This window comes from Aphelocoma coerulescens, assembly GCF_041296385.1.
Source record: "Aphelocoma coerulescens isolate FSJ_1873_10779 chromosome Z unlocalized genomic scaffold, UR_Acoe_1.0 ChrZ, whole genome shotgun sequence".
Classification (NCBI taxonomy): Eukaryota; Metazoa; Chordata; class Aves; order Passeriformes; family Corvidae; genus Aphelocoma; species Aphelocoma coerulescens.
In genome coordinates this window covers 60,481,879-60,547,410 of record NW_027184085.1, presented here as the reverse complement: position 1 = coordinate 60,547,410, position 65,532 = coordinate 60,481,879, and the positions used below count along the sequence as shown (strand labels likewise).

Genomic DNA, 65,532 nt, shown 5'->3' with positions numbered 1-65,532 from the left:
CAGTGATACCAACTGACCTTGGGCTCTCTGCTGGCCCTAGCAATAAAAGATGTCTTTGAGTGCAAAGGCTCTCATGCTTAGCCTGAACTCCATACCAATTGTCCACTTGAGAAGCTTAAAGTCTTGCTGGAACAGATGGGGTACTTCTCACCAGTACTTTTTCTGATGGAAAATGTAGTTTTCTGATAAATCACACATAATCATACAGAATCATCAAGGTTGGAAAAGACCTTCAAGATCATCTAGTCTAATCATCAACACAGTACCACTATAATCACTCCTACACCATATCCCCAAGTGCTACATCCAGATGCTTCTTGAATGCTTCCAGAGGTGACTCCATCATCTTGCTGGACAACTTATTCCAATACCTGACCCCTCTTTCAGTGAAAACAAGTTTTCTAATATCTAAGCTGAACCTCCACTGGTGCAACTTAAAGCCATTTCCTCTAGTCCTTTCACTTGAGACATGGCAGAAGAGAACGATCCCCACCTCACTACAACCTCCTCATAAGACATGTCTTCCTCAGCTCCATCACCCTCCTTTGGAAACACTCCAGCACTTCATTTTCCTTTTATGAACTGAACACAGTACTCAAGGTGTCACCTCACCAGTGTTTAGTACAGTGGGACAATCACTGCCCTAGTACTGCTGGCCTGTGCTGTATCCCCTTTCCCCTTCAAATAGGGTTTAAAGCCTTCTCAATCAGCCCTGCCCACTAATGGGCCATAATCCTTCTCCCTCTCTGAGATATATGGACCCTGTGTGTCCCCTACAGGCCTGGTGCTGTGTAATCCACCCCAGGGTAATAAAACCCAAAATTTCACCTATGACAGCTGCCTCTAAGCCATGTATTAATCAGGCTGCTTTTCCTGTTCTTTTCAGTATTTGCTGAAAGTTCTCAGTTCTTGCACCTGCAGTAACTAATTAGAATAGCACGCACTGTGCTCTTGGGCAGAATCCACTTGACGTAATATATTCCTCTACTGCATTAGAAACAAGTGACAATGTGCCCCATCCCTAAAGCAGTTGTATGGGAAGGAGGGAACACAACTCTTAAGTTAACCTTTTAAACTTTAATACAGTGGCTGATCATTTTGTAATATAACTGTAATTACTGAACAGCAAGGAGTTCACTCCGGTGGAATAATGGACAAGGATGAGTAGCTTTTATAATATTTTTTCACTTCTCTCAGAATCTTCCAGCACATTTCCTCCCCTCCTCCTCATCTGTGAATTGCACATGTATGGAAGACTTTTATTTTATTTTGAAACTGATGGGAGCTATGTTTCAAGGTGTGACTTGTGACCAGGATGTCTCTGGAGTCCAACTCCAGAGTCCCTGGGATACTTGATCTTAATTTTGAGGAATCCATCCACAGCAGGGATCTACCCTGGAGCTGTTTATCCTAGAAGTACGTAGTACCTTGGGGTGGTGTTTCAGAGGTCATTTTGTAATTTAATGAAGCAGACTAATTTCTTTTCAAGAACGGTTAAGTTTCTCGTGGACTCAGTCAACAAGATGGAGCCATTTCAGACCTTTTTAAGAATAAGCCAGACATGAGAGTACTGCACATGTATATGGAAAACTCATTTTCCTAAGTGATCACTTTTCTTGTCCAGTCTTACAGGAAAATTAGATTGCTGAAAAGCAATTGCTATGATTGAGCTGAAAGCCTGCTAGGTAACATTCATTCTAAAGTATAAATTTAATAAAGTTATATATAAAGCAAAACATGAATATTGCCAGAACATCTTTATAAAGCTATTCTACATACTTTCTATTGCTGGGAGAAATTCCTGTGGTCTTTTTTCAGTCCCACAATTAGGAAGTATGCTATAAAGCAAAGCACAACTGAGTATTTCCATGTCATGCAAGAAAAGTTATACAAAATAGCAGAAACGGTTGCATTAGAGCTGCATTTCCAAAACAGGTGTTTTACTTCAATGCTTAAAGCCAAAGTAGGGGAAATGAGAGGATCTGTGTGATGATAAAAAAGCTGTAATGGAACTCTGCTCACAAAGCAGAGGTAAATTTGTAGAAGTCTGAGAGACTCAGTTTTGGTTGGTAATTTCTGATTTTGAAAGGGGTGGGTTGAAAAGTCGCTCTTTACTGCTGTGACTCAGAATGGGCAATCTAATCCTGGGATGTCTTCGAGTCACCATTACTTGTGAAAACTGTTCACAGTTAAAAATATCTGGCATGTCTTGGGATGCTAAGGCAAACGTATTTCCTATGCACATGCTCTCTTCAGCTGTTCCTCCTGGTGGAAGTGCAATCTAATTCTGCAGGAAGGATTAATTTTCATTCTTTGTAATAGGTAAGTGTTTCTTCATATTTCTCCATGTAATACTCATTTCAGTGCAGATCAGTTTGTGAGTTGGTTAAGAGATTCAGTCTCCTTCTCCCTGTAAAAAGGGAATGTGGCATTTTGGTAACCAGCAACTGGGTAAATGATTCTACCGTAGTTTATATTACTGCAAGTCTGGTATCATTTCATGAAAATTGGTTCGGTGTCCATGAGCGCTCAACAGTGATTGAATTTAATCAATGATAACGACCCTAATTCATTAAAATTTAACAGTTTGATGTCTTGGTAGAGTATTAACAATTATAGTATGCATAGTAGAAAGAGGGTAACATAATGCATTATTTCCACATGGGTCACTTTCATCAGCCTGAGTTGAAGTTGGACGTTGTTGCCCCTTCCTTCTCTGCTAGCTCATGACAGCTATCAACAGATGCAGAGACTCGACAAGGTGTGTTCCCTCTCTCTGTACAGAGATGGTTTTGATAATTCTTTTGCAGGATCTGGGGCAGAACACTCTTATTTCAGGCAAAAGACAACATTCTTCCTAATGAAATCCACTGGCTTCCCAAGAACTTGAAGATAAAGTTTGTTTGTTTGCAGTACAAACTATAAAGGAAGTAATTCTTTAGCAGACAGGTCTCAAAATAATAAACTATGGCCTACTCTGGAGGGACAGTAACTCCAGCAGCTCCTTGCTGCAAATGTCGCACCAGGCTCCATCACATGTGCTTTTGAGGAATTCTGGCTTCCAGAAGCATGGAGACATGGTAAACAGAATGGGACCTGGCTGTCTGGGCAAGTGCCAGTGGGAGCAGACGGGGCTGTAGCAAAATGCCCCTTTTTGCTTTTCCCTGCAGTGAGGGGAAGACCCACAGGGGTAGGAGACTTTTACCCTGGGTGGGTCATTGACTGCCCAGGTGCTCCAAATCCCACACTGGCATAGGGAAAGGCAAGGAGGGGAGGAGGCAATATCCAGCTACAGGCAGTCCATGCTCTCAGGAGACATTGGCAAAGCAACAGGAGCAGGGAAAAGACACATAGCCACAGAGATGTGACACAGGTGACCAAGCAAGACTGACACAAAAATTGAGAAGCTGAAAACAAGAAATGGTATTTCCTTTTTTCTCCTGGTTCTATGGACCTGGTGGGGCTGAGGAATATCTGTGGTCATCTAACACCAGCCAGAAATGAAACTCCCCTCACCCTGCTCTGATGAGAGAGGGACAATAGTAGATACTGCCCATTGAGATAACAATTTACTGAAAGCAAACAGCAACAGAATAAGAAATGCAAAAAACCAGCAGCAATATTAATAACAAAAGTATATAAAAAGAGGAGGTGCTTTACACACAAAAAATGTTCACCACCATGACTAAGTACCATGCAGTCATTGTGACCAAGACAAGATGGAAAATTCTCAAGATACATTGCGCCACGTGGCCTCCTGAAACAAACGCAACATGGTGGATACTCCCTATTGTAGCAATGGGGAACCAAGTCAACAGACCCCGTTGTATGTCCAAAGACATACCGCTCTGCAGTGGCCTGCAGGTGCCGAGCCCAAAGAAGGCCCGTTTCAAACAGTCAAAAGCTGCAGCCTCACACATGTTTGCCCAGGCTCCATGCTCCCTGTAAGACATTCCTTGCAGACATTTGGCTAGCCACATCCCAATGCAAATGAGATGCAGTCATTCCCTTCTCTGTCAAAAGCTCCAGTTAAAGCCAGGAGCCAGCTTGAAAGAGGAAAGAAAGTAGTGAGTGGGAGAGGCAAACGAGTGCACGCATCTCCTCTGGAAATCACCTCTGCTTGCCCGTGGAATAATGACTCCGGGCTTAGCTTGCTTTTCTGGTGACTCAGCACAGACACGTGCTCTGCTGGTGGACAACGCAGTGTCTTTGAGGAGCTTCACGCTGGGCTCTTCACACTTTGGATGCTGCGGGTGGCAGTTGAAAATCCATGCAATGGCTGAAAGGCCCAGCTGCAGCTTGGAATTCTGTTGCTGGAAAACTGCAGTCGTATACCAGGATAATTCCCCCAATTGGAAAGCGTCTCATTTTCCCCATCTCCCAGAAGGCTCACATCAACCAGCCAATTGTAGAGCTTACAGAAGGAAGAAGGACACCTTAGCAGGGAAAGCCGAGCGTAGGCCCTCCGACTCCCTTGAGCAGAGCGCTTTGGTGCCCCAAAAGGACACCAGCGAGAGGGAAACGTTTGGGAGACGTGCCGTTTCAGCCCTCCTTGACTCTTCGATGCCACGTGACCGCCAGGAAAGGGGAACAAGCGGGGCCTGGTCCCTCCTCCTGCCCCGCCGTGAGGGGCGGCTGGTGCTGGGGGACGCCAGGGCACGGGGGCGCGGGGGGAGGGGCAGCATCTCCGCAGGGCGGGCGGGGCAGCAGCCGCCACGGGGCGCGTGGGGCGGGACAGGGCCCCTCTGTGAGGGGGGAGAGCTTTGGGCCGCTGGGAAGCAGAGCAAAGCCATGAACGGGACAGCCCGTCCGGAGCGCACGGCTTCGAAGGCGCTGTCCAGCTAAGGCACAGCGTGGCAAGGAAGGGAATCTTGCAGGGCTCTGGAGGTTTTACAGTTTTTATTGGCAGTCCTGCTGAAACCAAGGGCTGAAACCAAGCGTCTTCTGGCTACTTCTTCATCTTCGTCATTCTGTCCTCCTGGTGACTTGTTCAGGCTGACAGCTCACACCTGGTCCAGTTCTGCTGAGTCCCAGCTTTTTCTCTCATAGCTTAATCATTAGTGTGACGATTCGTCCATTTCTAGTTCAAGGCGAATTCTCAGCTTCCTTACGTCAACGATACTCTACTCTTAGCTAAACAATGCTCTATCAATGAAGCTTTCCTAACGAAAACCAGCTAAGCTAAGAAAATCTCAAAACCATACATTTCCTAACTACGGCATAGCTCATTATAAAACTCAGGGGATGGCCGAATCTTCTCCTAAAACGCGGTGCATCCCCTCTTCACTGCTCTGAGCTGGCGGGGCACCAAGGCCTCCTCAGGCGCAAGCGTCTCCTCCCCACTCTTCCTGCACTTGCTTGGCTGAGATGACCAGAGCAGCCAGGCTGGAGGCAGGATCGCCTGAGGTCACAAACGGATGCTGCCCAAAGGAAAAACCAAACCAAAAAGGAACCGTTACTTCCCAAGGTCACGGCCAACAGGCTCAAGCAGGATTCCTCTGCTACCAGGAAGACGCACAAAGAGGACCGAGGGCACCACCGGCCCCTCCGCCTTCCGGTCCCGGACCTGTCTGGCCCAGGCCCACGTGGCCCACAGCGCTCTTCAGCCCTTCATGCAGGCATCCACAGCTCGCAGGGCTTTCTGCCGCTTTGCTTTTTCTTACCTTCAGGAGTTCCTGGGCAAACCAGAGCCTACATGTAACAATGGGGAACAAAGCCGACAATCTCCCTTGTATGTCCAAAGAAGATCCTTATATTGTGAGAAATCATCCCCTCTTTATACCCTTAATTTCCACTGGACACAACTGGAAGTGACCTGAAACTTAGCAGAACTTACCTGAAGAAAGGCACTCATTGGCTGGATCAGTTGCTGTGCTGCTGTCTACGCATCCTATCACCCAGTCAGTTTCCCCATCATATGATGTCCTTGCGTTTCTCCAGCCAATCAGAATCTCACTTCCAGCTGTCACCCAGCCAACTCTGTCCTCACTCCTTACTGCCTCTCACCCCCCAACCATCTTCCAACTGTCCAGCCCGCAGCTGTGCCTTTCCCAGAGGGCCTTCTGGTGAGGAAGTTTTAACAATTTTAACAAAGATAATCCCATATCCTACATCCTACGGACCATGTTTTATGGTCCCTTGAAAATGACACAATGGTGGGTTCTCCCACAGCTAGTGTTTCCCATCCCCGAGCCCAAGCCAACAAAAAAATTATGATGGACAAACCCCCAAAACAGCTGGGTCATCCAGACTGTTGCTTCAGACTGCTCCAGTCTGCTGGTTCAAATTACACATAGCACTGCCATTTCAGACTGCTCTGGACTTCTCCGCTTCACTTGTTCTGCTGGACTCCATGCTGTGCAGCTGCTTCCAGCATCACTCCATGCCACTCAGCACAGGCTTGGCTGGGCTTGGGCTCACTGCCACCACTTTGTTCCCTGCAGCTGCTTCCAGCTGGCTGCTTTCAGAGACACGTCTAGTACCCATGTCTCAGAGCCACAGTCTCAACTGTGTTTGCCTCAGAACCATATCTCAGAAGAACAGTAAGGGATAGACAGCAGCTGTGGAGGACAGGGTTGGTAGGGTTGGTCCCAGAAATCTCTCTGAGGAAGAGAGGGAAACAAAACAGTGCTGCTTCTGGGGTGCACTCCCCTTTTCTTCCCTCCAAAGCCCAGCAATGACCCCAGCAATGATGCCAGTGGTGTAGAATAGCAGCTTAGCCCTACCCATACAGCTCTAAGCTCCGCCCACCTCGGCAACCAGGATACTTTCCACCTCTTATTCTAGACCATCTACGTCATGTCCAGATATTACACCTTTGAACTATATATATACATACATATACATACACAAGCACAGGTATCGTTTCCATAGACAATAGGTGTCCTTCCAAGATGTCTGTTGAATTAATTTGGTCCGTGTCTGTGTGTTAAGTTTACCCTAGATGTCTTCCAGGGCACGAGGGCTGGTGTACTGCTGGCTGGTTCCAAGCTGTATCAGGAACTCATGACTGGTGTATCTGGAGCAGTCCATACTCATTGTCCATGGCAGTTATGACATACAGTGGCAGTATCATTCAGCAACAAATATTACAAATGCAATTCCGACTCCTTTGTTCTGTTTAAGTTGAGGTAGAAGAGATGACATCCCAGCTAGCTATGAAGCTACAGCTAACTCTATGAAGAGTGCCAGCAAGGAACTGGCCATGAAGCTCGGCCAGGCCTGAGTGAGGCGCCTGAACTGTCAAGGCAGAAGGTGCTTGAGGCTGAGCATTTCTAAAAGATCGTGGAGGAGAAGAAGAATCCATGGGAGGACGAACATCAGAACAAGGAGCTGTAAGTTTGTTGGCAGTCCTTGGAGGGGGAAAGGAGAAACTGTGAAAAAGTAAAGTGTCCAAACATGAAGAATTTCATGCTTCATGGGAGGTCCTACAGTGAAAAATCCAGGTAAATGAAAGCCTGTGAAACTCTTCATTCTGTTGAATGGCTTCCCTCTTTTGAGATCTTTGTTTACACAAATGAAGTGCTTTCGCAACACTTTCTGAAACACAGAGTTCTGAACTATCCATGCAGATAGTTTCACTCTCTTGATGCTTTGTTTCATTTTCTTTTCTTTTGATCTTCCAGGTACAGTTTTTCTGAAGAAAACGATCTTTCTTTATAAGGAGGCTGTGCTTTTGTTAAGTCAGCTTGTGTTGCTGTGACCCAGCCCACTGCTGGGCTGGGGCAGGGGAATGTCAATCAATTCAGAGCTCTCCTGTTGATAGAATTCCTCACCCAGGACAGTGACAATGAGGGAGGGTCGATGGACGGCACAGAGACCTAAGCCACGTCGCCCTGGGCTGCACCCAGATCCAAGCAGCCTCCCCCTGCTAGGGAAAATTCTCTCTTACTCAGTTGTTCATAGGTTCTTTGTTATAACTCCCACCTCCCGGTTTCTCCCATTGGTTCTTGTTGACTTGTATCCTCCCCCTGGCTTGTAACTCATTGGTTGTTTTCCCCTTTCCCCACAGTTTTCAAACCCCCTATAAAACTGAGGGAAAACCCTCCCAGCCATTAAGATCATTGCCATGTTCTGGTTGCTAAACTTCTGACAATAAACCTGTTAGAAGCCAGACCAGAAGCCCCTCTCTTTTCCTTTGCCTATGGAGCAACACAAGCCCGGGCCATTGGGTCCCTGAAGTGCCTCCTCCTTAGAGGAACCAGCATGCGCGCCCAGCCAGCGCTTTTCTGCTAAGCGGGTCCAGAAAGACATCACAGAAATAACGCTGCATCTCCTCTGACTGAGGACATTTCAGAGGTCATGGAAATGAGTCAGGGACCAGTGTTAGGCTTGTTAACACTGATAAATGAAAGTTTCAGGGGTTTCAAAGATGAAAGACACCAGAGGAGTCAGAATGAGCTGCAATGTAATGAGATAGATCCACCAGCTTCACCTTGGGTCCAGTGAACTTGAAACATTTGGAATCTGCAGAAGGAACTGAGTATATCCTCCAAGCATATATTACCACTTCTGCTATTGGCCTTCATTTCATTAGCCAAAACTAGTTCGGGTGCTGGAAAGTCTTCTGAAACTGCCCAGAGATCCCCTTGGTGTCAGTTGCTGCTGTACTCTCTGGACTTACAAGCCATGGAAAGAAAATATCTCTCCTTTTTTGACAAAAGATTTCATTTAGAGTCTAATTAGTCAAAAGAAACATTTTCCCCTTCCCTAATGTCTTAATTGCAAGACTTTGTTAGTTTATAGTCACATTCCTCTCTCAAAAAAAAACCCCATCAATAGGTATTTATCCAGGAATTCACCTTTCCTCTGTGGATAAAAGCGTGGTGAGCACATACTGAGGTGTTACCACCATCCTGGCTTAGGACTGCACAAGCAGCCTAGCTCTTTAGCCAAACCTGATCAGACAAAGTAATTTTCGCCCTGGTGGTGGAAACCTTACAGTTTATACCATGCAATAAGGAGTGGCATGTTCTCTCTTTCAGGCTGACTGTCTTGGGAAGAGAAGGGACCAAGACTCAGAGCATACACCTGTGCACAGGCAGAAAAAACCTCTCTGCTGTGCACCAGCCCAAGCAACTCCATTCAGACCAAAGATGAGAACTGCAGGGACCCAGCAACCAGCTGACCTATGCACTGGCATCCTCTTCTTCCAAAGCCAGATCTCTTTCTGCATCGTTTCAACCCAGTCAATATCTTGTTGTAGTCATCTTTCAGGAAACCCCTCAAAATGTAGCATGAAAATGGCCATGAACTGTGAGCCTCAGAGGGGGCCCCAGTTTGTCCCTCCAGCCCCTCTCTTCAAGGTTTCTGCCACCAAGCCCCGCTTGGGGAGGTTTCTGCCACCAAAGCAGGGCCAGCTGGGCAGGACCTGACCCAGCACTGTTTGCTGCCTGGCCCAGTCAAATGGATGAGAACTGCTGCAGGTTTGTTGCTGGACTTGGTGGCAGAGAAGGAGCTGCAGAACGTGCAACTTCCTTGGCTGTTCCTGCCATGAAGAAAGCTGCCAGCCAGCACAGTAGTGGTGTGGAAAGATGGACACTGCTCCTGCTGCAAGTGAGAGCTGAGTTCATCAGCACTCCAACACTTGTCTGCTGGCCCTTGACCTGCTGCAAAAAACCTAGGCCTCAGCACTGTGGAGAACAAGATATGAGCCTGAATCCTACTGGGAGCAATATTTCTTAGAGGCAGTGGTGTTTGCTGAGCACCATCTTACACTCCGCATATTTTCTGGCTATTAACATACCCATGTCTTGAGAAAAGAGGAACCTAAGGTAGTCTGGAATTACATGAAAGGAAAAAAGCCCTGGGACAGCAAGCAGCAATCCCAAAGTGCTGGCAGGGCAAAAAGCCCTGAAGCTGGAGGATGCCTGCATAAAGGGATGAAGAGGATAGTGTGAGAAGTTGGATTGAGAAAGACAGGTCTGGGATAGGAAGAGGGAAGAGCAGAGAGTGTGCTCAGAGCCGTTTGTGCATCTTTCTGGTAGCCAGAGGAATTCTTCTTGAGCCTGTGACAATGTGAGCATGGAAAGTAAAGGCTTCTTCCTTTGTTGCTTTTCCTTTAGGCAGCATCCATTTATAACTACAGGTGAGCCTGTCTCCAGCAGGGATGATCTCATTATGTCAGCAAAGAAACTGCAGGAAAATTGGAGAGGAGATCCTTGCACTTGAGGAGGCTTTTGTGCCCTGTAAGCACAGAGCAGGACTGCCAATAAAAACTGTAAAACCTCCAGAGCCCTGCAAGATTCCCTTCCTTGCCACGCTGTGCCTTAGCTGGACAGCGCCTTCGAAGCCGTGCGCTCCGGACGGGCTGTCCCGTTCATGGCTTTGCTCTGCTTCCCAGCGGCCCAAAGCTCTCCCCCCTCACAGAGGGGCCCTGTCCCGCCCCACGCGCCCCGTGGCGGCTGCTGCCCCGCCCGCCCTGCGGAGATGCTGCCCCTCCCCCCGCGCCCCCGTGCCCTGGCGTCCCCCAGCACCAGCCGCCCCTCACGGCGGGGCAGGAGGAGGGACCAGGCCCCGCTTGTTCCCCTTTCCTGGCGGTCACGTGGCATCGAAGAGTCAAGGAGGGCTGAAACGGCACGTCTCCCAAACGTTTCCCTCTCGCTGGTGTCCTTTTGGGGCACCAAAGCGCTCTGCTCAAGGGAGTCGGAGGGCCTACGCTCGGCTTTCCCTGCTAAGGTGTCCTTCTTCCTTCTGTAAGCTCTACAATTGGCTGGTTGATGTGAGCCTTCTGGGAGATGGGGAAAATGAGACGCTTTCCAATTGGGGGAATTATCCTGGTATACGACTGCAGTTTTCCAGCAACAGAATTCCAAGCTGCAGCTGGGCCTTTCAGCCATTGCATGGATTTTCAACTGCCACCCGCAGCATCCAAAGTGTGAAGAGCCCAGCGTGAAGCTCCTCAAAGACACTGCGTTGTCCACCAGCAGAGCACGTGTCTGTGCTGAGTCACCAGAAAAGCAAGCTAAGCCCGGAGTCATTATTCCACGGGCAAGCAGAGGTGATTTCCAGAGGAGATGCGTGCACTCGTTTGCCTCTCCCACTCACTACTTTCTTTCCTCTTTCAAGCTGGCTCCTGGCTTTAACTGGAGCTTTTGACAGAGAAGGGAATGACTGCATCTCATTTGCATTGGGATGTGGCTAGCCAAATGTCTGCAAGGAATGTCTTACAGGGAGCATGGAGCCTGGGCAAACATGTGTGAGGCTGCAGCTTCTGACTGTTTGAAACGGGCCTTCTTTGGGCTCGGCACCTGCAGGCCACTGCAGAGCGGTAGCCGCAGGCTGCTGCCAGAGCTCCAACGCAACAAAACTCTGGCAGCCCGAGAATCACCGCGCAGCTCTTCTGCGTGCTCTCCGACGTTAAGGTGCCAAAGAAACAGCAAGCAGGAAGGGAGGAGCTTTGCGTCGGGAGACAAGCCAACATCTCCCTGCCAGAAAGGGAGGTCAGGCTCCAAACCGAGGCAGAGCAAAGGTCAGCATGCACCTGCGTGCTCAAGAAGCAGCTGCGCACTGCAATACTCCTGGAAATTGATTTCCTTGGCTTCTTTTGTCCCCTGAATGTCATCAAAGCGGTTAGGGCTTTCAGAAGCAACAAAGATGCCAGCAGGAACAAGCACGCCTGCTTTTAGTCAAAGCCTCGGGGAGGAAAAGTCACGCTTGCTTGCATTTCTTGGGGGCCTGCTGGATCGGTGCGTTTTCGGAGTTAGCCCGGCATGCCTTGAGCACTGGCTTATGGACGGTAAGGATTTGTTCTCCTGCTTTACGGCTGAGGAGATCTTCCCAGGCTTTTCTTTGGCGTCAGCTGCACAGAAGGTTCGGTTGCTGGGCGTAGCTACGCCAACAGAGCCAGAGCGGCTGCTATTGTGACGTCAAGGGAGCCGTGCCGCGTCACAGTGCTGTCAGCGCAACGTTGTCCCGGTGCGCGCGAGGCCTCGTTGTCCAGAGCAGCTCTTCGGCTTGCTCGCTGCAGGAGGACCTTCGTGACCGAGGCGTTCTCAGCAGACGGCCTGCACCCCGAGAGGAGCCTTGGTGTTTTCCCCCGGGTGGCATTCAGTGTGCAAACCCGCACAGCACTGCTAGAATGATCGGGCAAGTCTGTGCCGCGGTTTGCACGCTTTTTTCTGTGGCATATTCGGGCTACTTCCTGACCCACCTGACTCGTAAGTAAAGGTTTATCCTGGCGGTAGCCACCACACGGCTTTTGCTTCACTTTGCTCTTGATGCTCGTTTGTAGTGATGAAGCTGATTTGGGAGCAAAGGTGCCATTAAGATGCCGCTCCTTTGCTAAAGCTCCTGCCAACAGCATCAGCTACAAAGGGGGTGTCTGCACTCGCTGGCGGGTGGAGAGTGTTTGCAACGTAACCTGCGGGGGTTGCGTTCCCTCCACGGGAGAGCGCGTGGCATTGGAGTCCGTCGTTTCCTCAGCTTGCTGCTTCAACCGAGACAACCTGCAAATTGCAGGCTGGGAGGGAGCCTGACAAGTACTTCTAAAAATTCCCCGGGAGTGAGGGAAATCCTGCCATTGGAGGCCTTGGCTCTCTGCTGTGACCCTTTACGGTGTGCCACGAGAGCGATTCCCTTGGCCATGAAGTGCAAGCTCCTAACCGGTTAGGGTTTGCTCCTGAAGCCAGGAGCTGTTCCTGGGCTGCTTTAGAAGAGAACCGCCCCAGCTATGGGGCCCTTTGTGGGAGCTTTCCTGGAGTATCATTTGCAGCAAATTGATGGGAATTAGTGCATGCAATTTATTTAAAAAAACCAACCAAAGCAAACAAAACAAAGATCCCAGAAAAGAGAGCTTGCAGGAAAGAGAAGAGGAAAAAGCTGCTTGAGCTGTTGGGCAGAACAGAAGCTCTGACTTAAAGAACACCTGGCATTTCTGTGACCGTGCTTCTGTTTCTTCAGCGACAAAAGTAGAGAGAGCCTAGTAGAGTGTCCTTGGTTGTTCTCTGGCTTGCCGTGGGAAAATCTTGTGTTGCTCCCGGAGGGATGTTGGGAAAGGAAAATGCTCTCTGTTGGGACTGACTTGTCCTGTGGGACTCCCCAGCACAGGCACTTCTCTAACGGCGTCTGGTTCCTTTTCCCTTGCTCGCTGCAGGTCACCTCACACGCGGATGGAGACCAGCCCGTCCTTTGGTGAGTGGCAAAGGAACCTGTGACGATGCTGGCGTGTAAGAATTGTGCAGCAAGCTGTGAGCTTGGCCTGCTGCGGTAGAGTGTAGAGTGCCAGCCTGGGAGGCGGCAAGAAAGCCCAAGTCGGTGTTGGCATCAGCAGTAGCGCAGGGAGCACCGGCTCTTTCCTAATTTTCCATTGAAGAGCCTTTCAAGAGATGAAAGGCAAGTGTGGCAGGCCAAAGGTGTCTTGCTGATTCTAGCCAGGGTGGAAGATCAAATGCACAGCAAGACGGAGCACCACCTAATTTGCCCACCTTAAGAGGGTGAATTTCACGACTCAGAATCCCACTTGTATCCAAGTTTATGATTTCCCCTTAGTCTGGGTGAAAAGAAACCAGCTTACAGAGCTGACAAGAAAGCAGCTCCTAAAGGACGGGCTGCTCCCTGTCCCTCTCGCTGCTGTCTGTCTGCAGGGCTCACCAGCAGGGTCAGCACCTCCTCCGGCTCCCTCTCTTGCTGAGGAAGATGCTGAAGAGGAGCAAAATGACAAGAAGCCTCCAGCTGTTGTCCATCCACGGCCTGAACGTGCAGAGCCAGTAAGTGGCACCTGGGGTTGGCACTGCCTTTGGTGCAGGGCCGAGCTTCAAGTTTCTGACGAGCCAGCCTTTGCCGCTCGTGCCTGAAGATGCTGGGGGCTGTGTGCCTGCCATGACGTAGTGCTGCTTCAGCCAGGCCAGGGACCCCTGGCAAAGGGCTTTTTTAAATTTTAAAATTTTAAATTTAAGCGCCATTTTGCTGGGACGCTGAGAGGGCCGGAGAATGTCTCTTGGGATCAGACGAGAGGCAGCCTTGTGCCTTTAAATTGTTGCCAGCACAGAAGTGAGCCCCTTGGTGCACGGTGTTGGCGCAGGCTCCCTGGGCTCAGCGCACAGAGCGGTCCAAAGACGCAGTTCACAGCCTCGCAGGATACTTAGGAGACACTGGCCCCTGGGAGGGACCAATTAGCTTCAGGCACAACGTAGACTCTGGCCTTCTGGTCAGACACTACCATGCCCACTCGAGGGTGACCTCATTGCCCAGGGGAACACAGCAGGAGGAAAGCAACAAGGCTCTGGGGCCCTGCTCCCATCTCTGTCTGTATCTTTGCAACCTTGTTGCAGTCGTCTTGCAGAAAATCGATAAAATGTAGCATGAAACCGGCCATGTGCTGCTGGGATCACAGCAGCCTTTGGGGTTTGCCCGTTGCCTTTGAGAAGGGGACATCCAAAAGCCCCCAGCCAAAGAGGCCCGGCGGCGGCTCACAGCCTTCCTTTTGCCGTGTGCTCTCCGGGGGGATCTGTGCCAGCCGCCTTTCTGACGAGCAATCCTTTCTTGTCCCAGCTCTTTCTTGACGCGCGCCCTGCCGTTCAACGTGCCGCTGCACCAGCACGGTCTGCAGCAGCCAGCACTCCCCCACGTGCCAGCACTTCGTCCCGCAGCCCAGCCCAGCAGCTGGAGATGAGAGAGGAGCAGAGCCTGAAGAGACTGAGTACGTCTGGTGTATTTCTGGTCTGCCAGAGCGGTGTGTTTTCTGCGTGTCTCTGTATTGGCTGCGCCACAAGTTCCTCCTGGGTTTAGTGTCACAGAGGCATTTAGGCCTCCCGACAAGAGCCTGTTGCTGTGCTTTGAGGCAGCAAGAGAGCGCTGGGCGTGTTCCCGCTGCCTCTGAGGGCAGCCGGCGCTGGCTTGCCTTTGCCTGGGCTGCCCTCTGTGCCAAAGACAAAAGCAGAGATTGTTTCTGTTGAGCAGAAGGCTGGCACCTAGCGGCTGGCTAGGCCCCAGGGAGCTCTCGGGCCCCAGCTAATTCTCTGGCTGCCGTTTTTACCACTGTTCTCACTCCTCCGCTCACCGGTGCCTGTTGTTCTCCTAAGTGGCCCTGCCGGTGATGGCGGGTGCCACTGCAGAGGCTGCGGAGGCCCTTCCTCCGCTCTGAGGGCCCAGTTCTTAAAGGCCCATCGTTCTGGCTTATCACATGAGCTGCTGTGCTTGAAAGCCGTGAAGTCCTTCTTGGAAAGGCCAGCTGCTGAAAGGTGGAGAAGATTGCCCTCCCGCTCGCTGTTCTCAGCGGCTGGAAGCCAAGTGACTGCAAAGGGCACAGAGCTCCCGACAGTGGGGCTGCATCTTGGATCGTCTGGGGAGCGGCATCTCCCTTTGAAAGGGAGCACCTTGCACTGCTTTTGTCTTTCAGGGAGCATTGTGAGTCTGGGCGAGCCGAGGAGGAAATACTCGGCGTTTGAAGAACTTGGACGCGGGTGAGTCTGACGCCTGCTCCTTATGCAAAACCGTGGGCCCGGTCTTTGGCCGCTGTTAGTGTCAAGCGTGAAGTCAGGCAAGCTGCGAACACGGTCAGACTCCAGCTTTACCTTCCTGCCACCTGTCAGGACTGCTCAGTCAGAGCAGTCACAAGGCATCATCAAAGACAACCTGGTGCTGGCGATGTCTGCCTCGCTTGCGGCAAGGAGCGGGACCCGGAAGATCTCTCGCCCCTGCCACGTTATGCCAGCCTAACAGAGCACCTTGTCACCCGAGAGCTGGCAGATAACACTTCTCAAAGGCAGAGTTTTCCAAGTTCTTCTTCTCCAGTTTTTCCACACGCGCGCGCGCGCGCACACGGACAGAGTCCCCCTTAGGCTGGGAACGGAACTAATCGGGCGTGTGCCTTGGAGATCTGTAGCAGCCCTTTGTGTTCACGTTGGGCCTCAGTTTTCTCCTGGGCGCCCTGCACGGCAGAGGGCTGGTGGGCTGTTGTGCTATTGGCGGTGGAGACGCTGCAACCAGGCGTTTTCCAAATGCTCCAGGCAGCCCTGGGGAGATCTCCTGCCTAGGCTGGCTTTCAGTGCCGGGGACTAAAGGGCTTTTTCTGCTGCCGTTTTCTTCCTAGGGGTTTTGGAGCTGTTTATAAAGCCCTCGACGCCAGCACCGGACAACAGGTAAAGGGTCAACACCCCCAGCAGATTTTGCACCTCTGGAGCCTTTGGCCGCGGCTGCGAGCCTCGGCTGGAGCTTTGGGTGGCCGCTCCATCTCTGCGGCAGAGGCTGTTCCTCTGAAGCACAGACTAGGCTCAGCAGCCTGCAGACAGCATTTGGGACGGGCTTTGGTCCGTCTCCTAAGCTCTGCTGCCTAGTAAGAAGGCCCTTTGGCACAGCTTGGCTGCGTCATTGCACAAGCACTCGCTGCGTGTTGCTGGGGATCTCGTGCGACGAGCGGCTTCTCAAGTCAACCGTCTTCAATGTCCTTTTAGGTGGCCATCAAGAAAATGGCGCTTCAAGGGGAGATGTCCGAGGAGCTGGCTGTCAATGAAATCGTGGTCATGAGGGACAGTAGGAACCCCAATATTGTTACCTACTTGGACAGGTGGGGCTCTTCTCATGTCAGTGTTCCTTTAGGATCCTGCAAGCCCAAAGTGACCAACCCCTTTGGTCACTGGCAGGAAATGGAGCTGTTGAGGATTTCTCTCCTCCAGTGCGTGGGAGGAGGTTGCACTTGGTCTGCAATAACCTCTTCTGGCATATGCAGCTTGGCGAGCAGTTCCAACAAGCTGGGTCAGCCCCTCGGGTGACTGGGCTGTGCCCAGGTCCTCTCTCTCCATGCCGGGCTTTTCTTCTTTCAGCTACCTGGTCGATGGGGAGCTCTGGCTGGCGATGGAGTTCATGGACGGCGGCACGTTGTCTGATGTACTCGGGGCAGTGTACCTCGAGGAAGGACAGATAGGCGCCGTCTGTCGGGAGGTGAGGGATGCCGCTTGTGCTTCCCCTGGCCTGCGCAGGATGGCCCTTGTCAACTGCTGGTTAAGAACAGCAGAGTTTTCTTGCTCACGGCCTTGCTTTGCTTGTTGCTGTCACGACACGGAGAAGAAAGAGCATCTGAAGCCAACTGCCTGCCAGTGTCCCCGCACTTCCTAGGCTCTGTTCTCGCACTCTTACCTACTGCCGTTGTGCTCTGGCGCTCGTGCTCGCTCGCTCGCTCGCTCGCTCGCTCTGTCGCACTTGTTTCCTCTTGCCAGCTTTGCCTCTCGACGGTTGCCCGGAGCCTGTCTGTGTGTCCCGCATTCCTTGCCGCTCTAAGCCAGCATGCTGGTGGCAGAATTTCAAGCTAAGGGCAAAGGAGATGTCCTCAGCTTCAAAGGATAGCATTGCAGCCCAGATGGCGTTGGATTCTGGAACAGGTCTAACGTGCTGCTTCCTCCTCTGCTGCCACAAGGCTACCAAGAAAATCTTTGCCATGCCGCCCCCCAGCCAAAGGGCACGCGCTACGTACCGAAGGGAGGAGGGGCTGTTGGAAGCTCAGATGTGCCTTTGCTTGGAAAGATGGAACACCCGTAAGAGCGTTGAAGCAGCAAGCTCTTCCTCTTGACAGCACTAGGATGCTGCGCCCTGGCTCACAATTCCCTGAGAGAAAGCTGTCGCTCTCGTCGAGCCCGTTCCTTTCTTGCGGGATGACATCAGGTCCTGAACATTCACCCTTCCCTTTCTCCTCTCTCCTCTCTCAGTGCCTTCAAGGACTGCATTTCCTTCATTCCCGCCAAGTCATCCACAGAGACGTCAAAAGCGGCAACATTCTTGTGGGCACGGACGGATCTGTGAAATTGGGTGCGTATCCTTGGTGCGGCGCAGCGTTCCCGGGATGCGCTCTGGGGCTGCTTTGGGGTAACTGCCAGGTCCCCAGAAGCGCTGCTCGGCCAGCGCGCAAAACGTGAGGGCCTTTTTGAAGTGGCCAATGCCTTATTTCCCTGGCTACAGCCCCGCGGAAGCAGAGCACCGCTGCTTTTCCAGCTAGATTCACCGTGGCCTTGTCAGGCTTTGAGCGGGCAATTCTTTGGCTGGGTTTGCCACTCGTAGCTGGCTTTGACGGGGTTTGTTTTTCTCCGCAGCTGACTTTGGCCTCTGTGCTCAGCTCACCCCTGAGCGCAGCAAGTGCAGCTCCAGCGTCGGCACTCCCAGCTGGATGGCGCTGGAAGTCGTGAGAGGAGAAGCCTATGGCCCCAAAGTGGACATCTGGTCACTGGGGATCGTGGGGCTGGAAATGGTGGAAGGGGAAGCTCCTTACCAGAGGGAACCCCCTCCCAGGGTAAGGTGCAGCTTAAAAGTGCGCGTCTGTGCGGAGAGAGCTGTTGTGGCTAGGAAAGGAGCAGGAAGAGTGTCCTCTTCCATTTCTTGTAGGTCTTTGAACTGATAGAAAGGAACGGGGCCCCAAAACTGCAGAACCCCAGGCACCACTCGGCTCTCCTGCGCGACTTTCTCCGCTGCTGCCTGCAGACAAACGAGGACAGGCGCTGGTCTGCCCAGGAACTCCTGAAGGTAAGAAAAAGCAAAGCGGCAGAAAGCCCTGCGAGCTGTGGACGCCTGCATGAAGGGCTGAAGAGCGCTGTGGGCCACGTGGGCCTGGGCCAGACAGGTCCGGGACCGGAAGGCGGAGGGGCCGGTGGTGCCCTCGGTCCTCTTTGTGCGTCTTCCTGGTAGCAGAGGAATCCTGCTTGAGCCTGTTGGCCGTGACCTTGGGAAGTAACGGTTCCTTTTTGGTTTGGTTTTTCCTTTGGGCAGCATCCGTTTGTGACCTCAGGCGATCCTGCCTCCAGCCTGGCTGCTCTGGTCATCTCAGCCAAGCAAGTGCAGGAAGAGTGGGGAGGAGACGCTTGCGCCTGAGGAGGCCTTGGTGCCCCGCCAGCTCAGAGCAGTGAAGAGGGGATGCACCGCGTTTTAGGAGAAGATTCGGCCATCCCCTGAGTTTTATAATGAGCTATGCCGTAGTTAGGAAATGTATGGTTTTGAGATTTTCTTAGCTTAGCTGGTTTTCGTTAGGAAAGCTTCATTGATAGAGCATTGTTTAGCTAAGAGTAGAGTATCATTGACGTAAGGAAGCTGAGAATTCGCCTTGAACTAGAAATGGACGAATCGTCACACTAATGATTAAGCTATGAGAGAAAAAGCTGGGACTCAGCAGAACTGGACCAGGTGTGAGCTGTCAGCCTGAACAAGTCACCAGGAGGACAGAATGACGAAGATGAAGAAGTAGCCAGAAGACGCTTGGTTTCAGCCCTTGGTTTCAGCAGGACTGCCAATAAAAACTGTAAAACCTCCAGAGCCCTGCAAGATTCCCTTCCTTGCCACGCTGTGCCTTAGCTGGACAGCGCCTTCGAAGCCGTGCGCTCCGGACGGGCTGTCCCGTTCATGGCTTTGCTCTGCTTCCCAGCGGCCCAAAGCTCTCCCCCCTCACAGAGGGGCCCTGTCCCGCCCCACGCGCCCCGTGGCGGCTGCTGCCCCGCCCGCCCTGCGGAGATGCTGCCCCTCCCCCCGCGCCCCCGTGCCCTGGCGTCCCCCAGCACCAGCCGCCCCTCACGGCGGGGCAGGAGGAGGGACCAGGCCCCGCTTGTTCCCCTTTCCTGGCGGTCACGTGGCATCGAAGAGTCAAGGAGGGCTGAAACGGCACGTCTCCCAAACGTTTCCCTCTCGCTGGTGTCCTTTTGGGGCACCAAAGCGCTCTGCTCAAGGGAGTCGGAGGGCCTACGCTCGGCTTTCCCTGCTAAGGTGTCCTTCTTCCTTCTGTAAGCTCTACAATTGGCTGGTTGATGTGAGCCTTCTGGGAGATGGGGAAAATGAGACGCTTTCCAATTGGGGGAATTATCCTGGTATACGACTGCAGTTTTCCAGCAACAGAATTCCAAGCTGCAGCTGGGCCTTTCAGCCATTGCATGGATTTTCAACTGCCACCCGCAGCATCCAAAGTGTGAAGAGCCCAGCGTGAAGCTCCTCAAAGACACTGCGTTGTCCACCAGCAGAGCACGTGTCTGTGCTGAGTCACCAGAAAAGCAAGCTAAGCCCGGAGTCATTATTCCACGGGCAAGCAGAGGTGATTTCCAGAGGAGATGCGTGCACTCGTTTGCCTCTCCCACTCACTACTTTCTTTCCTCTTTCAAGCTGGCTCCTGGCTTTAACTGGAGCTTTTGACAGAGAAGGGAATGACTGCATCTCATTTGCATTGGGATGTGGCTAGCCAAATGTCTGCAAGGAATGTCTTACAGGGAGCATGGAGCCTGGGCAAACATGTGTGAGGCTGCAGCTTCTGACTGTTTGAAACGGGCCTTCTTTGGGCTCGGCACCTGCAGGCCACTGCAGAGCGGTAGCCGCAGGCTGCTGCCAGAGCTCCAACGCAACAAAACTCTGGCAGCCCGAGAATCACCGCGCAGCTCTTCTGCGTGCTCTCCGACGTTAAGGTGCCAAAGAAACAGCAAGCAGGAAGGGAGGAGCTTTGCGTCGGGAGACAAGCCAACATCTCCCTGCCAGAAAGGGAGGTCAGGCTCCAAACCGAGGCAGAGCAAAGGTCAGCATGCACCTGCGTGCTCAAGAAGCAGCTGCGCACTGCAATACTCCTGGAAATTGATTTCCTTGGCTTCTTTTGTCCCCTGAATGTCATCAAAGCGGTTAGGGCTTTCAGAAGCAACAAAGATGCCAGCAGGAACAAGCACGCCTGCTTTTAGTCAAAGCCTCGGGGAGGAAAAGTCACGTTTGCTTGCATTTCTTGGGGGCCTGCTGGATCGGTGCGTTTTCGGAGTTAGCCCGGCATGCCTTGAGCACTGGCTTATGGACGGTAAGGATTTGTTCTCCTGCTTTACGGCTGAGGAGATCTTCCCAGGCTTTTCTTTGGCGTCAGCTGCACAGAAGGTTCGGTTGCTGGGCGTAGCTACGCCAACAGAGCCAGAGCGGCTGCTATTGTGACGTCAAGGGAGCCGTGCCGCGTCACAGTGCTGTCAGCGCAACGTTGTCCCCGTGCGCGCGAGGCCTCGTTGTCCAGAGCAGCTCTTCGGCTTGCTCGCTGCAGGAGGACCTTCGTGACCGAGGCGTTCTCAGCAGACGGCCTGCACCCCGAGAGGAGCCTTGGTGTTTTCCCCCGGGTGGCATTCAGTGTGCAAACCCGCACAGCACTGCTAGAATGATCGGGCAAGTCTGTGCCGCGGTTTGCACGCTTTTTTCTGTGGCATATTCGGGCTACTTCCTGACCCACCTGACTCGTAAGTAAAGGTTTATCCTGGCGGTAGCCACCACACGGCTTTTGCTTCACTTTGCTCTTGATGCTCGTTTGTAGTGATGAAGCTGATTTGGGAGCAAAGGTGCCATTAAGATGCCGCTCCTTTGCTAAAGCTCCTGCCAACAGCATCAGCTACAAAGGGGGTGTCTGCACTCGCTGGCGGGTGGAGAGTGTTTGCAACGTAACCTGCGGGGGTTGCGTTCCCTCCACAGGAGAGCGCGTGGCATTGGAGTCCGTCGTTTCCTCAGCTTGCTGCTTCAACCGAGACAACCTGCAAATTGCAGGCTGGGAGGGAGCCTGACAAGTACTTCTAAAAATTCCCCGGGAGTGAGGGAAATCCTGCCATTGGAGGCCTTGGCTCTCTGCTGTGACCCTTTACGGTGTGCCACGAGAGCGATTCCCTTGGCCATGAAGTGCAAGCTCCTAACCGGTTAGGGTTTGCTCCTGAAGCCAGGAGCTGTTCCTGGGCTGCTTTAGAAGAGAACCGCCCCAGCTATGGGGCCCTTTGTGGGAGCTTTCCTGGAGTATCATTTGCAGCAAATTGATGGGAATTAGTGCATGCAATTTATTTAAAAAAACCAACCAAAGCAAACAAAACAAAGATCCCAGAAAAGAGAGCTTGCAGGAAAGAGAAGAGGAAAAAGCTGCTTGAGCTGTTGGGCAGAACAGAAGCTCTGACTTAAAGAACACCTGGCATTTCTGTGACCGTGCTTCTGTTTCTTCAGCGACAAAAGTAGAGAGAGCCTAGTAGAGTGTCCTTGGTTGTTCTCTGGCTTGCCGTGGGAAAATCTTGTGTTGCTCCCGGAGGGATGTTGGGAAAGGAAAATGCTCTCTGTTGGGACTGACTTGTCCTGTGGGACTCCCCAGCACAGGCACTTCTCTAACGGCGTCTGGTTCCTTTTCCCTTGCTCGCTGCAGGTCACCTCACACGCGGATGGAGACCAGCCCGTCCTTTGGTGAGTGGCAAAGGAACCTGTGACGATGCTGGCGTGTAAGAATTGTGCAGCAAGCTGTGAGCTTGGCCTGCTGCGGTAGAGTGTAGAGTGCCAGCCTGGGAGGCGGCAAGAAAGCCCAAGTCGGTGTTGGCATCAGCAGTAGCGCAGGGAGCACCGGCTCTTTCCTAATTTTCCATTGAAGAGCCTTTCAAGAGATGAAAGGCAAGTGTGGCAGGCCAAAGGTGTCTTGCTGATTCTAGCCAGGGTGGAAGATCAAATGCACAGCAAGACGGAGCACCACCTAATTTGCCCACCTTAAGAGGGTGAATTTCACGACTCAGAATCCCACTTGTATCCAAGTTTATGATTTCCCCTTAGTCTGGGTGAAAAGAAACCAGCTTACAGAGCTGACAAGAAAGCAGCTCCTAAAGGACGGGCTGCTCCCTGTCCCTCTCGCTGCTGTCTGTCTGCAGGGCTCACCAGCAGGGTCAGCACCTCCTCCGGCTCCCTCTCTTGCTGAGGAAGATGCTGAAGAGGAGCAAAATGACAAGAAGCCTCCAGCTGTTGTCCATCCACGGCCTGAACGTGCAGAGCCAGTAAGTGGCACCTGGGGTTGGCACTGCCTTTGGTGCAGGGCCGAGCTTCAAGTTTCTGACGAGCCAGCCTTTGCCGCTCGTGCCTGAAGATGCTGGGGGCTGTGTGCCTGCCATGACGTAGTGCTGCTTCAGCCAGGCCAGGGACCCCTGGCAAAGGGCTTTTTTAAATTTTAAAATTTTAAATTTAAGCGCCATTTTGCTGGGACGCTGAGAGGGCCGGAGAATGTCTCTTGGGATCAGACGAGAGGCAGCCTTGTGCCTTTAAATTGTTGCCAGCACAGAAGTGAGCCCCTTGGTGCACGGTGTTGGCGCAGGCTCCCTGGGCTCAGCGCACAGAGCGGTCCAAAGACGCAGTTCACAGCCTCGCAGGATACTTAGGAGACACTGGCCCCTGGGAGGGACCAATTAGCTTCAGGCACAACGTAGACTCTGGCCTTCTGGTCAGACACTACCATGCCCACTCGAGGGTGACCTCATTGCCCAGGGGAACACAGCAGGAGGAAAGCAACAAGGCTCTGGGGCCCTGCTCCCATCTCTGTCTGTATCTTTGCAACCTTGTTGCAGTCGTCTTGCAGAAAATCGATAAAATGTAGCATGAAACCGGCCATGTGCTGCTGGGATCACAGCAGCCTTTGGGGTTTGCCCGTTGCCTTTGAGAAGGGGACATCCAAAAGCCCCCAGCCAAAGAGGCCCGGCGGCGGCTCACAGCCTTCCTTTTGCCGTGTGCTCTCCGGGGGGATCTGTGCCAGCCGCCTTTCTGACGAGCAATCCTTTCTTGTCCCAGCTCTTTCTTGACGCGCGCCCTGCCGTTCAACGTGCCGCTGCACCAGCACGGTCTGCAGCAGCCAGCACTCCCCCACGTGCCAGCACTTCGTCCCGCAGCCCAGCCCAGCAGCTGGAGATGAGAGAGGAGCAGAGCCTGAAGAGACTGAGTACGTCTGGTGTATTTCTGGTCTGCCAGAGCGGTGTGTTTTCTGCGTGTCTCTGTATTGGCTGCGCCACAAGTTCCTCCTGGGTTTAGTGTCACAGAGGCATTTAGGCCTCCCGACAAGAGCCTGTTGCTGTGCTTTGAGGCAGCAAGAGAGCGCTGGGCGTGTTCCCGCTGCCTCTGAGGGCAGCCGGCGCTGGCTTGCCTTTGCCTGGGCTGCCCTCTGTGCCAAAGACAAAAGCAGAGATTGTTTCTGTTGAGCAGAAGGCTGGCACCTAGCGGCTGGCTAGGCCCCAGGGAGCTCTCGGGCCCCAGCTAATTCTCTGGCTGCCGTTTTTACCACTGTTCTCACTCCTCCGCTCACCGGTGCCTGTTGTTCTCCTAAGTGGCCCTGCCGGTGATGGCGGGTGCCACTGCAGAGGCTGCGGAGGCCCTTCCTCCGCTCTGAGGGCCCAGTTCTTAAAGGCCCATCGTTCTGGCTTATCACATGAGCTGCTGTGCTTGAAAGCCGTGAAGTCCTTCTTGGAAAGGCCAGCTGCTGAAAGGTGGAGAAGATTGCCCTCCCGCTCGCTGTTCTCAGCGGCTGGAAGCCAAGTCACTGCAAAGGGCACAGAGCTCCCGACAGTGGGGCTGCATCTTGGATCGTCTGGGGAGCGGCATCTCCCTTTGAAAGAGAGCACCTTGCACTGCTTTTGTCTTTCAGGGAGCATTGTGAGTCTGGGCGAGCCGAGGAGGAAATACTCGGCGTTTGAAGAACTTGGACGCGGGTGAGTCTGACGCCTGCTCCTTATGCAAAACCGTGGGCCCGGTCTTTGGCCGCTGTTAGTGTCAAGCGTGAAGTCAGGCAAGCTGCGAACACGGTCAGACTCCAGCTTTACCTTCCTGCCACCTGTCAGGACTGCTCAGTCAGAGCAGTCACAAGGCATCATCAAAGACAACCTGGTGCTGGCGATGTCTGCCTCGCTTGCGGCAAGGAGCGGGACCCGGAAGATCTCTCGCCCCTGCCACGTTATGCCAGCCTAACAGAGCACCTTGTCACCCGAGAGCTGGCAGATAACACTTCTCAAAGGCAGAGTTTTCCAAGTTCTTCTTCTCCAGTTTTTCCACACGCGCGCGCGCGCGCACACGGACAGAGTCCCCCTTAGGCTGGGAACGGAACTAATCGGGCGTGTGCCTTGGAGATCTGTAGCAGCCCTTTGTGTTCACGTTGGGCCTCAGTTTTCTCCTGGGCGCCCTGCACGGCAGAGGGCTGGTGGGCTGTTGTGCTATTGGCGGTGGAGACGCTGCAACCAGGCGTTTTCCAAATGCTCCAGGCAGCCCTGGGGAGATCTCCTGCCTAGGCTGGCTTTCAGTGCCGGGGACTAAAGGGCTTTTTCTGCTGCCGTTTTCTTCCTAGGGGTTTTGGAGCTGTTTATAAAGCCCTCGACGCCAGCACCGGACAACAGGTAAAGGGTCAACACCCCCAGCAGATTTTGCACCTCTGGAGCCTTTGGCCGCGGCTGCGAGCCTCGGCTGGAGCTTTGGGTGGCCGCTCCATCTCTGCGGCAGAGGCTGTTCCTCTGAAGCACAGACTAGGCTCAGCAGCCTGCAGACAGCATTTGGGACGGGCTTTGGTCCGTCTCCTAAGCTCTGCTGCCTAGTAAGAAGGCCCTTTGGCACAGCTTGGCTGCGTCATTGCACAAGCACTCGCTGCGTGTTGCTGGGGATCTCGTGCGACGAGCGGCTTCTCAAGTCAACCGTCTTCAATGTCCTTTTAGGTGGCCATCAAGAAAATGGCGCTTCAAGGGGAGATGTCCGAGGAGCTGGCTGTCAATGAAATCGTGGTCATGAGGGACAGTAGGAACCCCAATATTGTTACCTACTTGGACAGGTGGGGCTCTTCTCATGTCAGTGTTCCTTTAGGATCCTGCAAGCCCAAAGTGACCAACCCCTTTGGTCACTGGCAGGAAATGGAGCTGTTGAGGATTTCTCTCCTCCAGTGCGTGGGAGGAGGTTGCACTTGGTCTGCAATAACCTCTTCTGGCATATGCAGCTTGGCGAGCAGTTCCAACAAGCTGGGTCAGCCCCTCGGGTGACTGGGCTGTGCCCAGGTCCTCTCTCTCCATGCCGGGCTTTTCTTCTTTCAGCTACCTGGTCGATGGGGAGCTCTGGCTGGCGATGGAGTTCATGGACGGCGGCACGTTGTCTGATGTACTCGGGGCAGTGTACCTCGAGGAAGGACAGATAGGCGCCGTCTGTCGGGAGGTGAGGGATGCCGCTTGTGCTTCCCCTGGCCTGCGCAGGATGGCCCTTGTCAACTGCTGGTTAAGAACAGCAGAGTTTTCTTGCTCACGGCCTTGCTTTGCTTGTTGCTGTCACGACACGGAGAAGAAAGAGCATCTGAAGCCAACTGCCTGCCAGTGTCCCCGCACTTCCTAGGCTCTGTTCTCGCACTCTTACCTACTGCCGTTGTGCTCTGGCGCTCGTGCTCGCTCGCTCGCTCGCTCTGTCGCACTTGTTTCCTCTTGCCAGCTTTGCCTCTCGACGGTTGCCCGGAGCCTGTCTGTGTGTCCCGCATTCCTTGCCGCTCTAAGCCAGCATGCTGGTGGCAGAATTTCAAGCTAAGGGCAAAGGAGATGTCCTCAGCTTCAAAGGATAGCATTGCAGCCCAGATGGCATTGGATTCTGGAACAGGTCTAACGTGCTGCTTCCTCCTCTGCTGCCACAAGGCTACCAAGAAAATCTTTGCCATGCCGCCCCCCAGCCAAAGGGCACGCGCTACGTACCGAAGGGAGGAGGGGCTGTTGGAAGCTCAGATGTGCCTTTGCTTGGAAAGATGGAATACCCGTAAGAGCGTTGAAGCAGCAAGCTCTTCCTCTTGACAGCACTAGGATGCTGCGCCCTGGCTCACAATTCCCTGAGAGAAAGCTGTCGCTCTCGTCGAGCCCGTTCCTTTCTTGCGGGATGACATCAGGTCCTGAACATTCACCCTTCCCTTTCTCCTCTCTCCTCTCTCAGTGCCTTCAAGGACTGCATTTCCTTCATTCCCGCCAAGTCATCCACAGAGACGTCAAAAGCGGCAACATTCTTGTGGGCACGGACGGATCTGTGAAATTGGGTGCGTATCCTTGGTGCGGCGCAGCGTTCCCGGGATGCGCTCTGGGGCTGCTTTGGGGTAACTGCCAGGTCCCCAGAAGCGCTGCTCGGCCAGCGCGCAAAACGTGAGGGCCTTTTTGAAGTGGCCAATGCCTTATTTCCCTGGCTACAGCCCCGCGGAAGCAGAGCACCGCTGCTTTTCCAGCTAGATTCACCGTGGCCTTGTCAGGCTTTGAGCGGGCAATTCTTTGGCTGGGTTTGCCACTCGTAGCTGGCTTTGACGGGGTTTGTTTTTCTCCGCAGCTGACTTTGGCCTCTGTGCTCAGCTCACCCCTGAGCGCAGCAAGTGCAGCTCCAGCGTCGGCACTCCCAGCTGGATGGCGCCGGAAGTCGTGAGAGGAGAAGCCTATGGCCCCAAAGTGGACATCTGGTCACTGGGGATCGTGGGGCTGGAAATGGTGGAAGGGGAAGCTCCTTACCAGAGGGAACCCCCTCCCAGGGTAAGGTGCAGCTTAAAAGTGCGCGTCTGTGCGGAGAGAGCTGTTGTGGCTAGGAAAGGAGCAGGAAGAGTGTCCTCTTCCATTTCTTGTAGGTCTTTGAACTGATAGAAAGGAACGGGGCCCCAAAACTGCAGAACCCCAGGCACCACTCGGCTCTCCTGCGCGACTTTCTCCGCTGCTGCCTGCAGACAAACGAGGACAGGCGCTGGTCTGCCCAGGAACTCCTGAAGGTAAGAAAAAGCAAAGCGGCAGAAAGCCCTGCAAGCTGTGGACGCCTGCATGAAGGGCTGAAGAGCGCTGTGGGCCACGTGGGCCTGGGCCAGACAGGTCCGGGACCGGAAGGCGGAGGGGCCGGTGGTGCCCTCGGTCCTCTTTGTGCGTCTTCCTGGTAGCAGAGGAATCCTGCTTGAGCCTGTTGGCCGTGACCTTGGGAAGTAACGGTTCCTTTTTGGTTTGGTTTTTCCTTTGGGCAGCATCCGTTTGTGACCTCAGGCGATCCTGCCTCCAGCCTGGCTGCTCTGGTCATCTCAGCCAAGCAAGTGCAGGAAGAGTGGGGAGGAGACGCTTGCGCCTGAGGAGGCCTTGGTGCCCCGCCAGCTCAGAGCAGTGAAGAGGGGATGCACCGCGTTTTAGGAGAAGATTCGGCCATCCCCTGAGTTTTATAATGAGCTATGCCGTAGTTAGGAAATGTATGGTTTTGAGATTTTCTTAGCTTAGCTGGTTTTCGTTAGGAAAGCTTCATTGATAGAGCATTGTTTAGCTAAGAGTAGAGTATCGTTGACGTAAGGAAGCTGAGAATTCGCCTTGAACTAGAAATGGACGAATCGTCACACTAATGATTAAGCTATGAGAGAAAAAGCTGGGACTCAGCAGAACTGGACCAGGTGTGAGCTGTCAGCCTGAACAAGTCACCAGGAGGACAGAATGACGAAGATGAAGAAGTAGCCAGAAGACGCTTGGTTTCAGCCCTTGGTTTCAGCAGGACTGCCAATAAAAACTGTAAAACCTCCAGAGCCCTGCAAGATTCCCTTCCTTGCCACGCTGTGCCTTAGCTGGACAGCGCCTTCGAAGCCGTGCGCTCCGGACGGGCTGTCCCGTTCATGGCTTTGCTCTGCTTCCCAGCGGCCCAAAGCTCTCCCCCCTCACAGAGGGGCCCTGTCCCGCCCCACGCGCCCCGTGGCGGCTGCTGCCCCGCCCGCCCTGCGGAGATGCTGCCCCTCCCCCCGCGCCCCCGTGCCCTGGCGTCCCCCAGCACCAGCCGCCCCTCACGGCGGGGCAGGAGGAGGGACCAGGCCCCGCTTGTTCCCCTTTCCTGGCGGTCACGTGGCATCGAAGAGTCAAGGAGGGCTGAAACGGCACGTCTCCCAAACGTTTCCCTCTCGCTGGTGTCCTTTTGGGGCACCAAAGCGCTCTGCTCAAGGGAGTCGGAGGGCCTACGCTCGGCTTTCCCTGCTAAGGTGTCCTTCTTCCTTCTGTAAGCTCTACAATTGGCTGGTTGATGTGAGCCTTCTGGGAGATGGGGAAAATGAGACGCTTTCCAATTGGGGGAATTATCCTGGTATACGACTGCAGTTTTCCAGCAACAGAATTCCAAGCTGCAGCTGGGCCTTTCAGCCATTGCATGGATTTTCAACTGCCACCCGCAGCATCCAAAGTGTGAAGAGCCCAGCGTGAAGCTCCTCAAAGACACTGCGTTGTCCACCAGCAGAGCACGTGTCTGTGCTGAGTCACCAGAAAAGCAAGCTAAGCCCGGAGTCATTATTCCACGGGCAAGCAGAGGTGATTTCCAGAGGAGATGCGTGCACTCGTTTGCCTCTCCCACTCACTACTTTCTTTCCTCTTTCAAGCTGGCTCCTGGCTTTAACTGGAGCTTTTGACAGAGAAGGGAATGACTGCATCTCATTTGCATTGGGATGTGGCTAGCCAAATGTCTGCAAGGAATGTCTTACAGGGAGCATGGAGCCTGGGCAAACATGTGTGAGGCTGCAGCTTCTGACTGTTTGAAACGGGCCTTCTTTGGGCTCGGCACCTGCAGGCCACTGCAGAGCGGTAGCCGCAGGCTGCTGCCAGAGCTCCAACGCAACAAAACTCTGGCAGCCCGAGAATCACCGCGCAGCTCTTCTGCGTGCTCTCCGACGTTAAGGTGCCAAAGAAACAGCAAGCAGGAAGGGAGGAGCTTTGCGTCGGGAGACAAGCCAACATCTCCCTGCCAGAAAGGGAGGTCAGGCTCCAAACCGAGGCAGAGCAAAGGTCAGCATGCACCTGCGTGCTCAAGAAGCAGCTGCGCACTGCAATACTCCTGGAAATTGATTTCCTTGGCTTCTTTTGTCCCCTGAATGTCATCAAAGCGGTTAGGGCTTTCAGAAGCAACAAAGATGCCAGCAGGAACAAGCACGCCTGCTTTTAGTCAAAGCCTCGGGGAGGAAAAGTCACGTTTGCTTGCATTTCTTGGGGGCCTGCTGGATCGGTGCGTTTTCGGAGTTAGCCCGGCATGCCTTGAGCACTGGCTTATGGACGGTAAGGATTTGTTCTCCTGCTTTACGGCTGAGGAGATCTTCCCAGGCTTTTCTTTGGCGTCAGCTGCACAGAAGGTTCGGTTGCTGGGCGTAGCTACGCCAACAGAGCCAGAGCGGCTGCTATTGTGACGTCAAGGGAGCCGTGCCGCGTCACAGTGCTGTCAGCGCAACGTTGTCCCGGTGCGCGCGAGGCCTCGTTGTCCAGAGCAGCTCTTCGGCTTGCTCGCTGCAGGAGGACCTTCGTGACCGAGGCGTTCTCAGCAGACGGCCTGCACCCCGAGAGGAGCCTTGGTGTTTTCCCCCGGGTGGCATTCAGTGTGCAAACCCGCACAGCACTGCTAGAATGATCGGGCAAGTCTGTGCCGCGGTTTGCACGCTTTTTTCTGTGGCATATTCGGGCTACTTCCTGACCCACCTGACTCGTAAGTAAAGGTTTATCCTGGCGGTAGCCACCACACGGCTTTTGCTTCACTTTGCTCTTGATGCTCGTTTGTAGTGATGAAGCTGATTTGGGAGCAAAGGTGCCATTAAGATGCCGCTCCTTTGCTAAAGCTCCTGCCAACAGCATCAGCTACAAAGGGGGTGTCTGCACTCGCTGGCGGGTGGAGAGTGTTTGCAACGTAACCTGCGGGGGTTGCGTTCCCTCCACAGGAGAGCGCGTGGCATTGGAGTCCGTCGTTTCCTCAGCTTGCTGCTTCAACCGAGACAACCTGCAAATTGCAGGCTGGGAGGGAGCCTGACAAGTACTTCTAAAAATTCCCCGGGAGTGAGGGAAATCCTGCCATTGGAGGCCTTGGCTCTCTGCTGTGACCCTTTACGGTGTGCCACGAGAGCGATTCCCTTGGCCATGAAGTGCAAGCTCCTAACCGGTTAGGGTTTGCTCCTGAAGCCAGGAGCTGTTCCTGGGCTGCTTTAGAAGAGAACCGCCCCAGCTATGGGGCCCTTTGTGGGAGCTTTCCTGGAGTATCATTTGCAGCAAATTGATGGGAATTAGTGCATGCAATTTATTTAAAAAAACCAACCAAAGCAAACAAAACAAAGATCCCAGAAAAGAGAGCTTGCAGGAAAGAGAAGAGGAAAAAGCTGCTTGAGCTGTTGGGCAGAACAGAAGCTCTGACTTAAAGAACACCTGGCATTTCTGTGACCGTGCTTCTGTTTCTTCAGCGACAAAAGTAGAGAGAGCCTAGTAGAGTGTCCTTGGTTGTTCTCTGGCTTGCCGTGGGAAAATCTTGTGTTGCTCCCGGAGGGATGTTGGGAAAGGAAAATGCTCTCTGTTGGGACTGACTTGTCCTGTGGGACTCCCCAGCACAGGCACTTCTCTAACGGCGTCTGGTTCCTTTTCCCTTGCTCGCTGCAGGTCACCTCACACGCGGATGGAGACCAGCCCGTCCTTTGGTGAGTGGCAAAGGAACCTGTGACGATGCTGGCGTGTAAGAATTGTGCAGCAAGCTGTGAGCTTGGCCTGCTGCGGTAGAGTGTAGAGTGCCAGCCTGGGAGGCGGCAAGAAAGCCCAAGTCGGTGTTGGCATCAGCAGTAGCGCAGGGAGCACCGGCTCTTTCCTAATTTTCCATTGAAGAGCCTTTCAAGAGATGAAAGGCAAGTGTGGCAGGCCAAAGGTGTCTTGCTGATTCTAGCCAGGGTGGAAGATCAAATGCACAGCAAGACGGAGCACCACCTAATTTGCCCACCTTAAGAGGGTGAATTTCACGACTCAGAATCCCACTTGTATCCAAGTTTATGATTTCCCCTTAGTCTGGGTGAAAAGAAACCAGCTTACAGAGCTGACAAGAAAGCAGCTCCTAAAGGACGGGCTGCTCCCTGTCCCTCTCGCTGCTGTCTGTCTGCAGGGCTCACCAGCAGGGTCAGCACCTCCTCCGGCTCCCTCTCTTGCTGAGGAAGATGCTGAAGAGGAGCAAAATGACAAGAAGCCTCCAGCTGTTGTCCATCCACGGCCTGAACGTGCAGAGCCAGTAAGTGGCACCTGGGGTTGGCACTGCCTTTGGTGCAGGGCCGAGCTTCAAGTTTCTGACGAGCCAGCCTTTGCCGCTCGTGCCTGAAGATGCTGGGGGCTGTGTGCCTGCCATGACGTAGTGCTGCTTCAGCCAGGCCAGGGACCCCTGGCAAAGGGCTTTTTTAAATTTTAAAATTTTAAATTTAAGCGCCATTTTGCTGGGACGCTGAGAGGGCCGGAGAATGTCTCTTGGGATCAGACGAGAGGCAGCCTTGTGCCTTTAAATTGTTGCCAGCACAGAAGTGAGCCCCTTGGTGCACGGTGTTGGCGCAGGCTCCCTGGGCTCAGCGCACAGAGCGGTCCAAAGACGCAGTTCACAGCCTCGCAGGATACTTAGGAGACACTGGCCCCTGGGAGGGACCAATTAGCTTCAGGCACAACGTAGACTCTGGCCTTCTGGTCAGACACTACCATGCCCACTCGAGGGTGACCTCATTGCCCAGGGGAACACAGCAGGAGGAAAGCAACAAGGCTCTGGGGCCCTGCTCCCATCTCTGTCTGTATCTTTGCAACCTTGTTGCAGTCGTCTTGCAGAAAATCGATAAAATGTAGCATGAAACCGGCCATGTGCTGCTGGGATCACAGCAGCCTTTGGGGTTTGCCCGTTGCCTTTGAGAAGGGGACATCCAAAAGCCCCCAGCCAAAGAGGCCCGGCGGCGGCTCACAGCCTTCCTTTTGCCGTGTGCTCTCCGGGGGGATCTGTGCCAGCCGCCTTTCTGACGAGCAATCCTTTCTTGTCCCAGCTCTTTCTTGACGCGCGCCCTGCCGTTCAACGTGCCGCTGCACCAGCACGGTCTGCAGCAGCCAGCACTCCCCCACGTGCCAGCACTTCGTCCCGCAGCCCAGCCCAGCAGCTGGAGATGAGAGAGGAGCAGAGCCTGAAGAGACTGAGTACGTCTGGTGTATTTCTGGTCTGCCAGAGCGGTGTGTTTTCTGCGTGTCTCTGTATTGGCTGCGCCACAAGTTCCTCCTGGGTTTAGTGTCACAGAGGCATTTAGGCCTCCCGACAAGAGCCTGTTGCTGTGCTTTGAGGCAGCAAGAGAGCGCTGGGCGTGTTCCCGCTGCCTCTGAGGGCAGCCGGCGCTGGCTTGCCTTTGCCTGGGCTGCCCTCTGTGCCAAAGACAAAAGCAGAGATTGTTTCTGTTGAGCAGAAGGCTGGCACCTAGCGGCTGGCTAGGCCCCAGGGAGCTCTCGGGCCCCAGCTAATTCTCTGGCTGCCGTTTTTACCACTGTTCTCACTCCTCCGCTCACCGGTGCCTGTTGTTCTCCTAAGTGGCCCTGCCGGTGATGGCGGGTGCCACTGCAGAGGCTGCGGAGGCCCTTCCTCCGCTCTGAGGGCCCAGTTCTTAAAGGCCCATCGTTCTGGCTTATCACATGAGCTGCTGTGCTTGAAAGCCGTGAAGTCCTTCTTGGAAAGGCCAGCTGCTGAAAGGTGGAGAAGATTGCCCTCCCGCTCGCTGTTCTCAGCGGCTGGAAGCCAAGTCACTGCAAAGGGCACAGAGCTCCCGACAGTGGGGCTGCATCTTGGATCGTCTGGGGAGCGGCATCTCCCTTTGAAAGGGAGCACCTTGCACTGCTTTTGTCTTTCAGGGAGCATTGTGAGTCTGGGCGAGCCGAGGAGGAAATACTCGGCGTTTGAAGAACTTGGACGCGGGTGAGTCTGACGCCTGCTCCTTATGCAAAACCGTGGGCCCGGTCTTTGGCCGCTGTTAGTGTCAAGCGTGAAGTCAGGCAAGCTGCGAACACGGTCAGACTCCAGCTTTACCTTCCTGCCACCTGTCAGGACTGCTCAGTCAGAGCAGTCACAAGGCATCATCAAAGACAACCTGGTGCTGGCGATGTCTGCCTCGCTTGCGGCAAGGAGCGGGACCCGGAAGATCTCTCGCCCCTGCCACGTTATGCCAGCCTAACAGAGCACCTTGTCACCCGAGAGCTGGCAGATAACACTTCTCAAAGGCAGAGTTTTCCAAGTTCTTCTTCTCCAGTTTTTCCACACGCGCGCGCGCGCGCACACGGACAGAGTCCCCCTTAGGCTGGGAACGGAACTAATCGGGCGTGTGCCTTGGAGATCTGTAGCAGCCCTTTGTGTTCACGTTGGGCCTCAGTTTTCTCCTGGGCACCCTGCACGGCAGAGGGCTGGTGGGCTGTTGTGCTATTGGCGGTGGAGACGCTGCAACCAGGCGTTTTCCAAATGCTCCAGGCAGCCCTGGGGAGATCTCCTGCCTAGGCTGGCTTTCAGTGCCGGGGACTAAAGGGCTTTTTCTGCTGCCGTTTTCTTCCTAGGGGTTTTGGAGCTGTTTATAAAGCCCTCGACGCCAGCACCGGACAACAGGTAAAGGGTCAACACCCCCAGCAGATTTTGCACCTCTGGAGCCTTTGGCCGCGGCTGCGAGCCTCGGCTGGAGCTTTGGGTGGCCGCTCCATCTCTGCGGCAGAGGCTGTTCCTCTGAAGCACAGACTAGGCTCAGCAGCCTGCAGACAGCATTTGGGACGGGCTTTGGTCCGTCTCCTAAGCTCTGCTGCCTAGTAAGAAGGCCCTTTGGCACAGCTTGGCTGCGTCATTGCACAAGCACTCGCTGCGTGTTGCTGGGGATCTCGTGCGACGAGCGGCTTCTCAAGTCAACCGTCTTCAATGTCCTTTTAGGTGGCCATCAAGAAAATGGCGCTTCAAGGGGAGATGTCCGAGGAGCTGGCTGTCAATGAAATCGTGGTCATGAGGGACAGTAGGAACCCCAATATTGTTACCTACTTGGACAGGTGGGGCTCTTCTCATGTCAGTGTTCCTTTAGGATCCTGCAAGCCCAAAGTGACCAACCCCTTTGGTCACTGGCAGGAAATGGAGCTGTTGAGGATTTCTCTCCTCCAGTGCGTGGGAGGAGGTTGCACTTGGTCTGCAATAACCTCTTCTGGCATATGCAGCTTGGCGAGCAGTTCCAACAAGCTGGGTCAGCCCCTCGGGTGACTGGGCTGTGCCCAGGTCCTCTCTCTCCATGCCGGGCTTTTCTTCTTTCAGCTACCTGGTCGATGGGGAGCTCTGGCTGGCGATGGAGTTCATGGACGGCGGCACGTTGTCTGATGTACTCGGGGCAGTGTACCTCGAGGAAGGACAGATAGGCGCCGTCTGTCGGGAGGTGAGGGATGCCGCTTGTGCTTCCCCTGGCCTGCGCAGGATGGCCCTTGTCAACTGCTGGTTAAGAACAGCAGAGTTTTCTTGCTCACGGCCTTGCTTTGCTTGTTGCTGTCACGACACGGAGAAGAAAGAGCATCTGAAGCCAACTGCCTGCCAGTGTCCCCGCACTTCCTAGGCTCTGTTCTCGCACTCTTACCTACTGCCGTTGTGCTCTGGCGCTCGTGCTCGCTCGCTCGCTCGCTCGCTCGCTCTGTCGCACTTGTTTCCTCTTGCCAGCTTTGCCTCTCGACGGTTGCCCGGAGCCTGTCTGTGTGTCCCGCATTCCTTGCCGCTCTAAGCCAGCATGCTGGTGGCAGAATTTCAAGCTAAGGGCAAAGGAGATGTCCTCAGCTTCAAAGGATAGCATTGCAGCCCAGATGGCGTTGGATTCTGGAACAGGTCTAACGTGCTGCTTCCTCCTCTGCTGCCACAAGGCTACCAAGAAAATCTTTGCCATGCCGCCCCCCAGCCAAAGGGCACGCGCTACGTACCGAAGGGAGGAGGGGCTGTTGGAAGCTCAGATGTGCCTTTGCTTGGAAAGATGGAACACCTGTAAGAGCGTTGAAGCAGCAAGCTCTTCCTCTTGACAGCACTAGGATGCTGCGCCCTGGCTCACAATTCCCTGAGAGAAAGCTGTCGCTCTCGTCGAGCCCGTTCCTTTCTTGCGGGATGACATCAGGTCCTGAACATTCACCCTTCCCTTTCTCCTCTCTCCTCTCTCAGTGCCTTCAAGGACTGCATTTCCTTCATTCCCGCCAAGTCATCCACAGAGACGTCAAAAGCGGCAACATTCTTGTGGGCACGGACGGATCTGTGAAATTGGGTGCGTATCCTTGGTGCGGCGCAGCGTTCCCGGGATGCGCTCTGGGGCTGCTTTGGGGTAACTGCCAGGTCCCCAGAAGCGCTGCTCGGCCAGCGCGCAAAACGTGAGGGCCTTTTTGAAGTGGCCAATGCCTTATTTCCCTGGCTACAGCCCCGCGGAAGCAGAGCACCGCTGCTTTTCCAGCTAGATTCACCGTGGCCTTGTCAGGCTTTGAGCGGGCAATTCTTTGGCTGGGTTTGCCACTCGTAGCTGGCTTTGACGGGGTTTGTTTTTCTCCGCAGCTGACTTTGGCCTCTGTGCTCAGCTCACCCCTGAGCGCAGCAAGTGCAGCTCCAGCGTCGGCACTCCCAGCTGGATGGCGCCGGAAGTCGTGAGAGGAGAAGCCTATGGCCCCAAAGTGGACATCTGGTCACTGGGGATCGTGGGGCTGGAAATGGTGGAAGGGGAAGCTCCTTACCAGAGGGAACCCCCTCCCAGGGTAAGGTGCAGCTTAAAAGTGCGCGTCTGTGCGGAGAGAGCTGTTGTGGCTAGGAAAGGAGCAGGAAGAGTGTCCTCTTCCATTTCTTGTAGGTCTTTGAACTGATAGAAAGGAACGGGGCCCCAAAACTGCAGAACCCCAGGCACCACTCGGCTCTCCTGCGCGACTTTCTCCGCTGCTGCCTGCAGACAAACGAGGACAGGCGCTGGTCTGCCCAGGAACTCCTGAAGGTAAGAAAAAGCAAAGCGGCAGAAAGCCCTGCGAGCTGTGGACGCCTGCATGAAGGGCTGAAGAGCGCTGTGGGCCACGTGGGCCTGGGCCAGACAGGTCCGGGACCGGAAGGCGGAGGGGCCGGTGGTGCCCTCGGTCCTCTTTGTGCGTCTTCCTGGTAGCAGAGGAATCCTGCTTGAGCCTGTTGGCCGTGACCTTGGGAAGTAACGGTTCCTTTTTGGTTTGGTTTTTCCTTTGGGCAGCATCCGTTTGTGACCTCAGGCGATCCTGCCTCCAGCCTGGCTGCTCTGGTCATCTCAGCCAAGCAAGTGCAGGAAGAGTGGGGAGGAGACGCTTGCGCCTGAGGAGGCCTTGGTGCCCCGCCAGCTCAGAGCAGTGAAGAGGGGATGCACCGCGTTTTAGGAGAAGATTCGGCCATCCCCTGAGTTTTATAATGAGCTATGCCGTAGTTAGGAAATGTATGGTTTTGAGATTTTCTTAGCTTAGCTGGTTTTCGTTAGGAAAGCTTCATTGATAGAGCATTGTTTAGCTAAGAGTAGAGTATCGTTGACGTAAGGAAGCTGAGAATTCGCCTTGAACTAGAAATGGACGAATCGTCACACTAATGATTAAGCTATGAGAGAAAAAGCTGGGACTCAGCAGAACTGGACCAGGTGTGAGCTGCCAGCCTGAACAAGTCACCAGGAGGACAGAATGACGAAGATGAAGAAGTAGCCAGAAGACGCTTGGTTTCAGCCCTTGGTTTCAGCAGGACTGCCAATAAAAACTGTAAAACCTCCAGAGCCCTGCAAGATTCCCTTCCTTGCCACGCTGTGCCTTAGCTGGACAGCGCCTTCGAAGCCGTGCGCTCCGGACGGGCTGTCCCGTTCATGGCTTTGCTCTGCTTCCCAGCGGCCCAAAGCTCTCCCCCCTCACAGAGGGGCCCTGTCCCGCCCCACGCGCCCCGTGGCGGCTGCTGCCCCGCCCGCCCTGCGGAGATGCTGCCCCTCCCCCCGCGCCCCCATGCCCTGGCGTCCCCCAGCACCAGCCGCCCCTCACGGCGGGGCAGGAGGAGGGACCAGGCCCCGCTTGTTCCCCTTTCCTGGCGGTCACGTGGCATCGAAGAGTCAAGGAGGGCTGAAACGGCACGTCTCCCAAACGTTTCCCTCTCGCTGGTGTCCTTTTGGGGCACCAAAGCGCTCTGCTCAAGGGAGTCGGAGGGCCTACGCTCGGCTTTCCCTGCTAAGGTGTCCTTCTTCCTTCTGTAAGCTCTACAATTGGCTGGTTGATGTGAGCCTTCTGGGAGATGGGGAAAATGAGACGCTTTCCAATTGGGGGAATTATCCTGGTATACGACTGCAGTTTTCCAGCAACAGAATTCCAAGCTGCAGCTGGGCCTTTCAGCCATTGCATGGATTTTCAACTGCCACCCGCAGCATCCAAAGTGTGGAGAGCCCAGCGTGAAGCTCCTCAAAGACACTGCGTTGTCCACCAGCAGAGCACGTGTCTGTGCTGAGTCACCAGAAAAGCAAGCTAAGCCCGGAGTCATTATTCCACGGGCAAGCAGAGGTGATTTCCAGAGGAGATGCGTGCACTCGTTTGCCTCTCCCACTCACTACTTTCTTTCCTCTTTCAAGCTGGCTCCTGGCTTTAACTGGAGCTTTTGACAGAGAAGGGAATGACTGCATCTCATTTGCATTGGGATGTGGCTAGCCAAATGTCTGCAAGGAATGTCTTACAGGGAGCATGGAGCCTGGGCAAACATGTGTGAGGCTGCAGCTTCTGACTGTTTGAAACGGGCCTTCTTTGGGCTCGGCACCTGCAGGCCACTGCAGAGCGGTAGCCGCAGGCTGCTGCCAGAGCTCCAACGCAACAAAACTCTGGCAGCCCGAGAATCACCGCGCAGCTCTTCTGCGTGCTCTCCGACGTTAAGGTGCCAAAGAAACAGCAAGCAGGAAGGGAGGAGCTTTGCGTCGGGAGACAAGCCAACATCTCCCTGCCAGAAAGGGAGGTCAGGCTCCAAACCGAGGCAGAGCAAAGGTCAGCATGCACCTGCGTGCTCAAGAAGCAGCTGCGCACTGCAATACTCCTGGAAATTGATTTCCTTGGCTTCTTTTGTCCCCTGAATGTCATCAAAGCGGTTAGGGCTTTCAGAAGCAACAAAGATGCCAGCAGGAACAAGCACGCCTGCTTTTAGTCAAAGCCTCGGGGAGGAAAAGTCACGTTTGCTTGCATTTCTTGGGGGCCTGCTGGATCGGTGCGTTTTCGGAGTTAGCCCGGCATGCCTTGAGCACTGGCTTATGGACGGTAAGGATTTGTTCTCCTGCTTTACGGCTGAGGAGATCTTCCCAGGCTTTTCTTTGGCGTCAGCTGCACAGAAGGTTCGGTTGCTGGGCGTAGCTACGCCAACAGAGCCAGAGCGGCTGCTATTGTGACGTCAAGGGAGCCGTGCCGCGTCACAGTGCTGTCAGCGCAACGTTGTCCCGGTGCGCGCGAGGCCTCGTTGTCCAGAGCAGCTCTTCGGCTTGCTCGCTGCAGGAGGACCTTCGTGACCGAGGCGTTCTCAGCAGACGGCCTGCACCCCGAGAGGAGCCTTGGTGTTTTCCCCCGGGTGGCATTCAGTGTGCAAACCCGCACAGCACTGCTAGAATGATCGGGCAAGTCTGTGCCGCGGTTTGCACGCTTTTTTCTGTGGCATATTCGGGCTACTTCCTGACCCACCTGACTCGTAAGTAAAGGTTTATCCTGGCGGTAGCCACCACACGGCTTTTGCTTCACTTTGCTCTTGATGCTCGTTTGTAGTGATGAAGCTGATTTGGGAGCAAAGGTGCCATTAAGATGCCGCTCCTTTGCTAAAGCTCCTGCCAACAGCATCAGCTACAAAGGGGGTGTCTGCACTCGCTGGCGGGTGGAGAGTGTTTGCAACGTAACCTGCGGGGGTTGCGTTCCCTCCACGGGAGAGCGCGTGGCATTGGAGTCCGTCGTTTCCTCAGCTTGCTGCTTCAACCGAGACAACCTGCAAATTGCAGGCTGGGAGGGAGCCTGACAAGTACTTCTAAAAATTCCCCGGGAGTGAGGGAAATCCTGCCATTGGAGGCCTTGGCTCTCTGCTGTGACCCTTTACGGTGTGCCACGAGAGCGATTCCCTTGGCCATGAAGTGCAAGCTCCTAACCGGTTAGGGTTTGCTCCTGAAGCCAGGAGCTGTTCCTGGGCTGCTTTAGAAGAGAACCGCCCCAGCTATGGGGCCCTTTGTGGGAGCTTTCCTGGAGTATCATTTGCAGCAAATTGATGGGAATTAGTGCATGCAATTTATTTAAAAAAACCAACCAAAGCAAACAAAACAAAGATCCCAGAAAAGAGAGCTTGCAGGAAAGAGAAGAGGAAAAAGCTGCTTGAGCTGTTGGGCAGAACAGAAGCTCTGACTTAAAGAACACCTGGCATTTCTGTGACCGTGCTTCTGTTTCTTCAGCGACAAAAGTAGAGAGAGCCTAGTAGAGTGTCCTTGGTTGTTCTCTGGCTTGCCGTGGGAAAATCTTGTGTTGCTCCCGGAGGGATGTTGGGAAAGGAAAATGCTCTCTGTTGGGACTGACTTGTCCTGTGGGACTCCCCAGCACAGGCACTTCTCTAACGGCGTCTGGTTCCTTTTCCCTTGCTCGCTGCAGGTCACCTCACACGCGGATGGAGACCAGCCCGTCCTTTGGTGAGTGGCAAAGGAACCTGTGACGATGCTGGCGTGTAAGAATTGTGCAGCAAGCTGTGAGCTTGGCCTGCTGCGGTAGAGTGTAGAGTGCCAGCCTGGGAGGCGGCAAGAAAGCCCAAGTCGGTGTTGGCATCAGCAGTAGCGCAGGGAGCACCGGCTCTTTCCTAATTTTCCATTGAAGAGCCTTTCAAGAGATGAAAGGCAAGTGTGGCAGGCCAAAGGTGTCTTGCTGATTCTAGCCAGGGTGGAAGATCAAATGCACAGCAAGACGGAGCACCACCTAATTTGCCCACCTTAAGAGGGTGAATTTCACGACTCAGAATCCCACTTGTATCCAAGTTTATGATTTCCCCTTAGTCTGGGTGAAAAGAAACCAGCTTACAGAGCTGACAAGAAAGCAGCTCCTAAAGGACGGGCTGCTCCCTGTCCCTCTCGCTGCTGTCTGTCTGCAGGGCTCACCAGCAGGGTCAGCACCTCCTCCGGCTCCCTCTCTTGCTGAGGAAGATGCTGAAGAGGAGCAAAATGACAAGAAGCCTCCAGCTGTTGTCCATCCACGGCCTGAACGTGCAGAGCCAGTAAGTGGCACCTGGGGTTGGCACTGCCTTTGGTGCAGGGCCGAGCTTCAAGTTTCTGACGAGCCAGCCTTTGCCGCTCGTGCCTGAAGATGCTGGGGGCTGTGTGCCTGCCATGACGTAGTGCTGCTTCAGCCAGGCCAGGGACCCCTGGCAAAGGGCTTTTTTAAATTTTAAAATTTTAAATTTAAGCGCCATTTTGCTGGGACGCTGAGAGGGCCGGAGAATGTCTCTTGGGATCAGACGAGAGGCAGCCTTGTGCCTTTAAATTGTTGCCAGCACAGAAGTGAGCCCCTTGGTGCACGGTGTTGGCGCAGGCTCCCTGGGCTCAGCGCACAGAGCGGTCCAAAGACGCAGTTCACAGCCTCGCAGGATACTTAGGAGACACTGGCCCCTGGGAGGGACCAATTAGCTTCAGGCACAACGTAGACTCTGGCCTTCTGGTCAGACACTACCATGCCCACTCGAGGGTGACCTCATTGCCCAGGGGAACACAGCAGGAGGAAAGCAACAAGGCTCTGGGGCCCTGCTCCCATCTCTGTCTGTATCTTTGCAACCTTGTTGCAGTCGTCTTGCAGAAAATCGATAAAATGTAGCATGAAACCGGCCATGTGCTGCTGGGATCACAGCAGCCTTTGGGGTTTGCCCGTTGCCTTTGAGAAGGGGACATCCAAAAGCCCCCAGCCAAAGAGGCCCGGCGGCGGCTCACAGCCTTCCTTTTGCCGTGTGCTCTCCGGGGGGATCTGTGCCAGCCGCCTTTCTGACGAGCAATCCTTTCTTGTCCCAGCTCTTTCTTGACGCGCGCCCTGCCGTTCAACGTGCCGCTGCACCAGCACGGTCTGCAGCAGCCAGCACTCCCCCACGTGCCAGCACTTCGTCCCGCAGCCCAGCCCAGCAGCTGGAGATGAGAGAGGAGCAGAGCCTGAAGAGACTGAGTACGTCTGGTGTATTTCTGGTCTGCCAGAGCGGTGTGTTTTCTGCGTGTCTCTGTATTGGCTGCGCCACAAGTTCCTCCTGGGTTTAGTGTCACAGAGGCATTTAGGCCTCCCGACAAGAGCCTGTTGCTGTGCTTTGAGGCAGCAAGAGAGCGCTGGGCGTGTTCCCGCTGCCTCTGAGGGCAGCCGGCGCTGGCTTGCCTTTGCCTGGGCTGCCCTCTGTGCCAAAGACAAAAGCAGAGATTGTTTCTGTTGAGCAGAAGGCTGGCACCTAGCGGCTGGCTAGGCCCCAGGGAGCTCTCGGGCCCCAGCTAATTCTCTGGCTGCCGTTTTTACCACTGTTCTCACTCCTCCGCTCACCGGTGCCTGTTGTTCTCCTAAGTGGCCCTGCCGGTGATGGCGGGTGCCACTGCAGAGGCTGCGGAGGCCCTTCCTCCGCTCTGAGGGCCCAGTTCTTAAAGGCCCATCGTTCTGGCTTATCACATGAGCTGCTGTGCTTGAAAGCCGTGAAGTCCTTCTTGGAAAGGCCAGCTGCTGAAAGGTGGAGAAGATTGCCCTCCCGCTCGCTGTTCTCAGCGGCTGGAAGCCAAGTCACTGCAAAGGGCACAGAGCTCCCGACAGTGGGGCTGCATCTTGGATCGTCTGGGGAGCGGCATCTCCCTTTGAAAGGGAGCACCTTGCACTGCTTTTGTCTTTCAGGGAGCATTGTGAGTCTGGGCGAGCCGAGGAGGAAATACTCGGCGTTTGAAGAACTTGGACGCGGGTGAGTCTGACGCCTGCTCCTTATGCAAAACCGTGGGCCCGGTCTTTGGCCGCTGTTAGTGTCAAGCGTGAAGTCAGGCAAGCTGCGAACACGGTCAGACTCCAGCTTTACCTTCCTGCCACCTGTCAGGACTGCTCAGTCAGAGCAGTCACAAGGCATCATCAAAGACAACCTGGTGCTGGCGATGTCTGCCTCGCTTGCGGCAAGGAGCGGGACCCGGAAGATCTCTCGCCCCTGCCACGTTATGCCAGCCTAACAGAGCACCTTGTCACCCGAGAGCTGGCAGATAACACTTCTCAAAGGCAGAGTTTTCCAAGTTCTTCTTCTCCAGTTTTTCCACACGCGCGCGCGCGCGCACACGGACAGAGTCCCCCTTAGGCTGGGAACGGAACTAATCGGGCGTGTGCCTTGGAGATCTGTAGCAGCCCTTTGTGTTCACGTTGGGCCTCAGTTTTCTCCTGGGCGCCCTGCACGGCAGAGGGCTGGTGGGCTGTTGTGCTATTGGCGGTGGAGACGCTGCAACCAGGCGTTTTCCAAATGCTCCAGGCAGCCCTGGGGAGATCTCCTGCCTAGGCTGGCTTTCAGTGCCGGGGACTAAAGGGCTTTTTCTGCTGCCGTTTTCTTCCTAGGGGTTTTGGAGCTGTTTATAAAGCCCTCGACGCCAGCACCGGACAACAGGTAAAGGGTCAACACCCCCAGCAGATTTTGCACCTCTGGAGCCTTTGGCCGCGGCTGCGAGCCTCGGCTGGAGCTTTGGGTGGCCGCTCCATCTCTGCGGCAGAGGCTGTTCCTCTGAAGCACAGACTAGGCTCAGCAGCCTGCAGACAGCATTTGGGACGGGCTTTGGTCCGTCTCCTAAGCTCTGCTGCCTAGTAAGAAGGCCCTTTGGCACAGCTTGGCTGCGTCATTGCACAAGCACTCGCTGCGTGTTGCTGGGGATCTCGTGCGACGAGCGGCTTCTCAAGTCAACCGTCTTCAATGTCCTTTTAGGTGGCCATCAAGAAAATGGCGCTTCAAGGGGAGATGTCCGAGGAGCTGGCTGTCAATGAAATCGTGGTCATGAGGGACAGTAGGAACCCCAATATTGTTACCTACTTGGACAGGTGGGGCTCTTCTCATGTCAGTGTTCCTTTAGGATCCTGCAAGCCCAAAGTGACCAACCCCTTTGGTCACTGGCAGGAAATGGAGCTGTTGAGGATTTCTCTCCTCCAGTGCGTGGGAGGAGGTTGCACTTGGTCTGCAATAACCTCTTCTGGCATATGCAGCTTGGCGAGCAGTTCCAACAAGCTGGGTCAGCCCCTCGGGTGACTGGGCTGTGCCCAGGTCCTCTCTCTCCATGCCGGGCTTTTCTTCTTTCAGCTACCTGGTCGATGGGGAGCTCTGGCTGGCGATGGAGTTCATGGACGGCGGCACGTTGTCTGATGTACTCGGGGCAGTGTACCTCGAGGAAGGACAGATAGGCGCCGTCTGTCGGGAGGTGAGGGATGCCGCTTGTGCTTCCCCTGGCCTGCGCAGGATGGCCCTTGTCAACTGCTGGTTAAGAACAGCAGAGTTTTCTTGCTCACGGCCTTGCTTTGCTTGTTGCTGTCACGACACGGAGAAGAAAGAGCATCTGAAGCCAACTGCCTGCCAGTGTCCCCGCACTTCCTAGGCTCTGTTCTCGCACTCTTACCTACTGCCGTTGTGCTCTGGCGCTCGTGCTCGCTCGCTCGCTCGCTCGCTCGCTCTGTCGCACTTGTTTCCTCTTGCCAGCTTTGCCTCTCGACGGTTGCCCGGAGCCTGTCTGTGTGTCCCACATTCCTTGCTGCTCTAAGCCAGCATGCTGGTGGCAGAATTTCAAGCTAAGGGCAAAGGAGATGTCCTCAGCTTCAAAGGATAGCATTGCAGCCCAGATGGCGTTGGATTCTGGAACAGGTCTAACGTGCTGCTTCCTCCTCTGCTGCCACAAGGCTACCAAGAAAATCTTTGCCATGCCGCCCCCCAGCCAAAGGGCACGCGCTACGTACCGAAGGGAGGAGGGGCTGTTGGAAGCTCAGATGTGCCTTTGCTTGGAAAGATGGAACACCCGTAAGAGCGTTGAAGCAGCAAGCTCTTCCTCTTGACAGCACTAGGATGCTGCGCCCTGGCTCACAATTCCCTGAGAGAAAGCTGTCGCTCTCGTCGAGCCCGTTCCTTTCTTGCGGGATGACATCAGGTCCTGAACATTCACCCTTCCCTTTCTCCTCTCTCCTCTCTCAGTGCCTTCAAGGACTGCATTTCCTTCATTCCCGCCAAGTCATCCACAGAGACGTCAAAAGCGGCAACATTCTTGTGGGCACGGACGGATCTGTGAAATTGGGTGCGTATCCTTGGTGCGGCGCAGCGTTCCCGGGATGCGCTCTGGGGCTGCTTTGGGGTAACTGCCAGGTCCCCAGAAGCGCTGCTCGGCCAGCGCGCAAAACGTGAGGGCCTTTTTGAAGTGGCGAATGCCTTATTTCCCTGGCTACAGCCCCGCGGAAGCAGAGCACCGCTGCTTTTCCAGCTAGATTCACCGTGGCCTTGTCAGGCTTTGAGCGGGCAATTCTTTGGCTGGGTTTGCCACTCGTAGCTGGCTTTGACGGGGTTTGTTTTTCTCCGCAGCTGACTTTGGCCTCTGTGCTCAGCTCACCCCTGAGCGCAGCAAGTGCAGCTCCAGCGTCGGCACTCCCAGCTGGATGGCGCCGGAAGTCGTGAGAGGAGAAGCCTATGGCCCCAAAGTGGACATCTGGTCACTGGGGATCGTGGGGCTGGAAATGGTGGAAGGGGAAGCTCCTTACCAGAGGGAACCCCCTCCCAGGGTAAGGTGCAGCTTAAAAGTGCGCGTCTGTGCGGAGAGAGCTGTTGTGGCTAGGAAAGGAGCAGGAAGAGTGTCCTCTTCCATTTCTTGTAGGTCTTTGAACTGATAGAAAGGAACGGGGCCCCAAAACTGCAGAACCCCAGGCACCACTCGGCTCTCCTGCGCGACTTTCTCCGCTGCTGCCTGCAGACAAACGAGGACAGGCGCTGGTCTGCCCAGGAACTCCTGAAGGTAAGAAAAAGCAAAGCGGCAGAAAGCCCTGCGAGCTGTGGACGCCTGCATGAAGGGCTGAAGAGCGCTGTGGGCCACGTGGGCCTGGGCCAGACAGGTCCGGGACCGGAAGGCGGAGGGGCCGGTGGTGCCCTCGGTCCTCTTTGTGCGTCTTCCTGGTAGCAGAGGAATCCTGCTTGAGCCTGTTGGCCGTGACCTTGGGAAGTAACGGTTCCTTTTTGGTTTGGTTTTTCCTTTGGGCAGCATCCGTTTGTGACCTCAGGCGATCCTGCCTCCAGCCTGGCTGCTCTGGTCATCTCAGCCAAGCAAGTGCAGGAAGAGTGGGGAGGAGACGCTTGCGCCTGAGGAGGCCTTGGTGCCCCGCCAGCTCAGAGCAGTGAAGAGGGGATGCACCGCGTTTTAGGAGAAGATTCGGCCATCCCCTGAGTTTTATAATGAGCTATGCCGTAGTTAGGAAATGTATGGTTTTGAGATTTTCTTAGCTTAGCTGGTTTTCATTAGGAAAGCTTCATTGATAGAGCATTGTTTAGCTAAGAGTAGAGTATCGTTGACGTAAGGAAGCTGAGAATTCGCCTTGAACTAGAAATGGACGAATCGTCACACTAATGATTAAGCTATGAGAGAAAAAGCTGGGACTCAGCAGAACTGGACCAGGTGTGAGCTGCCAGCCTGAACAAGTCACCAGGAGGACAGAATGACGAAGATGAAGAAGTAGCCAGAAGACGCTTGGTTTCAGCCCTTGGTTTCAGCAGGACTGCCAATAAAAACTGTAAAACCTCCAGAGCCCTGCAAGATTCCCTTCCTTGCCACGCTGTGCCTTAGCTGGACAGCGCCTTCGAAGCCGTGCGCTCCGGACGGGCTGTCCCGTTCATGGCTTTGCTCTGCTTCCCAGCGGCCCAAAGCTCTCCCCCCTCACAGAGGGGCCCTGTCCCGCCCCACGCGCCCCGTGGCGGCTGCTGCCCCGCCCGCCCTGCGGAGATGCTGCCCCTCCCCCCGCGCCCCCGTGCCCTGGCGTCCCCCAGCACCAGCCGCCCCTCACGGCGGGGCAGGAGGAGGGACCAGGCCCCGCTTGTTCCCCTTTCCTGGCGGTCACGTGGCATCGAAGAGTCAAGGAGGGCTGAAACGGCACGTCTCCCAAACGTTTCCCTCTCGCTGGTGTCCTTTTGGGGCACCAAAGCGCTCTGCTCAAGGGAGTCGGAGGGCCTACGCTCGGCTTTCCCTGCTAAGGTGTCCTTCTTCCTTCTGTAAGCTCTACAATTGGCTGGTTGATGTGAGCCTTCTGGGAGATGGGGAAAATGAGACGCTTTCCAATTGGGGGAATTATCCTGGTATACGACTGCAGTTTTCCAGCAACAGAATTCCAAGCTGCAGCTGGGCCTTTCAGCCATTGCATGGATTTTCAACTGCCACCCGCAGCATCCAAAGTGTGGAGAGCCCAGCGTGAAGCTCCTCAAAGACACTGCGTTGTCCACCAGCAGAGCACGTGTCTGTGCTGAGTCACCAGAAAAGCAAGCTAAGCCCGGAGTCATTATTCCACGGGCAAGCAGAGGTGATTTCCAGAGGAGATGCGTGCACTCGTTTGCCTCTCCCACTCACTACTTTCTTTCCTCTTTCAAGCTGGCTCCTGGCTTTAACTGGAGCTTTTGACAGAGAAGGGAATGACTGCATCTCATTTGCATTGGGATGTGGCTAGCCAAATGTCTGCAAGGAATGTCTTACAGGGAGCATGGAGCCTGGGCAAACATGTGTGAGGCTGCAGCTTCTGACTGTTTGAAACGGGCCTTCTTTGGGCTCGGCACCTGCAGGCCACTGCAGAGCGGTAGCCGCAGGCTGCTGCCAGAGCTCCAACGCAACAAAACTCTGGCAGCCCGAGAATCACCGCGCAGCTCTTCTGCGTGCTCTCCGACGTTAAGGTGCCAAAGAAACAGCAAGCAGGAAGGGAGGAGCTTTGCGTCGGGAGACAAGCCAACATCTCCCTGCCAGAAAGGGAGGTCAGGCTCCAAACCGAGGCAGAGCAAAGGTCAGCATGCACCTGCGTGCTCAAGAAGCAGCTGCGCACTGCAGTACTCCTGGAAATTGATTTCCTTGGCTTCTTTTGTCCCCTGAATGTCATCAAAGCGGTTAGGGCTTTCAGAAGCAACAAAGATGCCAGCAGGAACAAGCACGCCTGCTTTTAGTCAAAGCCTCGGGGAGGAAAAGTCACGTTTGCTTGCATTTCTTGGGGGCCTGCTGGATCGGTGCGTTTTCGGAGTTAGCCCGGGATGCCTTGAGCACTGGCTTATGGACGGTAAGGATTTGTTCTCCTGCTTTACGGCTGAGGAGATCTTCCCAGGCTTTTCTTTGGCGTCAGCTGCACAGAAGGTTCGGTTGCTGGGCGTAGCTACGCCAACAGAGCCAGAGCGGCTGCTATTGTGACGTCAAGGGAGCCGTGCCGCGTCACAGTGCTGTCAGCGCAACGTTGTCCCGGTGCGCGCGAGGCCTCGTTGTCCAGAGCAGCTCTTCGGCTTGCTCGCTGCAGGAGGACCTTCGTGACCGAGGCGTTCTCAGCAGACGGCCTGCACCCCGAGAGGAGCCTTGGTGTTTTCCCCCGGGTGGCATTCAGTGTGCAAACCCGCACAGCACTGCTAGAATGATCGGGCAAGTCTGTGCCGCGGTTTGCACGCTTTTTTCTGTGGCATATTCGGGCTACTTCCTGACCCACCTGACTCGTAAGTAAAGGTTTATCCTGGCGGTAGCCACCACACGGCTTTTGCTTCACTTTGCTCTTGATGCTCGTTTGTAGTGATGAAGCTGATTTGGGAGCAAAGGTGCCATTAAGATGCCGCTCCTTTGCTAAAGCTCCTGCCAACAGCATCAGCTACAAAGGGGGTGTCTGCACTCACTGGCGGGTGGAGAGTGTTTGCAACGTAACCTGCGGGGGTTGCGTTCCCTCCACGGGAGAGCGCGTGGCATTGGAGTCCGTCGTTTCCTCAGCTTGCTGCTTCAACCGAGACAACCTGCAAATTGCAGGCTGGGAGGGAGCCTGACAAGTACTTCTAAAAATTCCCCGGGAGTGAGGGAAAGCATTTTTTGCTCCAAATCCTGCCATTGGAGGCCTTGGCTCTCTGCTGTGACCCTTTACGGTGTGCCACGAGAGCGATTCCCTTGGCCATGAAGTGCAAGCTCCTAACCGGTTAGGGTTTGCTCCTGAAGCCAGGAGCTGTTCCTGGGCTGCTTTAGAAGAGAACCGCCCCAGCTATGGGGCCCTTTGTGGGAGCTTTCCTGGAGTATCATTTGCAGCAAATTGATGGGAATTAGTGCATGCAATTTATTTAAAAAAACCAACCAAAGCAAACAAAACAAAGATCCCAGAAAAGAGAGCTTGCAGGAAAGAGAAGAGGAAAAAGCTGCTTGAGCTGTTGGGCAGAACAGAAGCTCTGACTTAAAGAACACCTGGCATTTCTGTGACCGTGCTTCTGTTTCTTCAGCGACAAAAGTAGAGAGAGCCTAGTAGAGTGTCCTTGGTTGTTCTCTGGCTTGCCGTGGGAAAATCTTGTGTTGCTCCCGGAGGGATGTTGGGAAAGGAAAATGCTCTCTGTTGGGACTGACTTGTCCTGTGGGACTCCCCAGCACAGGCACTTCTCTAACGGCGTCTGGTTCCTTTTCCCTTGCTCGCTGCAGGTCACCTCACACGCGGATGGAGACCAGCCCGTCCTTTGGTGAGTGGCAAAGGAACCTGTGACGATGCTGGCGTGTAAGAATTGTGCAGCAAGCTGTGAGCTTGGCCTGCTGCGGTAGAGTGTAGAGTGCCAGCCTGGGAGGCGGCAAGAAAGCCCAAGTCGGTGTTGGCATCAGCAGTAGCGCAGGGAGCACCGGCTCTTTCCTAATTTTCCATTGAAGAGCCTTTCAAGAGATGAAAGGCAAGTGTGGCAGGCCAAAGGTGTCTTGCTGATTCTAGCCAGGGTGGAAGATCAAATGCACAGCAAGACGGAGCACCACCTAATTTGCCCACCTTAAGAGGGTGAATTTCACGACTCAGAATCCCACTTGTATCCAAGTTTATGATTTCCCCTTAGTCTGGGTGAAAAGAAACCAGCTTACAGAGCTGACAAGAAAGCAGCTCCTAAAGGACGGGCTGCTCCCTGTCCCTCTCGCTGCTGTCTGTCTGCAGGGCTCACCAGCAGGGTCAGCACCTCCTCCGGCTCCCTCTCTTGCTGAGGAAGATGCTGAAGAGGAGCAAAATGACAAGAAGCCTCCAGCTGTTGTCCATCCACGGCCTGAACGTGCAGAGCCAGTAAGTGGCACCTGGGGTTGGCACTGCCTTTGGTGCAGGGCCGAGCTTCAAGTTTCTGACGAGCCAGCCTTTGCCGCTCGTGCCTGAAGATGCTGGGGGCTGTGTGCCTGCCATGACGTAGTGCTGCTTCAGCCAGGCCAGGGACCCCTGGCAAAGGGCTTTTTTAAATTTTAAAATTTTAAATTTAAGCGCCATTTTGCTGGGACGCTGAGAGGGCCGGAGAATGTCTCTTGGGATCAGACGAGAGGCAGCCTTGTGCCTTTAAATTGTTGCCAGCACAGAAGTGAGCCCCTTGGTGCACGGTGTTGGCGCAGGCTCCCTGGGCTCAGCGCACAGAGCGGTCCAAAGACGCAGTTCACAGCCTCGCAGGATACTTAGGAGACACTGGCCCCTGGGAGGGACCAATTAGCTTCAGGCACAACGTAGACTCTGGCCTTCTGGTCAGACACTACCATGCCCACTCGAGGGTGACCTCATTGCCCAGGGGAACACAGCAGGAGGAAAGCAACAAGGCTCTGGGGCCCTGCTCCCATCTCTGTCTGTATCTTTGCAACCTTGTTGCAGTCGTCTTGCAGAAAATCGATAAAATGTAGCATGAAACCGGCCATGTGCTGCTGGGATCACAGCAGCCTTTGGGGTTTGCCCGTTGCCTTTGAGAAGGGGACATCCAAAAGCCCCCAGCCAAAGAGGCCCGGCGGCGGCTCACAGCCTTCCTTTTGCCGTGTGCTCTCCGGGGGGATCTGTGCCAGCCGCCTTTCTGACGAGCAATCCTTTCTTGTCCCAGCTCTTTCTTGACGCGCGCCCTGCCGTTCAACGTGCCGCTGCACCAGCACGGTCTGCAGCAGCCAGCACTCCCCCACGTGCCAGCACTTCGTCCCGCAGCCCAGCCCAGCAGCTGGAGATGAGAGAGGAGCAGAGCCTGAAGAGACTGAGTACGTCTGGTGTATTTCTGGTCTGCCAGAGCGGTGTGTTTTCTGCGTGTCTCTGTATTGGCTGCGCCACAAGTTCCTCCTGGGTTTAGTGTCACAGAGGCATTTAGGCCTCCCGACAAGAGCCTGTTGCTGTGCTTTGAGGCAGCAAGAGAGCGCTGGGCGTGTTCCCGCTGCCTCTGAGGGCAGCCGGCGCTGGCTTGCCTTTGCCTGGGCTGCCCTCTGTGCCAAAGACAAAAGCAGAGATTGTTTCTGTTGAGCAGAAGGCTGGCACCTAGCGGCTGGCTAGGCCCCAGGGAGCTCTCGGGCCCCAGCTAATTCTCTGGCTGCCGTTTTTACCACTGTTCTCACTCCTCCGCTCACCGGTGCCTGTTGTTCTCCTAAGTGGCCCTGCCGGTGATGGCGGGTGCCACTGCAGAGGCTGCGGAGGCCCTTCCTCCGCTCTGAGGGCCCAGTTCTTAAAGGCCCATCGTTCTGGCTTATCACATGAGCTGCTGTGCTTGAAAGCCGTGAAGTCCTTCTTGGAAAGGCCAGCTGCTGAAAGGTGGAGAAGATTGCCCTCCCGCTCGCTGTTCTCAGCGGCTGGAAGCCAAGTGACTGCAAAGGGCACAGAGCTCCCGACAGTGGGGCTGCATCTTGGATCGTCTGGGGAGCGGCATCTCCCTTTGAAAGGGAGCACCTTGCACTGCTTTTGTCTTTCAGGGAGCATTGTGAGTCTGGGCGAGCCGAGGAGGAAATACTCGGCGTTTGAAGAACTTGGACGCGGGTGAGTCTGACGCCTGCTCCTTATGCAAAACCGTGGGCCCGGTCTTTGGCCGCTGTTAGTGTCAAGCGTGAAGTCAGGCAAGCTGCGAACACGGTCAGACTCCAGCTTTACCTTCCTGCCACCTGTCAGGACTGCTCAGTCAGAGCAGTCACAAGGCATCATCAAAGACAACCTGGTGCTGGCGATGTCTGCCTCGCTTGCGGCAAGGAGCGGGACCCGGAAGATCTCTCGCCCCTGCCACGTTATGCCAGCCTAACAGAGCACCTTGTCACCCGAGAGCTGGCAGATAACACTTCTCAAAGGCAGAGTTTTCCAAGTTCTTCTTCTCCAGTTTTTCCACACGCGCGCGCGCGCGCACACGGACAGAGTCCCCCTTAGGCTGGGAACGGAACTAATCGGGCGTGTGCCTTGGAGATCTGTAGCAGCCCTTTGTGTTCACGTTGGGCCTCAGTTTTCTCCTGGGCGCCCTGCACGGCAGAGGGCTGGTGGGCTGTTGTGCTATTGGCGGTGGAGACGCTGCAACCAGGCGTTTTCCAAATGCTCCAGGCAGCCCTGGGGAGATCTCCTGCCTAGGCTGGCTTTCAGTGCCGGGGACTAAAGGGCTTTTTCTGCTGCCGTTTTCTTCCTAGGGGTTTTGGAGCTGTTTATAAAGCCCTCGACGCCAGCACCGGACAACAGGTAAAGGGTCAACACCCCCAGCAGATTTTGCACCTCTGGAGCCTTTGGCCGCGGCTGCGAGCCTCGGCTGGAGCTTTGGGTGGCCGCTCCATCTCTGCGGCAGAGGCTGTTCCTCTGAAGCACAGACTAGGCTCAGCAGCCTGCAGACAGCATTTGGGACGGGCTTTGGTCCGTCTCCTAAGCTCTGCTGCCTAGTAAGAAGGCCCTTTGGCACAGCTTGGCTGCGTCATTGCACAAGCACTCGCTGCGTGTTGCTGGGGATCTCGTGCGACGAGCGGCTTCTCAAGTCAACCGTCTTCAATGTCCTTTTAGGTGGCCATCAAGAAAATGGCGCTTCAAGGGGAGATGTCCGAGGAGCTGGCTGTCAATGAAATCGTGGTCATGAGGGACAGTAGGAACCCCAATATTGTTACCTACTTGGACAGGTGGGGCTCTTCTCATGTCAGTGTTCCTTTAGGATCCTGCAAGCCCAAAGTGACCAACCCCTTTGGTCACTGGCAGGAAATGGAGCTGTTGAGGATTTCTCTCCTCCAGTGCGTGGGAGGAGGTTGCACTTGGTCTGCAATAACCTCTTCTGGCATATGCAGCTTGGCGAGCAGTTCCAACAAGCTGGGTCAGCCCCTCGGGTGACTGGGCTGTGCCCAGGTCCTCTCTCTCCATGCCGGGCTTTTCTTCTTTCAGCTACCTGGTCGATGGGGAGCTCTGGCTGGCGATGGAGTTCATGGACGGCGGCACGTTGTCTGATGTACTCGGGGCAGTGTACCTCGAGGAAGGACAGATAGGCGCCGTCTGTCGGGAGGTGAGGGATGCCGCTTGTGCTTCCCCTGGCCTGCGCAGGATGGCCCTTGTCAACTGCTGGTTAAGAACAGCAGAGTTTTCTTGCTCACGGCCTTGCTTTGCTTGTTGCTGTCACGACACGGAGAAGAAAGAGCATCTGAAGCCAACTGCCTGCCAGTGTCCCCGCACTTCCTAGGCTCTGTTCTCGCACTCTTACCTACTGCCGTTGTGCTCTGGCGCTCGTGCTCGCTCGCTCGCTCGCTCGCTCTGTCGCACTTGTTTCCTCTTGCCAGCTTTGCCTCTCGACGGTTGCCCGGAGCCTGTCTGTGTGTCCCGCATTCCTTGCCGCTCTAAGCCAGCATGCTGGTGGCAGAATTTCAAGCTAAGGGCAAAGGAGATGTCCTCAGCTTCAAAGGATAGCATTGCAGCCCAGATGGCGTTGGATTCTGGAACAGGTCTAACGTGCTGCTTCCTCCTCTGCTGCCACAAGGCTACCAAGAAAATCTTTGCCATGCCGCCCCCCAGCCAAAGGGCACGCGCTACGTACCGAAGGGAGGAGGGGCTGTTGGAAGCTCAGATGTGCCTTTGCTTGGAAAGATGGAACACCCGTAAGAGCGTTGAAGCAGCAAGCTCTTCCTCTTGACAGCACTAGGATGCTGCGCCCTGGCTCACAATTCCCTGAGAGAAAGCTGTCGCTCTCGTCGAGCCCGTTCCTTTCTTGCGGGATGACATCAGGTCCTGAACATTCACCCTTCCCTTTCTCCTCTCTCCTCTCTCAGTGCCTTCAAGGACTGCATTTCCTTCATTCCCGCCAAGTCATCCACAGAGACGTCAAAAGCGGCAACATTCTTGTGGGCACGGACGGATCTGTGAAATTGGGTGCGTATCCTTGGTGCGGCGCAGCGTTCCCGGGATGCGCTCTGGGGCTGCTTTGGGGTAACTGCCAGGTCCCCAGAAGCGCTGCTCGGCCAGCGCGCAAAACGTGAGGGCCTTTTTGAAGTGGCCAATGCCTTATTTCCCTGGCTACAGCCCCGCGGAAGCAGAGCACCGCTGCTTTTCCAGCTAGATTCACCGTGGCCTTGTCAGGCTTTGAGCGGGCAATTCTTTGGCTGGGTTTGCCACTCGTAGCTGGCTTTGACGGGGTTTGTTTTTCTCCGCAGCTGACTTTGGCCTCTGTGCTCAGCTCACCCCTGAGCGCAGCAAGTGCAGCTCCAGCGTCGGCACTCCCAGCTGGATGGCGCCGGAAGTCGTGAGAGGAGAAGCCTATGGCCCCAAAGTGGACATCTGGTCACTGGGGATCGTGGGGCTGGAAATGGTGGAAGGGGAAGCTCCTTACCAGAGGGAACCCCCTCCCAGGGTAAGGTGCAGCTTAAAAGTGCGCGTCTGTGCGGAGAGAGCTGTTGTGGCTAGGAAAGGAGCAGGAAGAGTGTCCTCTTCCATTTCTTGTAGGTCTTTGAACTGATAGAAAGGAACGGGGCCCCAAAACTGCAGAACCCCAGGCACCACTCGGCTCTCCTGCGCGACTTTCTCCGCTGCTGCCTGCAGACAAACGAGGACAGGCGCTGGTCTGCCCAGGAACTCCTGAAGGTAAGAAAAAGCAAAGCGGCAGAAAGCCCTGCGAGCTGTGGACGCCTGCATGAAGGGCTGAAGAGCGCTGTGGGCCACGTGGGCCTGGGCCAGACAGGTCCGGGACCGGAAGGCGGAGGGGCCGGTGGTGCCCTCGGTCCTCTTTGTGCGTCTTCCTGGTAGCAGAGGAATCCTGCTTGAGCCTGTTGGCCGTGACCTTGGGAAGTAACGGTTCCTTTTTGGTTTGGTTTTTCCTTTGGGCAGCATCCGTTTGTGACCTCAGGCGATCCTGCCTCCAGCCTGGCTGCTCTGGTCATCTCAGCCAAGCAAGTGCAGGAAGAGTGGGGAGGAGACGCTTGCGCCTGAGGAGGCCTTGGTGCCCCGCCAGCTCAGAGCAGTGAAGAGGGGATGCACCGCGTTTTAGGAGAAGATTCGGCCATCCCCTGAGTTTTATAATGAGCTATGCCGTAGTTAGGAAATGTATGGTTTTGAGATTTTCTTAGCTTAGCTGGTTTTCATTAGGAAAGCTTCATTGATAGAGCATTGTTTAGCTAAGAGTAGAGTATCGTTGACGTAAGGAAGCTGAGAATTCGCCTTGAACTAGAAATGGACGAATCGTCACACTAATGATTAAGCTATGAGAGAAAAAGCTGGGACTCAGCAGAACTGGACCAGGTGTGAGCTGCCAGCCTGAACAAGTCACCAGGAGGACAGAATGACGAAGATGAAGAAGTAGCCAGAAGACGCTTGGTTTCAGCCCTTGGTTTCAGCAGGACTGCCAATAAAAACTGTAAAACCTCCAGAGCCCTGCAAGATTCCCTTCCTTGCCACGCTGTGCCTTAGCTGGACAGCGCCTTCGAAGCCGTGCGCTCCGGACGGGCTGTCCCGTTCATGGCTTTGCTCTGCTTCCCAGCGGCCCAAAGCTCTCCCCCCTCACAGAGGGGCCCTGTCCCGCCCCACGCGCCCCGTGGCGGCTGCTGCCCCGCCCGCCCTGCGGAGATGCTGCCCCTCCCCCCGCGCCCCCGTGCCCTGGCGTCCCCCAGCACCAGCCGCCCCTCACGGCGGGGCAGGAGGAGGGACCAGGCCCCGCTTGTTCCCCTTTCCTGGCGGTCACGTGGCATCGAAGAGTCAAGGAGGGCTGAAACGGCACGTCTCCCAAACGTTTCCCTCTCGCTGGTGTCCTTTTGGGGCACCAAAGCGCTCTGCTCAAGGGAGTCGGAGGGCCTACGCTCGGCTTTCCCTGCTAAGGTGTCCTTCTTCCTTCTGTAAGCTCTACAATTGGCTGGTTGATGTGAGCCTTCTGGGAGATGGGGAAAATGAGACGCTTTCCAATTGGGGGAATTATCCTGGTATACGACTGCAGTTTTCCAGCAACAGAATTCCAAGCTGCAGCTGGGCCTTTCAGCCATTGCATGGATTTTCAACTGCCACCCGCAGCATCCAAAGTGTGGAGAGCCCAGCGTGAAGCTCCTCAAAGACACTGCGTTGTCCACCAGCAGAGCACGTGTCTGTGCTGAGTCACCAGAAAAGCAAGCTAAGCCCGGAGTCATTATTCCACGGGCAAGCAGAGGTGATTTCCAGAGGAGATGCGTGCACTCGTTTGCCTCTCCCACTCACTACTTTCTTTCCTCTTTCAAGCTGGCTCCTGGCTTTAACTGGAGCTTTTGACAGAGAAGGGAATGACTGCATCTCATTTGCATTGGGATGTGGCTAGCCAAATGTCTGCAAGGAATGTCTTACAGGGAGCATGGAGCCTGGGCAAACATGTGTGAGGCTGCAGCTTCTGACTGTTTGAAACGGGCCTTCTTTGGGCTCGGCACCTGCAGGCCACTGCAGAGCGGTAGCCGCAGGCTGCTGCCAGAGCTCCAACGCAACAAAACTCTGGCAGCCCGAGAATCACCGCGCAGCTCTTCTGCGTGCTCTCCGACGTTAAGGTGCCAAAGAAACAGCAAGCAGGAAGGGAGGAGCTTTGCGTCGGGAGACAAGCCAACATCTCCCTGCCAGAAAGGGAGGTCAGGCTCCAAACCGAGGCAGAGCAAAGGTCAGCATGCACCTGCGTGCTCAAGAAGCAGCTGCGCACTGCAGTACTCCTGGAAATTGATTTCCTTGGCTTCTTTTGTCCCCTGAATGTCATCAAAGCGGTTAGGGCTTTCAGAAGCAACAAAGATGCCAGCAGGAACAAGCACGCCTGCTTTTAGTCAAAGCCTCGGGGAGGAAAAGTCACGTTTGCTTGCATTTCTTGGGGGCCTGCTGGATCGGTGCGTTTTCGGAGTTAGCCCGGGATGCCTTGAGCACTGGCTTATGGACGGTAAGGATTTGTTCTCCTGCTTTACGGCTGAGGAGATCTTCCCAGGCTTTTCTTTGGCGTCAGCTGCACAGAAGGTTCGGTTGCTGGGCGTAGCTACGCCAACAGAGCCAGAGCGGCTGCTATTGTGACGTCAAGGGAGCCGTGCCGCGTCACAGTGCTGTCAGCGCAACGTTGTCCCGGTGCGCGCGAGGCCTCGTTGTCCAGAGCAGCTCTTCGGCTTGCTCGCTGCAGGAGGACCTTCGTGACCGAGGCGTTCTCAGCAGACGGCCTGCACCCCGAGAGGAGCCTTGGTGTTTTCCCCCGGGTGGCATTCAGTGTGCAAACCCGCACAGCACTGCTAGAATGATCGGGCAAGTCTGTGCCGCGGTTTGCACGCTTTTTTCTGTGGCATATTCGGGCTACTTCCTGACCCACCTGACTCGTAAGTAAAGGTTTATCCTGGCGGTAGCCACCACACGGCTTTTGCTTCACTTTGCTCTTGATGCTCGTTTGTAGTGATGAAGCTGATTTGGGAGCAAAGGTGCCATTAAGATGCCGCTCCTTTGCTAAAGCTCCTGCCAACAGCATCAGCTACAAAGGGGGTGTCTGCACTCGCTGGCGGGTGGAGAGTGTTTGCAACGTAACCTGCGGGGGTTGCGTTCCCTCCACGGGAGAGCGCGTGGCATTGGAGTCCGTCGTTTCCTCAGCTTGCTGCTTCAACCGAGACAACCTGCAAATTGCAGGCTGGGAGGGAGCCTGACAAGTACTTCTAAAAATTCCCCGGGAGTGAGGGAAAGCATTTTTTGCTCCAAATCCTGCCATTGGAGGCCTTGGCTCTCTGCTGTGACCCTTTACGGTGTGCCACGAGAGCGATTCCCTTGGCCATGAAGTGCAAGCTCCTAACCGGTTAGGGTTTGCTCCTGAAGCCAGGAGCTGTTCCTGGGCTGCTTTAGAAGAGAACCGCCCCAGCTATGGGGCCCTTTGTGGGAGCTTTCCTGGAGTATCATTTGCAGCAAATTGATGGGAATTAGTGCATGCAATTTATTTAAAAAAACCAACCAAAGCAAACAAAACAAAGATCCCAGAAAAGAGAGCTTGCAGGAAAGAGAAGAGGAAAAAGCTGCTTGAGCTGTTGGGCAGAACAGAAGCTCTGACTTAAAGAACACCTGGCATTTCTGTGACCGTGCTTCTGTTTCTTCAGCGACAAAAGTAGAGAGAGCCTAGTAGAGTGTCCTTGGTTGTTCTCTGGCTTGCCGTGGGAAAATCTTGTGTTGCTCCCGGAGGGATGTTGGGAAAGGAAAATGCTCTCTGTTGGGACTGACTTGTCCTGTGGGACTCCCCAGCACAGGCACTTCTCTAACGGCGTCTGGTTCCTTTTCCCTTGCTCGCTGCAGGTCACCTCACACGCGGATGGAGACCAGCCCGTCCTTTGGTGAGTGGCAAAGGAACCTGTGACGATGCTGGCGTGTAAGAATTGTGCAGCAAGCTGTGAGCTTGGCCTGCTGCGGTAGAGTGTAGAGTGCCAGCCTGGGAGGCGGCAAGAAAGCCCAAGTCGGTGTTGGCATCAGCAGTAGCGCAGGGAGCACCGGCTCTTTCCTAATTTTCCATTGAAGAGCCTTTCAAGAGATGAAAGGCAAGTGTGGCAGGCCAAAGGTGTCTTGCTGATTCTAGCCAGGGTGGAAGATCAAATGCACAGCAAGACGGAGCACCACCTAATTTGCCCACCTTAAGAGGGTGAATTTCACGACTCAGAATCCCACTTGTATCCAAGTTTATGATTTCCCCTTAGTCTGGGTGAAAAGAAACCAGCTTACAGAGCTGACAAGAAAGCAGCTCCTAAAGGACGGGCTGCTCCCTGTCCCTCTCGCTGCTGTCTGTCTGCAGGGCTCACCAGCAGGGTCAGCACCTCCTCCGGCTCCCTCTCTTGCTGAGGAAGATGCTGAAGAGGAGCAAAATGACAAGAAGCCTCCAGCTGTTGTCCATCCACGGCCTGAACGTGCAGAGCCAGTAAGTGGCACCTGGGGTTGGCACTGCCTTTGGTGCAGGGCCGAGCTTCAAGTTTCTGACGAGCCAGCCTTTGCCGCTCGTGCCTGAAGATGCTGGGGGCTGTGTGCCTGCCATGACGTAGTGCTGCTTCAGCCAGGCCAGGGACCCCTGGCAAAGGGCTTTTTTAAATTTTAAAATTTTAAATTTAAGCGCCATTTTGCTGGGACGCTGAGAGGGCCGGAGAATGTCTCTTGGGATCAGACGAGAGGCAGCCTTGTGCCTTTAAATTGTTGCCAGCACAGAAGTGAGCCCCTTGGTGCACGGTGTTGGCGCAGGCTCCCTGGGCTCAGCGCACAGAGCGGTCCAAAGACGCAGTTCACAGCCTCGCAGGATACTTAGGAGACACTGGCCCCTGGGAGGGACCAATTAGCTTCAGGCACAACGTAGACTCTGGCCTTCTGGTCAGACACTACCATGCCCACTCGAGGGTGACCTCATTGCCCAGGGGAACACAGCAGGAGGAAAGCAACAAGGCTCTGGGGCCCTGCTCCCATCTCTGTCTGTATCTTTGCAACCTTGTTGCAGTCGTCTTGCAGAAAATCGATAAAATGTAGCATGAAACCGGCCATGTGCTGCTGGGATCACAGCAGCCTTTGGGGTTTGCCCGTTGCCTTTGAGAAGGGGACATCCAAAAGCCCCCAGCCAAAGAGGCCCGGCGGCGGCTCACAGCCTTCCTTTTGCCGTGTGCTCTCCGGGGGGATCTGTGCCAGCCGCCTTTCTGACGAGCAATCCTTTCTTGTCCCAGCTCTTTCTTGACGCGCGCCCTGCCGTTCAACGTGCCGCTGCACCAGCACGGTCTGCAGCAGCCAGCACTCCCCCACGTGCCAGCACTTCGTCCCGCAGCCCAGCCCAGCAGCTGGAGATGAGAGAGGAGCAGAGCCTGAAGAGACTGAGTACGTCTGGTGTATTTCTGGTCTGCCAGAGCGGTGTGTTTTCTGCGTGTCTCTGTATTGGCTGCGCCACAAGTTCCTCCTGGGTTTAGTGTCACAGAGGCATTTAGGCCTCCCGACAAGAGCCTGTTGCTGTGCTTTGAGGCAGCAAGAGAGCGCTGGGCGTGTTCCCGCTGCCTCTGAGGGCAGCCGGCGCTGGCTTGCCTTTGCCTGGGCTGCCCTCTGTGCCAAAGACAAAAGCAGAGATTGTTTCTGTTGAGCAGAAGGCTGGCACCTAGCGGCTGGCTAGGCCCCAGGGAGCTCTCGGGCCCCAGCTAATTCTCTGGCTGCCGTTTTTACCACTGTTCTCACTCCTCCGCTCACCGGTGCCTGTTGTTCTCCTAAGTGGCCCTGCCGGTGATGGCGGGTGCCACTGCAGAGGCTGCGGAGGCCCTTCCTCCGCTCTGAGGGCCCAGTTCTTAAAGGCCCATCGTTCTGGCTTATCACATGAGCTGCTGTGCTTGAAAGCCGTGAAGTCCTTCTTGGAAAGGCCAGCTGCTGAAAGGTGGAGAAGATTGCCCTCCCGCTCGCTGTTCTCAGCGGCTGGAAGCCAAGTGACTGCAAAGGGCACAGAGCTCCCGACAGTGGGGCTGCATCTTGGATCGTCTGGGGAGCGGCATCTCCCTTTGAAAGGGAGCACCTTGCACTGCTTTTGTCTTTCAGGGAGCATTGTGAGTCTGGGCGAGCCGAGGAGGAAATACTCGGCGTTTGAAGAACTTGGACGCGGGTGAGTCTGACGCCTGCTCCTTATGCAAAACCGTGGGCCCGGTCTTTGGCCGCTGTTAGTGTCAAGCGTGAAGTCAGGCAAGCTGCGAACACGGTCAGACTCCAGCTTTACCTTCCTGCCACCTGTCAGGACTGCTCAGTCAGAGCAGTCACAAGGCATCATCAAAGACAACCTGGTGCTGGCGATGTCTGCCTCGCTTGCGGCAAGGAGCGGGACCCGGAAGATCTCTCGCCCCTGCCACGTTATGCCAGCCTAACAGAGCACCTTGTCACCCGAGAGCTGGCAGATAACACTTCTCAAAGGCAGAGTTTTCCAAGTTCTTCTTCTCCAGTTTTTCCACACGCGCGCGCGCGCGCACACGGACAGAGTCCCCCTTAGGCTGGGAACGGAACTAATCGGGCGTGTGCCTTGGAGATCTGTAGCAGCCCTTTGTGTTCACGTTGGGCCTCAGTTTTCTCCTGGGCGCCCTGCACGGCAGAGGGCTGGTGGGCTGTTGTGCTATTGGCGGTGGAGACGCTGCAACCAGGCGTTTTCCAAATGCTCCAGGCAGCCCTGGGGAGATCTCCTGCCTAGGCTGGCTTTCAGTGCCGGGGACTAAAGGGCTTTTTCTGCTGCCGTTTTCTTCCTAGGGGTTTTGGAGCTGTTTATAAAGCCCTCGACGCCAGCACCGGACAACAGGTAAAGGGTCAACACCCCCAGCAGATTTTGCACCTCTGGAGCCTTTGGCCGCGGCTGCGAGCCTCGGCTGGAGCTTTGGGTGGCCGCTCCATCTCTGCGGCAGAGGCTGTTCCTCTGAAGCACAGACTAGGCTCAGCAGCCTGCAGACAGCATTTGGGACGGGCTTTGGTCCGTCTCCTAAGCTCTGCTGCCTAGTAAGAAGGCCCTTTGGCACAGCTTGGCTGCGTCATTGCACAAGCACTCGCTGCGTGTTGCTGGGGATCTCGTGCGACGAGCGGCTTCTCAAGTCAACCGTCTTCAATGTCCTTTTAGGTGGCCATCAAGAAAATGGCGCTTCAAGGGGAGATGTCCGAGGAGCTGGCTGTCAATGAAATCGTGGTCATGAGGGACAGTAGGAACCCCAATATTGTTACCTACTTGGACAGGTGGGGCTCTTCTCATGTCAGTGTTCCTTTAGGATCCTGCAAGCCCAAAGTGACCAACCCCTTTGGTCACTGGCAGGAAATGGAGCTGTTGAGGATTTCTCTCCTCCAGTGCGTGGGAGGAGGTTGCACTTGGTCTGCAATAACCTCTTCTGGCATATGCAGCTTGGCGAGCAGTTCCAACAAGCTGGGTCAGCCCCTCGGGTGACTGGGCTGTGCCCAGGTCCTCTCTCTCCATGCCGGGCTTTTCTTCTTTCAGCTACCTGGTCGATGGGGAGCTCTGGCTGGCGATGGAGTTCATGGACGGCGGCACGTTGTCTGATGTACTCGGGGCAGTGTACCTCGAGGAAGGACAGATAGGCGCCGTCTGTCGGGAGGTGAGGGATGCCGCTTGTGCTTCCCCTGGCCTGCGCAGGATGGCCCTTGTCAACTGCTGGTTAAGAACAGCAGAGTTTTCTTGCTCACGGCCTTGCTTTGCTTGTTGCTGTCACGACACGGAGAAGAAAGAGCATCTGAAGCCAACTGCCTGCCAGTGTCCCCGCACTTCCTAGGCTCTGTTCTCGCACTCTTACCTACTGCCGTTGTGCTCTGGCGCTCGTGCTCGCTCGCTCGCTCGCTCGCTCGCTCTGTCGCACTTGTTTCCTCTTGCCAGCTTTGCCTCTCGACGGTTGCCCGGAGCCTGTCTGTGTGTCCCACATTCCTTGCTGCTCTAAGCCAGCATGCTGGTGGCAGAATTTCAAGCTAAGGGCAAAGGAGATGTCCTCAGCTTCAAAGGATAGCATTGCAGCCCAGATGGCGTTGGATTCTGGAACAGGTCTAACGTGCTGCTTCCTCCTCTGCTGCCACAAGGCTACCAAGAAAATCTTTGCCATGCCGCCCCCCAGCCAAAGGGCACGCGCTACGTACCGAAGGGAGGAGGGGCTGTTGGAAGCTCAGATGTGCCTTTGCTTGGAAAGATGGAACACCCGTAAGAGCGTTGAAGCAGCAAGCTCTTCCTCTTGACAGCACTAGGATGCTGCGCCCTGGCTCACAATTCCCTGAGAGAAAGCTGTCGCTCTCGTCGAGCCCGTTCCTTTCTTGCGGGATGACATCAGGTCCTGAACATTCACCCTTCCCTTTCTCCTCTCTCCTCTCTCAGTGCCTTCAAGGACTGCATTTCCTTCATTCCCGCCAAGTCATCCACAGAGACGTCAAAAGCGGCAACATTCTTGTGGGCACGGACGGATCTGTGAAATTGGGTGCGTATCCTTGGTGCGGCGCAGCGTTCCCGGGATGCGCTCTGGGGCTGCTTTGGGGTAACTGCCAGGTCCCCAGAAGCGCTGCTCGGCCAGCGCGCAAAACGTGAGGGCCTTTTTGAAGTGGCGAATGCCTTATTTCCCTGGCTACAGCCCCGCGGAAGCAGAGCACCGCTGCTTTTCCAGCTAGATTCACCGTGGCCTTGTCAGGCTTTGAGCGGGCAATTCTTTGGCTGGGTTTGCCACTCGTAGCTGGCTTTGACGGGGTTTGTTTTTCTCCGCAGCTGACTTTGGCCTCTGTGCTCAGCTCACCCCTGAGCGCAGCAAGTGCAGCTCCAGCGTCGGCACTCCCAGCTGGATGGCGCCGGAAGTCGTGAGAGGAGAAGCCTATGGCCCCAAAGTGGACATCTGGTCACTGGGGATCGTGGGGCTGGAAATGGTGGAAGGGGAAGCTCCTTACCAGAGGGAACCCCCTCCCAGGGTAAGGTGCAGCTTAAAAGTGCGCGTCTGTGCGGAGAGAGCTGTTGTGGCTAGGAAAGGAGCAGGAAGAGTGTCCTCTTCCATTTCTTGTAGGTCTTTGAACTGATAGAAAGGAACGGGGCCCCAAAACTGCAGAACCCCAGGCACCACTCGGCTCTCCTGCGCGACTTTCTCCGCTGCTGCCTGCAGACAAACGAGGACAGGCGCTGGTCTGCCCAGGAACTCCTGAAGGTAAGAAAAAGCAAAGCGGCAGAAAGCCCTGCGAGCTGTGGACGCCTGCATGAAGGGCTGAAGAGCGCTGTGGGCCACGTGGGCCTGGGCCAGACAGGTCCGGGACCGGAAGGCGGAGGGGCCGGTGGTGCCCTCGGTCCTCTTTGTGCGTCTTCCTGGTAGCAGAGGAATCCTGCTTGAGCCTGTTGGCCGTGACCTTGGGAAGTAACGGTTCCTTTTTGGTTTGGTTTTTCCTTTGGGCAGCATCCGTTTGTGACCTCAGGCGATCCTGCCTCCAGCCTGGCTGCTCTGGTCATCTCAGCCAAGCAAGTGCAGGAAGAGTGGGGAGGAGACGCTTGCGCCTGAGGAGGCCTTGGTGCCCCGCCAGCTCAGAGCAGTGAAGAGGGGATGCACCGCGTTTTAGGAGAAGATTCGGCCATCCCCTGAGTTTTATAATGAGCTATGCCGTAGTTAGGAAATGTATGGTTTTGAGATTTTCTTAGCTTAGCTGGTTTTCATTAGGAAAGCTTCATTGATAGAGCATTGTTTAGCTAAGAGTAGAGTATCGTTGACGTAAGGAAGCTGAGAATTCGCCTTGAACTAGAAATGGACGAATCGTCACACTAATGATTAAGCTATGAGAGAAAAAGCTGGGACTCAGCAGAACTGGACCAGGTGTGAGCTGCCAGCCTGAACAAGTCACCAGGAGGACAGAATGACGAAGATGAAGAAGTAGCCAGAAGACGCTTGGTTTCAGCCCTTGGTTTCAGCAGGACTGCCAATAAAAACTGTAAAACCTCCAGAGCCCTGCAAGATTCCCTTCCTTGCCACGCTGTGCCTTAGCTGGACAGCGCCTTCGAAGCCGTGCGCTCCGGACGGGCTGTCCCGTTCATGGCTTTGCTCTGCTTCCCAGCGGCCCAAAGCTCTCCCCCCTCACAGAGGGGCCCTGTCCCGCCCCACGCGCCCCGTGGCGGCTGCTGCCCCGCCCGCCCTGCGGAGATGCTGCCCCTCCCCCCGCGCCCCCGTGCCCTGGCGTCCCCCAGCACCAGCCGCCCCTCACGGCGGGGCAGGAGGAGGGACCAGGCCCCGCTTGTTCCCCTTTCCTGGCGGTCACGTGGCATCGAAGAGTCAAGGAGGGCTGAAACGGCACGTCTCCCAAACGTTTCCCTCTCGCTGGTGTCCTTTTGGGGCACCAAAGCGCTCTGCTCAAGGGAGTCGGAGGGCCTACGCTCGGCTTTCCCTGCTAAGGTGTCCTTCTTCCTTCTGTAAGCTCTACAATTGGCTGGTTGATGTGAGCCTTCTGGGAGATGGGGAAAATGAGACGCTTTCCAATTGGGGGAATTATCCTGGTATACGACTGCAGTTTTCCAGCAACAGAATTCCAAGCTGCAGCTGGGCCTTTCAGCCATTGCATGGATTTTCAACTGCCACCCGCAGCATCCAAAGTGTGGAGAGCCCAGCGTGAAGCTCCTCAAAGACACTGCGTTGTCCACCAGCAGAGCACGTGTCTGTGCTGAGTCACCAGAAAAGCAAGCTAAGCCCGGAGTCATTATTCCACGGGCAAGCAGAGGTGATTTCCAGAGGAGATGCGTGCACTCGTTTGCCTCTCCCACTCACTACTTTCTTTCCTCTTTCAAGCTGGCTCCTGGCTTTAACTGGAGCTTTTGACAGAGAAGGGAATGACTGCATCTCATTTGCATTGGGATGTGGCTAGCCAAATGTCTGCAAGGAATGTCTTACAGGGAGCATGGAGCCTGGGCAAACATGTGTGAGGCTGCAGCTTCTGACTGTTTGAAACGGGCCTTCTTTGGGCTCGGCACCTGCAGGCCACTGCAGAGCGGTAGCCGCAGGCTGCTGCCAGAGCTCCAACGCAACAAAACTCTGGCAGCCCGAGAATCACCGCGCAGCTCTTCTGCGTGCTCTCCGACGTTAAGGTGCCAAAGAAACAGCAAGCAGGAAGGGAGGAGCTTTGCGTCGGGAGACAAGCCAACATCTCCCTGCCAGAAAGGGAGGTCAGGCTCCAAACCGAGGCAGAGCAAAGGTCAGCATGCACCTGCGTGCTCAAGAAGCAGCTGCGCACTGCAGTACTCCTGGAAATT

At 55.0% G+C, this 65,532-nt stretch overlaps 6 protein-coding genes across 6 annotated transcripts; all 6 read left to right on the top strand.

Moving 5' to 3' along the window:
• The first annotated feature begins 12,079 nt into the window (after window positions 1–12,079).
• On the top strand, window positions 12,080–18,792 carry LOC138103763 (serine/threonine-protein kinase PAK 3-like). The gene is made up of 12 exons (XM_069002319.1): window positions 12,080–12,158; window positions 13,094–13,131; window positions 13,584–13,706; window positions 14,491–14,638; window positions 15,338–15,401; window positions 16,031–16,079; window positions 16,392–16,504; window positions 16,761–16,878; window positions 17,640–17,739; window positions 18,021–18,217; window positions 18,310–18,447; window positions 18,691–18,792. The coding sequence occupies exons 1-12, from the start codon at window positions 12,080–12,082 to the stop codon at window positions 18,790–18,792; spliced, it is 1,269 nt and encodes a 422-aa protein (XP_068858420.1).
• A 2,284-nt stretch (window positions 18,793–21,076) lies between these two features.
• LOC138103765 (serine/threonine-protein kinase PAK 3-like) lies at window positions 21,077–27,781 on the top strand. The gene is made up of 12 exons (XM_069002325.1): window positions 21,077–21,155; window positions 22,091–22,128; window positions 22,581–22,703; window positions 23,488–23,635; window positions 24,335–24,398; window positions 25,028–25,076; window positions 25,389–25,501; window positions 25,758–25,875; window positions 26,629–26,728; window positions 27,010–27,206; window positions 27,299–27,436; window positions 27,680–27,781. The coding sequence occupies exons 1-12, from the start codon at window positions 21,077–21,079 to the stop codon at window positions 27,779–27,781; spliced, it is 1,269 nt and encodes a 422-aa protein (XP_068858426.1).
• Window positions 27,782–30,065: 2,284 nt separating this feature from the next.
• Window positions 30,066–36,778, top strand: LOC138103767 (serine/threonine-protein kinase PAK 3-like). Its single transcript, XM_069002327.1, has 12 exons — window positions 30,066–30,144; window positions 31,080–31,117; window positions 31,570–31,692; window positions 32,477–32,624; window positions 33,324–33,387; window positions 34,017–34,065; window positions 34,378–34,490; window positions 34,747–34,864; window positions 35,626–35,725; window positions 36,007–36,203; window positions 36,296–36,433; window positions 36,677–36,778. The coding sequence occupies exons 1-12, from the start codon at window positions 30,066–30,068 to the stop codon at window positions 36,776–36,778; spliced, it is 1,269 nt and encodes a 422-aa protein (XP_068858428.1).
• A 2,284-nt stretch (window positions 36,779–39,062) lies between these two features.
• Window positions 39,063–45,775, top strand: LOC138103766 (serine/threonine-protein kinase PAK 3-like). Its single transcript, XM_069002326.1, has 12 exons — window positions 39,063–39,141; window positions 40,077–40,114; window positions 40,567–40,689; window positions 41,474–41,621; window positions 42,321–42,384; window positions 43,014–43,062; window positions 43,375–43,487; window positions 43,744–43,861; window positions 44,623–44,722; window positions 45,004–45,200; window positions 45,293–45,430; window positions 45,674–45,775. Exons 1-12 carry the CDS (start codon window positions 39,063–39,065, stop codon window positions 45,773–45,775), a joined length of 1,269 nt encoding a protein of 422 aa, XP_068858427.1.
• Window positions 45,776–48,059: 2,284 nt separating this feature from the next.
• On the top strand, window positions 48,060–54,785 carry LOC138103747 (serine/threonine-protein kinase PAK 3-like). Its single transcript, XM_069002292.1, has 12 exons — window positions 48,060–48,138; window positions 49,091–49,128; window positions 49,581–49,703; window positions 50,488–50,635; window positions 51,335–51,398; window positions 52,028–52,076; window positions 52,389–52,501; window positions 52,758–52,875; window positions 53,633–53,732; window positions 54,014–54,210; window positions 54,303–54,440; window positions 54,684–54,785. The coding sequence occupies exons 1-12, from the start codon at window positions 48,060–48,062 to the stop codon at window positions 54,783–54,785; spliced, it is 1,269 nt and encodes a 422-aa protein (XP_068858393.1).
• Window positions 54,786–57,069: 2,284 nt separating this feature from the next.
• On the top strand, window positions 57,070–63,799 carry LOC138103700 (serine/threonine-protein kinase PAK 3-like). Its single transcript, XM_069002188.1, has 12 exons — window positions 57,070–57,148; window positions 58,101–58,138; window positions 58,591–58,713; window positions 59,498–59,645; window positions 60,345–60,408; window positions 61,038–61,086; window positions 61,399–61,511; window positions 61,768–61,885; window positions 62,647–62,746; window positions 63,028–63,224; window positions 63,317–63,454; window positions 63,698–63,799. Exons 1-12 carry the CDS (start codon window positions 57,070–57,072, stop codon window positions 63,797–63,799), a joined length of 1,269 nt encoding a protein of 422 aa, XP_068858289.1.
• Window positions 63,800–65,532: the final 1,733 nt, after the last annotated feature.

Coding starts and splice junctions, on each gene's coding strand:
- LOC138103763 (XM_069002319.1), top strand. CDS start 12,080: ATGATCGGGCAAGTCTGTGCCGCGGTTTGCACGCTTTTTTCTGTGGCA. Junction 13,132..13,583: donor GGAGACCAGCCCGTCCTTTG/GTGAGTGGCAAA, acceptor GTCTGTCTGCAG/GGCTCACCAGCAGGGTCAGC. Junction 17,740..18,020: donor GGACGGATCTGTGAAATTGG/GTGCGTATCCTT, acceptor TTTTCTCCGCAG/CTGACTTTGGCCTCTGTGCT.
- LOC138103700 (XM_069002188.1), top strand. CDS start 57,070: ATGATCGGGCAAGTCTGTGCCGCGGTTTGCACGCTTTTTTCTGTGGCA. Junction 61,512..61,767: donor ATTGTTACCTACTTGGACAG/GTGGGGCTCTTC, acceptor TTCTTCTTTCAG/CTACCTGGTCGATGGGGAGC. Junction 63,455..63,697: donor CTGCCCAGGAACTCCTGAAG/GTAAGAAAAAGC, acceptor TCCTTTGGGCAG/CATCCGTTTGTGACCTCAGG.
- LOC138103765 (XM_069002325.1), top strand. CDS start 21,077: ATGATCGGGCAAGTCTGTGCCGCGGTTTGCACGCTTTTTTCTGTGGCA. Junction 22,704..23,487: donor GGCCTGAACGTGCAGAGCCA/GTAAGTGGCACC, acceptor TTCTTGTCCCAG/CTCTTTCTTGACGCGCGCCC. Junction 26,729..27,009: donor GGACGGATCTGTGAAATTGG/GTGCGTATCCTT, acceptor TTTTCTCCGCAG/CTGACTTTGGCCTCTGTGCT.
- LOC138103766 (XM_069002326.1), top strand. CDS start 39,063: ATGATCGGGCAAGTCTGTGCCGCGGTTTGCACGCTTTTTTCTGTGGCA. Junction 43,488..43,743: donor ATTGTTACCTACTTGGACAG/GTGGGGCTCTTC, acceptor TTCTTCTTTCAG/CTACCTGGTCGATGGGGAGC. Junction 43,862..44,622: donor TAGGCGCCGTCTGTCGGGAG/GTGAGGGATGCC, acceptor CTCCTCTCTCAG/TGCCTTCAAGGACTGCATTT.
- LOC138103747 (XM_069002292.1), top strand. CDS start 48,060: ATGATCGGGCAAGTCTGTGCCGCGGTTTGCACGCTTTTTTCTGTGGCA. Junction 49,129..49,580: donor GGAGACCAGCCCGTCCTTTG/GTGAGTGGCAAA, acceptor GTCTGTCTGCAG/GGCTCACCAGCAGGGTCAGC. Junction 52,876..53,632: donor TAGGCGCCGTCTGTCGGGAG/GTGAGGGATGCC, acceptor CTCCTCTCTCAG/TGCCTTCAAGGACTGCATTT.
- LOC138103767 (XM_069002327.1), top strand. CDS start 30,066: ATGATCGGGCAAGTCTGTGCCGCGGTTTGCACGCTTTTTTCTGTGGCA. Junction 32,625..33,323: donor GCAGAGCCTGAAGAGACTGA/GTACGTCTGGTG, acceptor TTTGTCTTTCAG/GGAGCATTGTGAGTCTGGGC. Junction 34,066..34,377: donor ACGCCAGCACCGGACAACAG/GTAAAGGGTCAA, acceptor ATGTCCTTTTAG/GTGGCCATCAAGAAAATGGC.